Source organism: Eupeodes corollae, chromosome 1 (assembly GCF_945859685.1).
Source record: "Eupeodes corollae chromosome 1, idEupCoro1.1, whole genome shotgun sequence".
NCBI classification, from domain to species: domain Eukaryota; kingdom Metazoa; phylum Arthropoda; class Insecta; order Diptera; family Syrphidae; genus Eupeodes; species Eupeodes corollae.
In genome coordinates this window covers 139,266,345-139,327,292 of record NC_079147.1, presented here as the reverse complement: position 1 = coordinate 139,327,292, position 60,948 = coordinate 139,266,345, and the positions used below count along the sequence as shown (strand labels likewise).

At 33.8% G+C, this 60,948-nt stretch overlaps 2 protein-coding genes across 3 annotated transcripts; one reads left to right on the top strand and one right to left on the bottom strand.

The window, feature by feature from the left end:
* The first annotated feature begins 2,431 nt into the window (after nt 1–2,431).
* LOC129954171 (14-3-3 protein epsilon) lies at nt 2,432–13,811 on the top strand. 2 transcript variants are annotated; one of them, XM_056067902.1, is made up of 5 exons: nt 2,432–2,588; nt 2,784–2,882; nt 10,238–10,707; nt 10,802–10,982; nt 12,099–13,811. In XM_056067902.1, the coding sequence occupies exons 2-5, from the start codon at nt 2,819–2,821 to the stop codon at nt 12,152–12,154; spliced, it is 771 nt and encodes a 256-aa protein (XP_055923877.1). In that variant the 5' UTR covers nt 2,432–2,588; nt 2,784–2,818; the 3' UTR covers nt 12,155–13,811. The 2 variants fall into 2 exon arrangements, with proteins under 2 accessions (XP_055923877.1, XP_055923878.1); XM_056067903.1 differs by having other exon boundaries at nt 2,457–2,588; nt 2,681–2,882.
* A 15,692-nt stretch (nt 13,812–29,503) lies between these two features.
* LOC129941526 (VPS35 endosomal protein sorting factor-like) lies at nt 29,504–47,490 on the bottom strand. The gene is made up of 16 exons (XM_056050197.1): nt 47,331–47,490; nt 47,188–47,272; nt 46,934–47,116; nt 46,718–46,874; nt 46,331–46,658; nt 34,816–34,983; nt 34,582–34,750; nt 34,350–34,516; nt 31,471–31,753; nt 31,268–31,411; nt 31,035–31,201; nt 30,562–30,917; nt 30,362–30,501; nt 30,100–30,265; nt 29,764–30,032; nt 29,504–29,693 (listed from the first exon to the last, which is right to left on the bottom strand). Exons 1-16 carry the CDS (start codon nt 47,342–47,344, stop codon nt 29,592–29,594), a joined length of 2,898 nt encoding a protein of 965 aa, XP_055906172.1. The 5' UTR covers nt 47,345–47,490; the 3' UTR covers nt 29,504–29,591.
* Between the last annotated feature and the right edge of the window lie 13,458 nt (nt 47,491–60,948).

Below are 60,948 nucleotides of genomic sequence, written 5' to 3'. Positions count from 1 at the left end.
ATGCAAATTTAATAACCATCTATTTCATTTCTGTCGTTCATTTTAAGAGTATAGTGTATATCTATTAATTTTTGGGAATGTTCTTGGTTAAGCCTGTTCCGAATTTTCGTATGGACGAATGACCACTGCGAGAACACCCTCTCTATTGCTGCAGATGACGGTGGAATACTGAATAAAGGAATAGCATATCTTGATATGCCTGGATGCTGTCTGGATGCCAAACTCCAGTAAGTTTTTGGCAGCAAAACTTCACTTCCACCACCTTTGCCATCGCTAGTATCACCATTACTACATTCTCTAAGCTTTTCATTTAATGAAATAACCTGATCTTTGAGGGATTTATCGTAATCATTTAGTTCTCCAGCTGAGAAAATTTCAATGAAATATAGTGTAACCTCGATTCGCTGCGGTATTGTTAAATTTTTGCCAAGATATCTTGGATCCAAGCTATATGCCGCTATTGCATCAATGGAGATCGCCATTTTTTCCCTTGCGATCAAAAAGTGGTCATATTTTTCTGGCAATTGCAGCTGTAGCCACAAATCTACAGCTTCAGAGATGATGGTTGCATCATCTTGACAGGATCGTAGATATAAATTTCTTCTTCTATTGACTGGACAAAATTGTCATCAAACAATAATTGCTGAATATCTGTTGTTATCTTTTTATCAGTATCTGTAGCTGCTAAAGTCTTTATATGGTTCAGGTTGTGCAAAAAATGTATCTTTTCGATGCAATTTGTCAATTTGGCGGTTGAATGGACATTTCAAACTACGTTTTGACGTCTACCGCTACGTCTGCTACATTTAACTACATTAACTACCTCATTTATGTAGCAGACGTAACAAAAAAAAATTGCATTTCTGCCATCTCTGCTCTTGAATGATTTGTCAATTCTTTGCAAGAGGCAGTACCCTTGAAAAACAACTTTAGATGGATTGAACCCAAGACCTCTGGCATGACAGTCATACCCACTAACCACCAGGCCACGGTACCCGTGCCAGCTTTACATATGGGTTTAGGGCAAATTATAGGAACTTAAATGAAAAATTCTATTATGTACTCATTCTATCATGTGTTTTAAAACATAGGGCTACAAAGCATTATCTATCTTCTCATTCAGATACATGTATATCTACTTTAGAGGTCATTATGACATTAAATATTATGTCTGCGTTTAGCGTGCAAAAAGTCAACAAAAAGCTTAAATGCATGTACAATATTTTCTTCTATGTCAAAAATAATATTTTTTAATTAAGCAGGGCTTGGTCACGTCCATAAATGAATATTTTAATGTACTTTATCCTGCTAAAGTAAAGCGATGAATGTAGGTAAAAGTCATAAGACTTTCATACAACTATCTCCTTTTTTCTTATGTTTGATTGTTTTTTGAACATTTTCTACCTCTTTTCTTTAAACTACAGTTCACCCTACCTTACCATTTGAAACATAAAATAGCCATCTATCCACCACAATAAAAACTGTTTTTAAGGTTTATAAAACTAACCGAGGATCACAAATGGTTGTTGTATTACGTGTTAAAAGATAATCCGTATGGATTAAAGAACATATATTATCATTGCGCATTCAAAATTCTAGTGGTATCAATTGAAATAATAAGCCCCCTTGTTCAAACGAGTAAAAATATTTCTTCACCAAATTCTGATTTCCAAATTCAAGTGTCTAATAAATCAAAATTCTTTCTCAAACTAAGATCCAAATAACCGGTCTAACACTTTAAAACTTGATAAAGAAATGACTTAAAACTCAATCGAGTCCTAATTTTCAATAAATCAAGTTTAAGAATTATAAATACATTGTCAAGAAATTAGCAGTTAGCAATTTCGACAGCTTTCCGGCAGTGTTGTTTGTCTGTGCTCACGTCGGTGTCGCGTCTATTGTGTTTAGCCATTAAATACAAACGCTGGATATGAAACGAACGAAAAATAAAAATAAATTAAATATTCCAAAAAACTGGCAATGCTTAACTCCATTCCAGTTCACAAAACCAATATTTCATTTTCAAAAATCAACCAGACAAACAAAAAAAATGGAAATGAAACCCGGAGAACACGAGAAACACCAGCAGCAGAGCAGGCCAGCAGGGACGTTTTGGAGTTCAGTTGTCCAAAAAAGTGTAAAATGTCCGCCATTTATAAAAGAAACGATGTATGCTCTCATTTTCAATATGTATGCGTTGTATGTGTCACCACCGCCACCAACAACGACAAGGAAAACATTATCCAAAGGCCAACAATTCCAGCCGAATGTTAGAGCGAGAGGCAAGAAAAGGTGCGGCCATATTGATTAAGCACCAAATCTATTTTCTCCATTCTTCTTCCCTATACCACCACACGAAAGAATAAGACAGCATAATATTTCGTTGCCATATTATTCACAAATGGCGCATGTGTGCAAACGTTCCACTCGCCGCCGTCGCCAACGTAGAACGATACCGAAAACCGAACCAAACGAGAACCCACCGACCAAATATACAATATTCCTCTCAGTATTGAGTATTGAATTCGACCAGGCCGACGACGAGTCCTCACGAAGAAGAGTTTTAAATTTTTGAAAAGAAAAAAAAAGTAAAATAAATCTCCAATATATTTAGTATAGCTTTTCATAATTCATTGGTTTTTCTTTTCCATATCCTATAATTTTTTCTGTGTCCAAATAGTTTATTTTTTCTAATCGAAAATATCAAAAAATAAAACCATAAGTTTGAGTCGCCCAGCTACTAATTCGCAGATTTTCTTCTTTTCTTTGGATTACTTTTCAAGGATTATAAAGCAACTTATTTCTCCGAGACAACACGATGTCTGAACGCGAAAATAATGTTTACAAGGCTAAATTGGCTGAACAAGCCGAACGCTACGATGGTAAGTGTAATCATACAAGAAAAAACGCATTTAAATTAAAAAATAATTTATCAAAAATTTTCCCATGGAATGATCTAGAGAAAGATACAATTTTTTTTTTTACTCATTTCTGCATGATTTTTTCTTCGTGCATACATATATTTTCCATACCTATATATATAGACGTATATATATTTATGCATGTACATATATATTTAAAAATTGAACATGTATCCAAAAAGGAAGAGGGGCGAAAAAGGTCAGAGCAGAGGTTGTGGCCAATAATGAAGAGTTGCCTTAGCCTGGCTGGGAAAAAAATTGCAAGTGTTTCCTAGCCCTGCGGCGGCCTGCTGTGGTTCTGGCAATACATTTTCCATCTTGTTTTTTATTTCTTTAAACTTCAACAGTTTTTGGTCCCAGCATGAAAATCTGTGATTTCTTCATTCGTATAAATTTTTCTTCAGGCGGGCGAGTCGTAATTTAAAAAAAAAGGAGACAAAAATCTCGTTTTTTTTCTTCTGCGTTGCGTTGCTATGCCGCCTTTTTAACTTTTTTCGTTGGTATTTTTTATTCTTTTTCTTTCATTAACTAAAAATGGGGGAGATGTTTAAGTTCGAACACTGGAGTGAAAAAGCCAAGGAGACCATGACACATGAGACAGACTGATTATGGAATACAAAAAATCAATGAATGGATCAATAAAAAAGGTCCGGGCAAAAAAAGAATGTGCGACATAGCACACTGGAATGAAAATTGATTATATTTGAATTCGCCATCGCCGCTTTTGATAAGAATCAATCACTTGCTTACAAAATTTTCGTAGAGGAATTTTCTTCAAAAGAAAAAAACAAATATGATGAGACTATTTTCTTTTATTGATTTTCTTGAGAAACAGTGATACTGAAATTGGCGGTGGCAGTTTGGTTTCGGTTGCTGGACACACTCTTTTACTTTTACACAAAAGAACCTTATGGTGCCGTCCTTGTCTTTTTTTGCGCTCTACACGATGCTCCCCAATGCCAATCACATGGTTTTCATAACGAACTTTTGTGTCGATTTATTTTCAAAAATTAAGTGCAATTCTATCAGTTTGTCTTGAAAAACTATTGCTATATGTTATAAATGTATCTAAATTGTTCAAGTATCTATTATATTTGCTACTCCCTTTCCATTCCCACCCTCTTGCTTTTTATTTTTCACTCTACACTCGTATCTTCAGCAGTGTTGCTGTGCAGCATTGTATGTATATGTGTGTGTTTGTGTAAAGATGGAATATGGAATCACCGAAAAAAAAGTTAGTTAAACTTGAAAATGTCATATTTTCTCGTTTCCTCAAGTTGATGCAAAGATTTGTATAGCATAGCAAGCGAGATAGAAAAACATGACGTAGTTTTCCATGCAGAAGCAGCAAAAGAAAAGCAGCGCCAGCGTGTGTCTGTACACAGAAACACTATGTATTTACCTATAGTATACATACATAATTACTATGTCTCTTGAGTCAGGTTTTTTCCATTTTTTTTTGCGTGCAATTTTCCATTTCCATTGAATTTTCCTTGTTACTAATTATTTATTTATGAAAATTGTTTTTCCTGAAGATATTTATCGTTTTTTCGTTTTTATTAGAACATGAGAAGTTAATGAATCCAAAAGCAAAACTGAAAACTATTCTGATGGAAGACTTGTGTGTTAAGAACAGGAAGGGATCTTTCCTTTCCGTGGCTCGTGCAAGGGTAGTTGCTGTCTTGGGGTTTTTCTTTGATCCGGTTTTCTTGCTTTTTTGAATCCAATATCGAGAACAAGGAACAGAACCGAAGAAGAGGTTCTTCTCTTTATCTCTTGGTTGTTTTTTTTTTCTTCATCATTTTGTTGGGTTGTTTTTGCCGGCTGCGCTGTAAGTCATTGCTTCTCTCAAATCGGTCATTTCTTTCTTTTCCGTTTAGTTGCTTTGCTGTTGGTGTAGAAAGAAAAATGATTCATCCAACTGAATCAAACCACGACCACACGAACCTACTTTTTGAAGTTCTTGTCGTGTCGTCGTCTTCGTAGTAGTAGTCGTTGTCGTAATCGTAAATCATATTTGCAATGATTCACACACGAATTCCCATAAAATTAGTTACTTTAACTGTATTCGCTTTCATTTTGAAGATGACGAGAGTTTTAAAGTATGATACACTTTAAGAAAAGTATTGCATTAATTACAACACTGAGCCCCCCTTTCATTATATCAGCAACTTCCATCCAAACCAAACACCGACAACCCTCATCCAAGTTAATTGAGGCGGTGATACCTACAGCTTTTTGTCATGACCTCCACTAGTAGATACAAAAAGAAAAAGTAGCAAGTGTACGAACCTACATACTACACTTCATGATGGAAATGGAAAGAAATGCTATAAAAATATCATAAGGTTTTGTACTAGGTACAATGGCGCATGGTAGTGCCACTGTTGGAGCTTAATTGGGGGATGGCTTCATACCTAATAAGGTGATGGGTCTATGGTTGTCTAGACAAATGAGGATGTAACTACATTTTCTTATGAGTTTTCTAAAAAAAAGAACAAATCCACAATCTTAGATAGTTTAGTTTGTTTGTCATTGTGAATTCTTTAATAGTTATTTTTCATTTGATAATTTTTTAATTTAATGCAGTTCAGTAATGTTTTGAGTAGCTATCTACGTATATTTAACTTCCGACGAGTTAACAAAGCAAATAGCAAGGTATAAAACACAACCCCCAACTTCGCCGCTCTACCTCCTGACTTGACTATACCTTGTACATGCTTATTTCGAGTGATGCTTACCTCGGAATCGAAATTAGTCATTTTTGTTATTTTTTTCTTTATACCTATATAGGTACTTGTGTGCTTGAACTCATAGATATACCTACATACATACATTGGTTGGTAGCTAGAGCTGTTACCTATGTACATATTGTCAAGGTAACAAGGTTTCACTAGACAAAATATATTTCTAGATTCGTTTTGTGCTATTATCAGTTATAAATTTTGTGAACTTTATAAAGCAAATTGGGGAATTCACTTATTTAGATTAGACCCATTTGTTACGTCAACCGTAAATTTGACTGACTTAATTTAATAAAAGTAGAATGGTGTCTATATAATAGCTAGATATAGGTTTTTTAATTCATTATTCATTTAATCATATACAACTTACAAGAAGGGCCACATTTTCTTTAGAATTCTCTATGAAATCTTATCCAATTTTGATGAGATTATTTTTAGTTACAGAGGTGCACACTAGATTTAGCAGATGTAATCTTAATATTTTAAGCATCTCAGTTACTCTCTTGTTCAAATAAGATTTTTAATATTCAAAATGGGAAATATAATTTGAAAATAATATAGAATTCGAAATTATGTACCTATTAGATCCTTACTACGCTATAACTTGAAAAAAGATTGTGTTTCTTTAATCGGTGAATCAAGTTTGTTGTTTGGGTTAGGTAATGTAGCCAGAAAAAATAAAGCATTTTCGCAACAGATCCAGCATCAATGTGGCTCACGGCCCTTAGTTCTAAGTATTAAGTTTTTTTCGACATATCCACACCAAAACAGCAGAAAAATCTCTTTTACAAAAGCTTTTAATTCGCCACTTTAAATTACAAGAAGAATTTATTTTGGCCCATTTTTAATAAGGAAATTGAATTTTTCAAGCAAGAAAGACCAGTTTAAAAACTTCAATATTATGAGATCCTTTTTTAAATCCTTCAAACTAAATAAGAAGACAGTAAAACATGACAAACATATCTTTCTGCTTTACAATAAAACCCTAAAGTACAGATGAAAACTAAAAAATAAATAAATTTGGGTGGAAAGCAGTCCGTTGAGAACAAGGGCCTTGTGGCTTACAAGCCTCCACCATTCCTGTGTGCGAGTACTGATATCAGGGATGGAGGGGACCTACAGTTTTAAGCTGAATCTGAACCGCTTATTTGAGAAAGCACTTTTCATGACAAGAATAACTCTTAGAGAATTTGTCAATTCCTCGCAAGAGGCAGTAAACGTGTAAAGAAACTTTAGATTGCATAGGCAAGGATCGAACCCAAGACCTCTGGCATGACAATCCAACGCCCTATGGGGGATGGAAACTACCCTTTCCTAATATTGGACCAACTGAATAGGTATAAGATTATTTTTCGTTTTGTTTGATAATCGACACAAGGAAATGGAAGGAAGAGAAATTATTTTTTTATTCTCTGGACTTATTTAAAGACTACAATGTTTGATTGACAGTGAAAGAAAAATAAAGAAGTTTTATTTTAAAGAGAAATTAGATTAAGAATTTATGTTGGATTAATTCTGTTTTTTATTCAAAACACAGAAGCTTACATTTTATTTTAAGGTTTAAATAATTGTTTCGAATTATAAAATTACGAAATAATGAATGTTTTTTAAATGCCCGAGTAAACGCCCATTACATTGCTTTTCTTTTTCATTGAAACATCCCACTTTTTATTTTTTTTTCACCACACCTTCATGATGAATGTTTTTGTGTATTACTAAAAGAAAATGTATATTGCGTACATTTATGTTTATTGTTTCACCCTTTTTTGCTTAAACGTATGCATAGCTATATTTTACTCCCCAATGCTCAAACCGTTTTAAAAAAAATAATAGCAATACAAATTTAGACAGCACAAAAAAACAATGACCTTGTTTTTGAATTCAACCTTGGTTTTTAGCCTAAACTAGAAACTGATATCTATTGTATTTATTTTTTGTTGATGGTTAAGCTTGAGAGCACGAGTGAAGGAATTGGTTGGAGGGTGTGTTAAAACTTTTGTTTGAAAATTTATTCAATGTTATATTACCCACCAAGAGTATTTATCTGTTTTCTTTATTTTCAAAAAAGAAGAAAAGTTTTTTTTGGCTCTTTTTTGTATTGTTTTTGTTCTATACTTTAATTCGTTTTTGTCATACAATCACTAAACCTACACCAACATAAGAGAAAACTAATCAATCCAAAAATTAACCATTATTTATTTTTTTTGTTGAAAAAAAGAACTAAAATAACGTGATTTATCGTAATAAATAAGATATATACTACTTACATAAACCTAAGCGTTGTATTTTCAAATTGTTGAATAATTTGCACGTCTTGGTACTTTTCTCTTAAGCATAATCTGTAAGAGGAGGCCTGTATAAAAAGCTCAACTTTAAAACATCCCAATGAAGATTCTTCTTCAGCCGTGATATCTATCAAGGCTTTGATTATAGCTTTAAATAGACTGAATGATGTTGCTTTGTTATTTAAGCATAATTAAGCTGAGCTTTGACGAATAGAAAAATTGTCATTTCCAAAGGGCAGTGACTTATCAATACTTTGAATTATTAATATTGTTCAGAAAGGACTTTTTTATGCGACTTTTTGACATTTCTACATTTTATGTCATCCCCTATTTAAAGTTATGTAAGGAGTATAGGTGAGTGAAGAAAAAATTAATTTCCTAAATAAAGGAGTGTGAGCGAGAAAAAAATATGAAACTTAAAAATGAGTTTCATCAAAAAAGCCTAATGATAACACCTGTCATTTAATTAAAAATATAGACTTATATATCAGCTATGAATTGAAAATCCATAATCTCAACATTGCTTTTTGTTGATTCAAAAAATGTTAAAAGTTAGTTTTTAAACTAAGAAATTATGTTTCTTCTTATAAACATAAAATAGAAGTTGTTTTCATTTTCTAAAACAAGTTTTAAGAAAAAAGGTATAAACTGATTCTGATGATTGTACTGTTCATTTTGAGCTCTTTTCGTTTGCAAAAATGGCTTTTCATAGAATTTTTAAAATAAAAAAGGTTCGTTCAGAAACATTCAAAAAACGTTGCAGCAACAACGAAACAGTTTTGAAATGTTGTCTTCATTCTGAAAGCTGGCGAAACATTTCTGAAATGTTTCTCTGTTTCTTTTTCTGACAACTTGATTTGTTTCCCAATCTATTATATAAGGTGGACAGTGTGTGAGTTGCTGAATATAGATATAAAATAAAGCTAAAAACGAGAATTTTATCCAATTGATATAAATGTAAGAATTGGAAATGTTTTGTGGAATCCACTTAACGAAATTAAAAAAAAGAACGAAAAAGCTGATGCTTGTTTCAAATTTCTTAAAAATTCAAATTTTGCAAACAAAAAGAAAACAGATATACACAGATGAGAAACAAAGAAACATTTAAAAAATATTTCTGAATCGCACACACTAAAAAAACGAATCAGAAACATTTCTGAAATTATTGTAGGTACAGGGTTTTTGAAAAATGGGAAATATTTCAGAATTTTTTTTAAGCAATGCTTCTTGAAATTTATTTTTTGTGTGGACAAACTTTAAGAATTTGAACTCGGCTCACAACCCTAATGATCCTAAAGGCTTATAGAGTTGTCCTTTTCTGTGTGCCAAAAATTTTATAAGATCTGGACAAACACTTAACCACTTAAAAATTCTAATTTTCAAATAATATTTTTACTGAATATCGTGAATATAAATTTTACTCGGAATATCTCCCTCTTTCGAACTTTGGGAACATTAATAATGCTTAAAAGTTTCCCTCGGAATTAATTGTTGTCATGAAAAATAAAATTCCAGGGATCTGTTGATCTGTGATTGCATAGAATTTTTGTTCGAGGGAATTTTTTCCAGGGAGAATTTCAATTACAAATTCTGAAGGAAATAAAATATCCAGGGAGATTCACCTTAGACCCTAACATTTCCATTTGCTAAAGATTTGGTTTTCTTTCTTAATATCATTGAGTACCAGTCATAAAGTAGAAACAAAAATTACAAATTGACTTGTCATTATTTTAGTGGTAGGTAAGCTTTAATTTTATAATTTGTTTACGTAATTCCAAGAATAACACAGGTATTGGTATATTTATATACTGATATGAATCAAATATTTGTCTATATATGTACATATTCGCGAATGGTTATCAAGCCAAAATATACACACTTATTCATTATTAAAAACCTCTGCATGAGTTAAAAAAAACTTCCTAAACAAAAGGGTATATACTCGTACTTTTTGTTTGTTTGGTTGAACAAACAATTCATATTTTGTCTAATTAGATAATTAAGCTTCACTGGAGAGATAATATTTATCAATTAAACAAAACACGTACAAATTTTCGGCCTTATAAGCATCTATGTATGAATGTTTGTGTATTATATACGTAGTCCTTCGTTTATCGACTATTTTAAAGAATTTTTATAGTCAATTAATTGAAGTATACATACAAAGAAAAAGAACAAATACATTCCATGGAGAAAATTATGATGTTATTGTTTTTTATGTTGCCTAATCAAATGCAAATGTGCTTTTATTTATTTATTTATGTATATATATTTTATTTGTGTTTAGAAATGGTTGAGGCCATGAAGAAAGTCGCATCCATGGATGTTGAACTTACGGTTGAAGAGAGAAACCTTCTATCAGTCGCATATAAAAATGTGATTGGAGCTCGTCGTGCCTCATGGCGAATAATCACCTCAATCGAACAGAAGGAAGAAAACAAAGGAGCCGAAGAGAAGCTTGAAATGATCAAAACTTATCGCGGTCAGGTGGAAAAAGAATTGCGCGATATTTGTTCCGATATTCTAAATGTATTGGAGAAACATCTCATTCCATGTGCCACAAGTGGCGAGAGTAAAGTATTTTATTATAAAATGAAGGGTGATTATCATCGTTATTTGGCTGAATTCGCTACCGGATCGGATCGTAAGGATGCCGCTGAGAACTCACTGATCGCCTATAAGGCAGCCAGCGATATCGCCATGAACGATCTTCCTCCAACACATCCAATTCGTTTGGGATTAGCTCTTAATTTCTCCGTAAGTATAATTAAAAAAAAAAAAAAACAAATTCACAGAAGGTTTTAATTTTCTATGTTGTTGTTTTTTTTGTTTCTTCTTATGTCACATTCAGGTGTTTTACTATGAAATTTTGAACTCGCCGGACCGTGCCTGCAGACTGGCGAAAGCAGCGTTTGATGATGCCATCGCTGAGCTGGATACACTCAGCGAAGAAAGCTACAAAGACTCAACGCTAATCATGCAGCTTTTAAGGGACAACCTTACCCTATGGACGTCCGATATGCAGGCTGATGGTAAGTAAACAAAACAAAAATAATTAAACATTGTTTCTATTTTTAATTTTAAGTTGCCTTGAATTTGAATTCATAACATGTCATTGTCTACTATCCAACAAAAAAAATTGTTTGAGGAAGATAAACTTAATTCAATTTCAATCATGAATACCAATACGTAGAAGTTATGATATTCAAATTTAGCAGTAACGATTGATCTTTTCAATTTAGAATTTAGAAAGGGAAATAGAATATGTATATGTATGTATGTGCATAGAATGATTATAGTAAGCTATAAACAAATACTTGTTCCTCCAAATTCAGATAAATTTCAATCCGACTTTTTAAGCAAAAATTGCTCATTATTTAAAAGTATTACCACATGTTAGAAATATTGTTTTCCAGAATGTATTTCGGACTATTGTTTTAATTTTAGGCAATTGTTTTTTATTTTACTTAAAAAAAGATTTAATAATATAAACAAACTATTGTTCTTTGAGAGATTTAAATTCTGCAATAAATACGTTCATAATGTTGAACGCATTGACTTTTAAGCCACTTAATGCATAAACTGAACTGTTTTTTATGCATTATATTATATGATTTTGTTATTTGATGTTATTAGTTCATAAAAACATTTATTCCAACTTAAGAAAAACAGTGGGTAATTTTTTTCTGTTCTGACACGTGTAAAAGGTGAACTATATCCAAACGATATTTGTTTTAAGATTTGTGAGTCATGTTTTGTAACTTAATTTTTTGATGGCACTATATAAGAGTGCTAATTTATTATATTTACTTACTTATCAAGAGACCAATTGAAATACAAAAGTTAGCACTGAATAATTCCGAACTCAGATGAACCATGAAAATAAAAATAAATTTACATTATTTATTATTTGGCTCTTAAACTCGATAAATTAAACATCAGTTACTTTCTGAAAATAGATTATGTACACAAATGGATATATCAGTTTATCTAACAATCAAAATAATGAGCTACTGACAAAACCCACTAGGTATTTTGTTGCCTCATAAGATCACATATTCATTATCAAGTGACTTATAAACTTAAGTTTTATTTTAAATCTTTAAATAAACTTTAACTTAACCCTCATTTCATTTTTTTTTTTAAAGGTGAAGGCGAGCAAAAAGAACAAATTCAAGATGTTGAAGATCAGGATGTGTCGTAATTTATGTACCATTAAATTGTGTGAAAATGGCATATAAAATATAAAAGAAAATATATAATAATAAAAATAAACATCAATAAAAACACACACAAAACCAACAACTTTAATTTTAAGGAATCTAAAAAATATAAAAAAAATAATATACATATAAGAAATATAAATTATAAGTGTATTGTTTCGTCTTTGTATTAAAAAAAATCAACAACAACAACAACACAGCAAAAAGCACCCACTCAATATAAAATACTTTATAATTTTTTTTTTCTTTAGATGGAAATTAATAAAGTATAGAATTCAAATCGAAAACATTTTGTGCATCCTCTTTTTACTCCCTCCACTTCCATGCAAAACAAAAAATTGCCTCTTATCATTATTAAATTTCATTTCACTTCATTTTTTTGTTTCTTTTTTTTTTTTTTTAATTTCGCCATTGCATATTTAAACATATTTTTAAATAATCGGATTTAATATAACATGAATTATTCCAAAGTTGTTTTTCTTTCTCCAAAAAATAGGCTTTTTCTCAATATTTGTTTTTGTTTGTTTTTTCTCACATGATACGATTTCTTAATTATACTTACACAATTGCATACACACAAAACATCCTTATCGCCGTTAAATTTTGTTTACTTTATATTCCAATAATATACATAAAATATATAAAAAATAAAAAAAAATACATACAATAAAAATGAAATTAAAAACTAAACTATTTTTAATATATATATATTTTTTATTGTTTTCGTTTTGTTTTTATTTTATAAGAAATTTTAACATTCTGCTTCAATTAATGTTTATTTTTTTTTTAAATAAAAGCAAAAAAGGAAGTTAATTCAAATTTACAAAAAAAAAAAAAGAAAAAAAAACATGGCATTGTTCTCATGCAAAGATACAATGAATTATTAATTATATTTATATATATAACTGATTATATATATTTATATATATATTGTATTTAATTAGAAAGTATTTAAACAAAGCAAATAAAATAAACTTAATTCATACATTTCAAAAATAAAAAAAGTACATATAATTATTAAATTAATGTCAACACAGAAGTAGAATATTTTTTTTCTTTGCCGTCGCGAAATACTGCATTTATTAATTATTACAATTAAATTATAATACAAAACATTAAAAAATAAAACACAAAAAAAAAAAACAATTTATTATTTACGAAAATAGTGAAAAGCAAGCTATATATATATATATATGATTATTAATGAGAAAACAAAAAAAGTACATGCGTTTTTGTGTTGTTTTTTTTTGTTTTTATTTAAGTAATTTGTGGTAGCACGTGTACCAAAATTTAATCAATGAAAACAAAAGAAAAAAGAAAAACAAAAGAATTAAAATACATTTTTTCTATTTAACATAAGAAAAACATGAAAAACACAAGCAACCAAAACAAAAGCAGACATAATAATAGAATATTTGTGTAACAACTTAACAAAATGCTTAGTGAGAGAGAATTCTGGATAAAAGCATAATATAAAACCGATTTTCGAAGTTTATCAATAAAAAAAGAAAAACAATAATACTAAAAAAGGTTTAACTGTAACCAGCATTGATAAAATTTGTGTGCATATTTTTTATGATTTTAAGAACAATTTTCTTTATTTAAATAAAAGAGAAGGAGAAACAAAAACAAAAAAAAGAACAACGGAAAATTTAATTTCCTTTTTCTGCGAAGAACTTGGATATGGATGAGATTTTATATGTTTTAAGAAGTCAACTTCCACGTTCGAAAAAAAAGTCTTTAAATTCTGTTTGTGTTAGGTGCCGTAATCACAAATGGTAGCTAAATAAGTATCGCAATAAAAATGCGATTGTTCCAATTGGTTAAATAAGTTCCAACAAATTTTACGCTTTTCTTACAAAATCATGCTACGGTATGTTCTCGTATTTCTCTTACATTAATTTTTGTGGTTTTCGAAAAGAAAGAATATGGTAAGCAAAAAGTATCTGGAACGTGTTTATTAACTTTGACTTTAACTTATTTTCATACTTTAAATGTTACCGCAGATACAGTGTTGGCCAAAACAAAAGCAACTTCATTTGCCTCGATTATTAAATAATTAAAAAAAACAAATTTAGAACCCAATTATTGTACATTTTTGTTTTTAAAATTTAAATAAATATTTACAGTTTGTAATGAAAAATAGATTATAGTTATTTTTGAAATTGTTAACTCAATTAGATTGGTCAAAACAAAAGCAACTTTAAAAAAAAAGATATTTGTTAAGTCTTACTAAAATGTTGCTAGTATTTGGTAGCAAAGACCAGTCTGGTTTACTTGAAACTACAGGGCCTATTATGGATCACAACTCAACTTAGTTGAGTTGTAATCAAGACAGCTCAATTTGAAGACAACTGCAAAAAAATGGTATTATGGGAGACAACTTTTTTCAGTTGAGTTGACCAAATACGTTGCCTACTTTTATGTGCTTGTTTCGTGTCAAAATCAGCTGTGTAAAGTAAAATACGTAGAAATTTCAAAATTTTGAATTCAGTGCAAAATTTTATAAGAAAGACAAAATAATAGGAAATGGAGAGTTCTATTGATTTGTTTCTTGGAAATTCGGAAGAAGGAAATCCCCTGAATGTTGCGCTGATGAGAAAAAAATATTCGAGATCACTCCAATCCATTGGAACTTCCAAACAAAAAGTATTTCTTTGATGAGTGTTGATTTTAATGTCTTTGTTTTATTTCAAAATTATAAGTTATTTTAGACTCAACAAAGACGCATTTGTTTGTGCTAAATGAAATCAAAGATCGTTTGAAACAACCACAGCGTTCCTCCGCAATCCCACCAATTCTCAAACTCTGCACTGCCCTACGTTTCATGGCAGAAGGAAGTTACCAAAAGTGCAGTGGTAATAATTTTAATTTAGGCCTTGCTCAGCCAACAGTTTCGGTAGTGTTAAAAGAAGTGCTAGAAGTAGTAGAAGAACTTATCTGTCCACAATGGATTAAGGCTCGTATGACAAATGATGAGATAAATTTATCAAAAAATCATTTTTACCAGAAAACCAGATTTCCTGGAGTAATAGGAAGCATCGATGGAACTCATGTTCGAATCATAGCACCAAAAAAAAAATCTTCAACATCTCTATTTACATAGAAAAGGTTACTACAGTCTGAATGTCATGATTGTATCTAAGTGTATATGCCATCTTTAGTATTTTGAATTGGACAGGTTTAGTTATTTTTAATCTAAAAAAATTATTTTCTTACAGATGTTTATATTACTATTTGTAAAACTTACATTTTTTTCTCCATTTTCTTAAAAAATTGGTTTTCAATGAACTGTTGATGCCTACCGTTATTTTTTTGTACACACAAATGCACTACACAACTAGTAAATATCAGTTGCCTAATTTTGACAACAATCACAACTGAGAGACAACTCAACTGGCTTACATAATATCCCGAACACATTTAAAAAGTAAACCATTTTTTAGTTGACTACTGGTTGACTTGTGACAGTCAACTAGTTGTGATCAAAAATACTCCATTACCAAGATCGGAATCTCAGACTGACATTTCGGTTTGCCTACAAGCTAAGGACACATTAAATGTGAGAAAGTGTGCGTGAAATGATACAAAAACCAAACACATTCTCACATTTAGTGTTCCGGCCCATCAAAATGCTTCATTATAGTCTGCAGGCACATCTAAATGCTTTATTTTGAATGTTTTATGGCCTCGTTCAAAAACTAAACAATCCAAACCAACAGAATCTGAAGTGCTGACATGGTCTTAAATTGGAAGATTTGTATAGCTTTTTAATTTCATTCCAAATAAATGTTGTAAATGTATATTATTTAAAATAAAACTGACCAAATACATATTTAATGATTTTTTAGTGCTGTATTTTATATTTGTTATACTCAAATATCTTTAGAAAAATAAAAAAATATAGGCTTCAAACTAATTTATTCTCACAGAAAATATTGTTTTCGACATTCGACACACATTTTTTTTAAATAAAAATCCGTTTTTTTTTCATACAAATTAAAATATTCAACAAAAAAAGTACGGAAAATTGTTAAAAATTGATGTTCGGTTTTCGATGTCTCGGGAATAATAGAAGACATTGACTTCAAATTAATTTCATTCAGCAATTCTTATTATTTTTTCATTATAAGCAGCATTTTTACTAAACATATCCTTCAAACAATAATAAGTATACTTGAACTTTGGTAATTAAACATTTTTAAGGAACGAATGAAAATTATATTATGCGTTAAATTGTGGGAATTTACTAAACAAATCTTCTGTACGTCAAGAATAAACATTCAAGTCGAATACATGATCTTTTGAATGAGTTGTGCATAAATTCAGAACGGTTTTTGACATTTTAATTTTGTGATAAATGTCAAAATTTGCATTTTATTCGCTCTGCATTCATTAAACGGGTTCGCTATAACCGTTTTGATTATTTTTTGATAGCAAATACACGCATGTTATGCATGTTTTCGCTTATAACTCTTTTTTTTAAATGTAATATTTATTAATCAAAATGAAATTGAAAAATAGTCCTAAACTTAAATTATGGAGAAAACTATTTACATACTTCGATTAATTAATTTAATACAAATTTTAATTGCAAAATAAATATTTGGGCCGTTCATTAACGAAAATTTAGTAGAATTCAATAAATTGCGCTCGCACCCTTAATTTGATGGTTCTTCGAACGCATCTTTGATACAATAATTCGAGGTTAATTATGAAATTTGAAGAATTTCGTAGTGATTATTCTAAATTAGTGAATTAATTACAATAAAATGATGTTGAACATGTTTTTTTCAAGACAAAAATGTACATTGGTTCGCTATCAACAAAATGACTGCAAAATTAAAACTTAAAACTGACTTTTTCATCGAAAAAAGTGAAAAGAAAAACCTGAAAAAAACATATTAACCTCCCCATTTTGTTTTTGCTTTGCAAAGTGCCGCTAGCCCACGGCATCGTTTTTTTTTGTTTGTTCTCACATCTATTCATGGACTAATTGTCAAAATTACAAATACAACAATGTAAACAAACGGGTTTGGGAGAGTGAAACGTACGAAAGATTCCGATCTTGGTAAATGGAGTATTTTTGGTTGTGATCGGTAATACCGATTGCCAGATTACAACTCAACTTTGTTCTTAGTTGTCTTACATAATAGGCCCCTACGTCTAAACCGTATTGGACTTGTGCTTTAGGTTGTTGTCCTGCTGAATTATCCTTTACAGAGTTAATTGATCCTCGGGGTGTGGCAGCATTATATTTTGCAAAATGTCGGAACAAAAAACGATCTATTGTCACATCTTTTTGGTGAATCGGTCCCAGTCCATACACTGAAAGATATCCCCACCTCCTCCGTGTCTTACACCAGCTTTAGTGTAACGTGGATTTAGAGACTGGCTGGCCCGCGAATACGACGGAAACCATCGGAACTCCAGAAATTGAATTTGGACTAGTACGAAAAGAGTACGTTCCTCAATTGTCTAACGGTCCAGTTCATGTGGTCATGAGGAAATTTGTTTTGAAGATTGTTTTTGGTTGAAATAAAGGGATTTTTACAGCTTTAAAAGATTTTAGTCCATCCATAAACAGTTCGTCTCCAAATTGTTCTCGTACTTACATACGTTCAGGTCGATTTGGGTTCGTATTTCTCTTGATTTTATTATAGCAGAATCCTGTCGTTTTGTTGTTTTTCTTGGTCTGCCACTTCGATGAAGCGTTTGGAATGACTTTGGATTTGTAAAATTTTATTAATGGTCAAATCACTGATTTTTGAATGGAATAATTTTCCGATATTTTAATTTCTCTCATTTCTTTAATAATTGTTTTTTATTTCGTTAGAATATTTTTTTTCAGCCATTATACAAAAGTAAGGTATGAACACTGGGGTTGAATCGGCTAAGATGATAGTTGACTATCAATTTTTTTTTTGATAGATTCAAATTGTCAAAATTCGTTGTTCAATTTTTTGGTAGATTCCAATTGTCAAAATTTGTTGTTGCCTTGGTGAAATTTTAAATCGATGCTTACAAAATATCTACATATGTAAATAAAAGTTTGAAATTGGCTGATCTTGAATAAAATTCTTACTTTTCTTGCTTTTTCCGGTATCAATTGGACTATCACCTCACGTAGATCGAATTCGATCAATTTGATTGTCATTTATCAACAATCACCTTAGCCGATTCCACCTCTAATTTGATTGCCCGTGAATTTAATAACACCTAATATGTAGATTCAACTGCACTCGTTTGCCAACACCTTTTAATTGAGCAATGGATTTTGTAATTAACGGACTAACTTTTCTCTGTTATTAAGAGAAATAGGAATAAAACACAAAATTGGGTTAGCTGGGGCCTGATTATGAGGTTCGCAGCGGTGGATTGTTTCAATCCGACCTTTCAAATTCGACTCGTTTCGTATTTCCTTATTAACGAAATAGTTCTTCCTATATTCCAGTGATTTGATAATTTTAATTTGAGTTTTTCTTCCTATATTCCAGTGATTTGACAGCTTTCCAAAAATGTTTGTCTTGATTGGAATTAGCGGTAAGTTATTTAAAATTTTATACTTTATTCTAGATTGTGGATAAGTTATCAAAAATAAAGCTAACTCACATTTTTTATAATTACAATCAAGAAAGAATCCACGAAATTGAACAGTGAATTAAAATAAACACTCCTTCGATTGTGAACCCGCCAAAAGAAGCTGTTGGATTTTAGCTCGCCAACAAATATGACATTTCAAATTTCAATGATAAATCAGTAAGATTGGGCTACAAATTTTGCAATCGATTTTGGCCTAAGAATGGTATAAAAAAGTGCGTCACTAGGATCAGGCCACATGCAAAATTTTATAAAAAGTGAAAGCGAATGAAATGTTAAACGTAGTTGAACAATTTCGGTTAGCAATACTTGCGATAGAGAAATGGCTGCCCTAAAAACAAAAACTAAGTATTCTTGTTCAATTATTATTTTATGGAATTTATTGCTATTTTATTTTAGGAAGAACAAGAAGTTGCTCAAATTTGTAGTTGATGTTATAGCAAATCAAAATCAATTTAAAACGGTAGTAGAGCTGATGTAGACGAACGAGTAGTCGAAGGGAATAGACAAACAAAAATTAAAACGGAATGACATCAAAATAGACTGAAAAGCAATGGTCCTCAGTTTGATGAACTAGACCTTTCTATAAATCATCTCACCGAAGCCTTGAATGAATCAATGAGATCTTCATGCCCTGTAACCTTTTTAAAGGGTAAAAATAAACCTTATTGGTGGCGTAAAGAACCATTCAGAAAGAACTGTCGCAAACTCTTCAACAAATCTAAGTACACTAGATCTCCTTCTGACTGGGGCTTATACAACCAAGCTCTAAAGCAATATAAAAAAGAATTACTTCAGAAGCCTCTAGACTCAGGAAAATACTTAACGACTTAACATCAGAGTCTCTAGCTTCTACAAACGATTTAGTTGATCTAATAACGCGGGAAAAACTGCAATGGGCCATAGACAGCTTTGATCCATATAAATCTGCAGGACCAGACGGAATCATTCTAGCCGAACTACAAAAATGCTCAGACATGATCATTCCACCTTTAGAAATCATTCTGACAAGCTGTGTAAGATTAAGATATATTCCAAAAGCCTGGAGAATAGCAAAAGTAGTCTTCATTGCTAAAGCAGGGAAACACTCAAACGTTAACCCTAAAGATCTACGACCAATCAGCCTAACATCCTTTCTTCTTAAAACCTAGGAAAGATTGATTAAAATTTACATCAGACAGAATTTAAAACCATGTCTCATTTCCACAGCTCAACAGAGGGTTTCAAGGTGATTGCCTATGCTGACGACGTTGCAATATCCGTATCTGTGAAGCACCCTAAGTTCTCTCGGAACTCCTACGAAATGCCCTAAACATCCTAACTAAATGGGCTAAGCAATGTAGATTGGACGTCAACCGACACAAAACAGAATTAATACTCTTTTCGAGAAGATATAAAATTCCTCAGATTAGCCCACCCAAGATTAGAGGAATACCATTAGGCTTTTCCGACCAAGCTAAATATTTGGGCCTCATTTTAGACAAAAAACTAAATTGGAAGGCAAATATTGATGAAAGAGTAAAAAAGGCTACTGTAGCGCTTTTTACTTGTAAAAAGGCCATAGGATCAAAATGGGGCTTCTCACCAAAATTAATCCACTGGCTATACACTTTGGTAATCAGACTGATACTCATTATGGAGCTGTCGTATGGTGGACCGCACTGGACAAGATGGTAAATCTAAATAAGCTCATCAACGTCCAGCGGTCAGCAGGTATGTGCATCACAGGAGGATTTGAATTGTCTTGGAACACCGTAAAGAAATTGAAAAGAATGGCAATAGTGAGGATTTTAAATATTTCCTAGAGTATTTAAGTTAAGGTAGGTTGTGCTAGTATTAGATTGAAGTCGTTCCCAAGTCCTTTTTTCTTTCCGTACAAAATCTCACGGTGGCAGTTAGCTCCAGGGTCGTTGGAACTGCGACAGCACGTTGCTGAGGAAAGTCACTTTCCATCAAAATTATGTTGTACTTGAAGATTTCTTTGTTCACACGAAAAAAAATATAATTATAAAATAAAATGTTTAACTATTGTTCAGATAATTATAACGTACTTTGCGTCCGGTAGCAAAAATATGTCATTCTATTTTCCTCCTCTTAGTTGTCACTGCTGTACGACTGGGTGGCACGAACTTGCACATGTATCCAAAAAGTCTGTAGATTTAAAAATGCTAATGTAAAAGTTTTAGTCTTTTATTTGAAAATAGTTAGAGTTGTTTTGTTTTTAAATACATTTTATATATACAGCGATGGAAAAAATAATAGAAACAGTCTTCGTCTTCATTCCTTTTAACGCATAAAAAGGTATCTGTGAAGAGTTGAAAAACAAAAACTACAAAGTTAGATTTAATTTTAATTTATTGCTTAAATGCAACTATTCTATTATTTTTTTTAAGTATAAAAATAAAAACTAATGATAAAAAGTAGAATTATGATTATTAAGTTGTTTCATCCTGGAAAAAATAATAGAAACATAATTAGAATGGTACTCTTTTTGAAGCGAGGAAGTAACGGTAAATTCAAATTCTTAAAGTAATTTGTAGTGGTACCCTTATCTTTATTAACTGTGTTCACTATTCGCCCCCTTGAATTCACGAATTTGGCAGATGTCTCCACTTCAAATTTTTGGCCACAACTCGTCTTTATTTTTGGATTTACAATTTCCGATCCTTCGCTTTAGGATACCCCATAAGTGCTCAATAGGGTTTAAGTCGAAGGATTGTGATAGCCATTCCATAATATTGATTTTGTTTTGTTGTAAGGATAGCCAATTTAGGGGAATACTTCGGGTCATTATCCTGCATGAACTTCCATTTAATTGACAGATAATGGAAGCATGACTAGATTTTAGATGTAGACCTAATCCACAGCCAAAATTATATCTTTCATTCAAAATATTGGACCTACAACAGACCCTGAAAACCATCCCCCCGACTTTTAAGAAAATTGTTTAGTTTCAAAAATAAAATGTCTGACAAACTAATAAACAAACTCAAAAAGCATATTATCATAAATTAAAAACTGACCCTTACGTAAGAATAAAAGTTAAAATTGCTTGTTTCTATTATTTTTTCCACGTAAAATCATCATTGACCTCAAACTTTTTTCCATTTGAGAGCATTATTTCAAAAAAGTAAGCGAACGGGAAAACAACAAATTTTTCCCACAATTTGACTGTCAAAAAAACTTAAAAATTGCAATGTTGTTGCTGTTCGTTGGGAAAAGAATTTTTAATTTTATAAGTGACAACAAAAGCGAGCAATTTATTTAATTTATTATTTGAAGTCCTATCAAATTTGAAACTTTTCACAAATAAGCCCAAAGAAATTTCTTTGGCTAAAATTCGTAGGGTTGGGGAATTAATTTACTCTCTTGTGAGCTCTCTTTTTTACGAAAAACTACGAAATTTTTGAGTACGCGAACAGGATTTAGTTAAATTTCGTAATTTTTCGTAAAATTACACTGTTTTATTAAGGTACGCGAACAGACTAATTTTTATGCGGTTATTAATATATGTTTTACATTTCAATTTTATAAAAAAATGATGACTTAATTTCGTGATTACGAGTTAAGAAAAAAAAAATTCAAATCGGTTCTATGGGAGTACCCTTTTGGAGCAAAAACAAAAATATATTTTTTCATTGAAAGAAGCCAAATAATATTTAAGGATTTAGTCAATTTTTGATCAAACAATTTGTACGGGGACTACTGTTATTTTTAAATAGTATTAAACAAAAATAGGAAAGAAGTCGGCGTTAAACCTTAACTTCCAAATTTGAAGTCAATCCACTCAATGGTTTGGGCTGTAGGGGCGATGATGGCGATTGAAGGCGAAAAAACGAGACGACAGATCGGGAATCGTTTATTGTATATGTCTGCCATTTTTGGTCATAACTTATATAAGACGGGTTGGAATAGACTCCCAGTTTTTTTTATATAACTCAGGAAATTTGGTCCAGTCATTACAAATAGCTCCGATTAAGGTGTCCCCGTCTTCAAATTATCTGTAGCCTTCAGCCTAGGGGCTAGGGATAGGTTAGGTTGGATTGGCTGTCCACTGTCATTGACGCACGTAGACCTCAAGGGTCCATTGTGATACCACTAATGACGTTACTCATGGGAGAGTAATGAACTTAAACCAACCATTTCGTCCGTTTAATAAAGTTAGAGAGACGGTTTGTTTCAATCGTTGCCAGTTCACTGGTGTTATCGAAGAAGGAATTACCGAGAAAGTTATTCCTTCTAATGGAGAGTGCTGGACATGTACATAGAAGGTGTTGGACTCTGTTTCCTCTTCCTCCTCGTCCATGCAGCTTCTTCAGAAGTCATTTGTATAGACCCCTAGCCTCAGAGCATGTCTTCCTATAAGGCAGTGTCCTGTTATTACTCCAATTGTAGAGCTTAAACTTTATCTGCTCAGTGATATCAAGCCTTTTGACCGCTTTAAGTCAATACTTGGCCATATTTGCTTGGTTGCTAGGCAGATGGTACTCTGTGACCATCTAGCATCTGTTGTTTCTAGAGCATATTGCTTGAGAAGATATTTGCATGTAGCAAGTGGTGTTTCTATGTTATGTTTTTGTCTAACATTAGGCAGAAGTGTTCCGTTTTTGGCGAGCTCATCGGCTTTACAATTTCCCGGAATGTCTCTGTGGCCCGGAACCCAATCGTGGACTGTTTGAGAGTTTGTGGAGACAGACGCGAGAGATTTAAGAGCGGCTTGGCTGTCTGAGAAGATTCGTATATCCTTACAAGATATAACGTTTTCTTTGAGCCAGGATAGTGCTTCTTTAATCGCCAATACTTCTGCCTGGAATACACTGCATTGTTTGGGAAGTCTAAAGGATAGACTGAGATTCAGTTGTTCCGAAAAAATACCACTTCCAACTCCGTAATTGGTCTTTGAACCGTCTGTATAGAAGTGTACCGCATCGTCTTCCAGGGGTCTCTCTTCTTCCCAGGAGGATCTTGAAGGGATGGACACATGGAAGCTTTTACCGAATACCGTTTTTGGGGTGGTATAGTCTAAGCGATCTGGGATAGATCTGAAACTGTCTATAGAATAGTAGTATGTCCAGTATTGTTACTGGTCCATTGAGAGGTGGCTCTAAGCCTTACACATGAGTTGGCTGCCACCATTTTGGAGAAGATGTCAAGAGGTGTTAGGTTTAAAAACACTTCCAGTGCTGCGGTTGGTGTTGAGCGAAGTGCTTCTGTGATACACATACCTGCTGACCGCTGGACTTTGATGAGCTTATTAACTTCCCATAGGAAGTTATTGTAATGGGTCCGATTTGTCCAATTGAAAATTTTGACATTTCTCGACGTTTCAAGGTCCCTAGAGTCGAAATAAAAGATTTTTAGAAAGATGTCTGTGCGTGCGTGTGTACGTACGTTCGTACGTTCGTACGTCCGTACGTTCGTACGTCCGTACGTTCGCGACGTTTTTTTCGTCGTCCATAGCTCAAGAACCAGAAGAGATATCGACTTCAAATAAATTTTGTTATACTGATAATAAGGCAGAAAGATTCAGAAAGGGCTCTCAAGAAAATTGCGTGGGTGGTTTTTTTACCATAGCAGTTTAAAAAAAAGGTGAAAATTTTGGTTAACCCTAAATATCTTACGAACCAAAAACGCTAGAGACTTGAATTAAATTTTATATAATAAACTGTAACGTGATCTCAAAGAAGTATATTTTTTGAAAAAAAACCAATATAACGGTTATTTTTCTAAATCAAAAAAACTGAAAAAAAAATGTGTCACCTCCTAAATTTAACGACTAACATATGATTTCATCTCCAAAACAATTTTGAGCAACGGAGAATAATGTTTTTGAAACTTGATAAACTTTTGAGAAAAATCGAATTGACAGTTTTTTTTATAAAAAATAAAAATCTAAATAAAACATTACTCAAAGTTCGTAAAAATTAAATATCGATTCAAATATCTTTTCAAAAACTTAAAATTTAGGCTTCAAGCTTATTTTATCTTATAAGAAATATTGTTTTCAACATTCAGTAAAATTTTGAGGAAAATCGAATTGACAGTTTTTGTATAAAAAATTAAATACTTAAAAAAAAATTTAACAAAAGTTGGTAAAAATTGATTTTCGACTCAAATATCTTTTCAAAACTATAAAATATTGGCTTCAAACTAATTTTATCTTATAGAAAATATTGTTTTCAACATTCGATAGAACATTGAAGAAAATCGAATTGACGGTTTTTTTACAAAAAATAAAACTCTAAAAAAAACAATACTAAAACTTGGTAAAAATTTACTTTCGACTCAAATAGCTTTTCAAAAATTAAAAATATTGGCTTCAAACTTATTTTATTTTACAGAAAATATTGTTTTCGATATTCAGTGATTTTTATATAAAAATCCAACAGTCCGTTTTTCATAAAAAATAAAATCTATAAAAAATAGTACGCAAATTTGGTAAAATTGATACAAGTACATATAGACAAACTTTTAAGCAAGACAAATCGACAGACGGGATGGGAAGTTATCAGTGTGGGTCGCATCCCAGCCTCTTTTTTAGATTTACCATCATGCCCAGTGTCCACCATACGACAGCTCGGTCTGATTACCGAAGTGTATAGCCAGTGGGTTATTTTTGGGGAGAAACCAAATTTTGATCCTATGGACTTTTTACAAGTAAAAAGCGCTACAGTAGCCTTTTTTACTCTTTCATCAATATTTGCCTTCCAATTTAGTTTTTTATCTAAAATGAGGCCTAAATATTTAGCTTGGTCGGAAAAGCTTAATGGTATTCCTCTAATCTTGGGTGGGCTAATCTGAGGAATTTTATATCTTCTCGAAAAGAGTATTAATTCTGTTTTATGTGTATTGACGTCCAATCCACATTGCTTAGCCCATTTTGTTAGCCTAATATTTAAGGCATTTTGTAGGAGTTCCGAGAGAACTTGGGGGTGCTTCCCAGGTACGGATATTGCAATGTCGTCAGCATAGGCAATCGCCTTGAAACCCTCTGTTGAGCTGTGGAAATGAGACATGGTTTTAAATTATGTCTGATGTAAATTTTAATCAATCTTTCCTAGGTTTTAAGAAGAAAGGATGTTAGGCTGATTGGTCGTAGATCTTTAGGGTTAACGTTTGAGTGTTTCCCTGCTTTAGGAATGAAGACTACTTTTGCTATTCTCCAGGCTTTTGAAATATATATCAACCTTAAACAGCTTGTCCGAATGATTTCCAATGGTGGAATGATCATGTCTGAGCATTTTTGTAGTTCGGCCGGAATGATTCCGTCTGGTCCTGCAGATTTATATGGACCAAGCTGTCTATGGCCCATTGCATTCCCGCGTAAATAGATCAACAAGACTAGAGACTCTGATCTTAAGTCGTTGAGTATGTTAGAGCTACCTGGAAAGTGGGTGTCTAATAACAGATTAAGAGATTCTTCATCTGCGATAGTCCACGTGCCTGCTTCTGTCTTTAAAGCACTGAAGTATTTTCTATTTTACCACAAATGTTTCTCCAAGAAGACCTCTTACTCTTCCTTAATACTTTTTTATATTGCTTTAGAGCTTGTTTGTATAGGTCCCAGTCAGAAGGAGATCTAGTGTACTTAGATCTGTTGAAGAGTTTGCGACAGCTCATTCTGAATAGTTCTAGTTCTTTACGCCACCAATGAGTTTTCTTTTTACCCTTTAAAATGGTTACAGGGCATGAAGATCTCATTGATTCATTTAAGGCTTCGGTGAGATGATTTACAGAAAGGTCTAGTTCATCTTTACTGGAGGAGCTTTTAAGAAGGTTGTGATCAAGCAATTGTGCTAGTACCTCCCTATATCGCTTCCAGTTTGTGTTCCGGTGATTTCGAAAACCCGTAGATGTATTTGCCTAGGGGCTAGGGATAGCCATGACGAAACGTTTTCAATTATGTTTAAGTCTGGTGATCGGTTGGAAAGATCGGTTTCTGTTTAAGTAAGCCCTCTTGATGAAAATTGTAAGCAGGTTAGTATTCTGAAAAAAGTGAACCCTCTAAATTGCACTAACTAAAGAGGCATCAGCCTACTTAACATCGCTCACAAAATGTTCCCTGTTGTAATATGTAAACGTCTAAAGCTCATCGTCAACAACCTGATAGGTCCTTATTAGTCCACAGTCGATCAAATGTTTACATTAAGGAAGATCCTTAAGATCTAAAGAGAAGATCTCTACAGAGCAATGCCTACAATTTTGGCATCCCTGTTAAACTTAACCGTTTGCGCAGAATGACGATGGAGAATGTACGCGTCTCCATCAAGGTCGGAAAAGATCTCACTGTTTGATGTCAAAAAAGGTTTTAGACAAGGCAATGCACTGCCACGCGACTTCTTCAACATCGTTCTGAAAAGAATTGTGCAAAACTCAACTGTAAACACTAGAGGCACAATCTTCCAAAGGTCCATCCAATCATTCGGATACGCAGATGATATTGACAAAATTGGAAGATCAAAGGTTCATGTCAGTGGAGGTTTTTTGAGCATTGCTACGGAGGCGAAGAAGATGGGTTTAGTGGTCAATGAGGCCAAGAGGGGAAGACCAAGTATATGCTGTCACCAAAAAAAGACATTGAACAACGACTTTCTGGACAAAACGTCACCATGGACACCTATAACTTTGAGGTAGTTGAGGACTTTATCTACCTAGGCACCGCTATAAACTCAGACAACGATACCACCGCTGAAATCAAACGAAGAATCTATAAGACACTCATCATTCTGGTTCTCATTTATGGCGCTGAGGCCTGGACTATATCAAAGAAAGATGAGAGCGACTTAGGATGCTTCGAGAGAAAAATTCTTCGGGTGATTTTTGGTCCCGTCTACACTGACCTAGTTAACAGAATTAAAAACCACCAACTTAAATGGCTAGGTCATACAGAGCGAATGAACATCAACGGTCCAGCCCGAAAGGTCTTCGAATCCAATTCCGAGGGACAGCGCGGCGCAGTAGAGGAAGACCGTTACTCAGGTGGAGCACGCAAGTGGGTGAAGATCTTAACCAACTTGGCGTGCGAAAGTTGAGGCCCAGGACCGCCCCGGACTGTAGCGCCAACTTAAGTAAGTAAATAGATTAGTCAAGAAAATGTTCCCAACTATCAAGCCGAGTCTACTAATGGAAAAATAAGAGTTGATCATATTTTTCCATTTAACTGAAAGCTGAACTTTATTATTATTATTCTGTAATTTATTTATTTTCTGCACAATTCCATTTAATGTTTTTTTGTTAAAAGGTCCCTTGTCAAATTGGGAACGAAATAAGTATTATTTTTTTACAATACAAAATACAAATCGTAATGGACTTGTTGCATACCTGGGTAGTGTTTCGAAAATCAATTAGTAAGGTTTGGGTCCAAGAGTGATATGAATAATTAAATATATACCTACAAAAAATACTTCCACCACTATTCATACCCCTTAAATGCGAAATATTCAAAATAGTATGGATAATATCAAATATTTTTTACTAAAAGCAAACAAATATATGCAAATTCATGTAAAGAGGATTTTTTGTTAAAGTATATTAAGATTTGTAGTACCCGTGGTGTGATGGTTAGTGCGTTGGACTGTCATGCCTTGGGTTCAATCCCTGCCTGTGCCACCTTAATTTAAAACAAACAAAAAAATTAAATTTCGCGGGTACCTCTTGCCTCTTGCGAGGAATTAACAAATCCTTCAAGAGTAATTCTGGTCATGAAAAAGTGCTTTCTCAAAAATTAGCCGTTCGGATTCGGCATATAAACTGTAGGTCCCCTCCATTCCTAGTCACTAGTTCCTGGTTGCCGACGGACTGTTGCGCCACCCAATTTTAATAATAAGATTTTCATAAACATTCATACATATGTATACATACTTCATCATGACACTTTGAGATGCTCATATGATTTGAGTTAGTTTTAAATTAATTTATCCCAGTCCAATTAATTATATAACGGTATTAAAAATATTTACATAAAATACGTAATACTTATTAAAACTGTTTACTTTTTGTTTGGAGAAAAGTCAAGCATGCATTTAAATTGTGTCAACCATTACATAATGGAGACATTCACTAAGCTAGCGGCTACGTAGTCAGAGCATTCTGATTGGTTAAATGCAACGACCAAATGAGTTGAAATCCCCCCCCCCCCCCCGACTTAGTGTTAAGTTTTCACCTACAAAGTTAGTGCACACTGATTTTGACGTTTCACAATAAGCTTTCCGGTAGACACAAGAATTGAAAATGAACTAAATCGTTCAGAATTTAATTACAAATATAAACCACTGATGTTACATCTTATATTTGATTTTATTTAATTGAAAAACTAAACAAATATTTAAAGTTGTCAAGACACAAATGTTTCTAATTTTGTATATTTTTTTATATCAAGACAAAACTATGGTACATGGACTTTTCTAGTGAGTGGGATATTGTTGTATTATAAGAATACACCAACTTAAGAAATTTGGATTTGACTTTTTTACGTCTACGAGTGGTATGTTTCTAACTATCCACTGTGCGCTGTATAGAATACCGGCTTATACCAAGGTGGCCAGCGCAGAGGCAGCGTCCGTTAGCAATCAGAATAGGTAAAACGATTTGATAAACGAGCCAGTTCTAGACCCCAAAAATGATAATGATGATAAACTTGAATAAGTAACCGAAAGGTTTTCAGTCCCTGATCTGTCTGTAGAAACAAAACCGTACAAAATGTATAAGAACATCAATGAAACAAATTATAACATTTTGTGATGGTTTTTATTGCGTTTTTGTTCGTTTATTTATAATATATATAATAATAATAATATACTTTATTTTCTTTAAAATAAATTATTTTGTCTTCATTCGAATAAGCAGTTCATTTAGTTTTTGAGATCGGCTTTCGTTAGCGGTCAGATTTTTAACATCTTCAAGACATTTAATTGTCATTGCCTAGCCAGAAAAAAAATGAATAATAAATCATACATTTTTCATTACATATACAAATTTTACTGATGCTTACAATAGTTTTTGGTTCAGCATTTCCTTCATGTTTGATGGCTAGATTCCATAAATTAACAGCAAGAGCAAAGGTTTTTTCTCTGGTAATATCTGCATAACGTATTATTCGCAATAGAAGCTCCAAAGCCAAAGTCGATTGAGCTTTCAATTGATTGGCGAATCCGAGTGATTTTAATTGACTTAGAATATGTTCAACTATTTGTGCACACATGCAATTTACTTCAGTTATAAATTTCAAATCACCGCCATAGAGGCCGTCGTTAGAAACAACTAAAAAAATATTATCGATTGTTTAAACAAAACAAATCAAGAGTGACATTTGATATAAAGTGCTCACCATTCGGAATGTGATATGGAAAGGAATCCAAACTCTCAATATATAACATATCCAATGCATGCAAATAGACAGTTACTGGTCCAATACTGTGCAAGTCGAAGGGGAACTTTTTTAGAACGTCAAGAAGTAATCGAAGCAAATAAAGCACTCCTTGTTCTGGACTATCCTAGAAGAAATGTAATGTTTCTTGAATTGTCCATTTTCATCATTGTCATCAATTTCAATCAATTTCATTTGATTGTCTTTAAAAACTATTACTTACTGGAACAACTATCAATGTTGATAGCATATTGCACAGATATGAAACTAAATATCCCTCTGTACTCTTGAGTTTTCCTTCGATTTCAATTGTGCGTGGAAGTTCGGCAACAAGCTGGAGAGCAGTTTCAAAACAAGCATCAGCTGATTAATACAAAATAACAGTGTTAAAAAACGAAATAAGTTGTATAATGTATTTTGTACCTTGTCCAAGGCATACATTTAATAAAGCAACCTGTCCACTTAGAAGATATAAATCCATTTGTGTGGCAACTGATGCTATACTAGGAATGGTGATGAAACAATAAGCAGCACATGCCTTAACAAATGCTGCTGTTTTTCGAGTATGCTGTCCGTTAATGACGGTTCGTGTTTCAATTGCAAGCTTGTTGACGGAATGCACTAAGGTTGTAATTACTGCGTCTAGATTGGGAAATGCAGCTCTTGACTCAACATAAAATGTTAGCTGCTGTTCGAAGTCTCGTCCATAATTAACGTTTTTGACAAAATTCGATATAAGACTGCCGATTTGACGACGTTCATCTTCCACTGTTAGAGCTCTGTTGCAAAAGAAAGTAGACTTTAAAAGTAGGGTACACTAAGACTTCGAGATATTTTCAATTACCCAAAACTTAAATACAGTTAGATAAAATATTTTGAAAAATTGTTGTACTTACGTTACTGAATCGTTTAAGACTCTACAAATATACATTAGCGCGTTGCTAACAACTGCATCCGAAGTTGTAGTCTCAACATTATTCTTATACGTCGTCATAATATGTTTGCAAACGTCAATTTTTGTTGATTCTTTTTTGAAAAGGTCTAAGACGGGTAGAAAATTATCCTAAAAAAATATAAATTAATATTTTTAATATCAATATAATATTATTTTTTAATATTATTAACGAACCAATGTTAAGAGAATTTCAAATTCCTTGCAATGCCTAACAATTTTCTCTACAATCGATTGTAGTTGAGGATAATGGTTTTCATAAGCTTTATTTTGATTCATTCTGATTTTGATTTCACCAAGAAGATTGTTAACATCTCTCATCTACAAGTAGAATTATATTTATTTTGTACATTAATTGTTTTTAAATATTGTTTAGTTACTGGAAAATGCTCCACAGTAAATTGTGCCCACATTTCTACACAATTTATATACTCAGTTGGTTGTGTGAATGTATTGATAGTAGTAAATGCATTGTTGTAAATAGCTTCCTTGTTTTCTGCCGATGGAGGGCATTTATTCAAATTATTTCCTAAAGCTCGAAATAGCTGACCTTTAGAGATGCCTTCTGTTGACGAATTCGATATAATATTGACAAACTCCAAGGCATTGATGGCAATAAATTCGGGTTTCAATGAATTGAGCATTGATATTTGCAGTAGACCACTTTAAATAAAAATTAAATTACGTATTTTTAAAAATAATTGTTCATATCTAAAAACTCAATATGTTTTAAATATAGCATATAGTCAAGTCTTCCTTGAAATGTATCCATTGAATTGATTATTGCAACTTCATGTCTTCATGACAAACGTACGTTTGTCGTTATATATATTTTAATTATATATATGTATGTATATAAGTATATATTTTTAAATTCTTAAAGATGTGAAGCTTCTTATGAACTTGAGGAAACATTTATTTAAATTCTAAATGTAGCCAAAGACTTTGTGAAATAACAGTGAGGTGAAAAGACCTTTTTGAACAATTCTCTTTCTTAACTTCTTTAAGGAAGGCATTGTACTTGTAATATGCAATTTGGCGAATTGAAAATGTTTGCATTTCTGAACATTTTTACGTTTCAAGGAAGGTTTATAAAAAGATGTCCGTGTGTTGGGATTGAACCCAAGACCTTTTACATGATGGTTAGGTTAAAGTGGCTTCGGATTCATAATCCACACACTTAGGCCAAAAGGACAAGCCCACATGAATCTAGAGAATTACTTCCCACTAGTCGTACCATTTTGAGCTTTTTATAAAGCGAATGAGATATTTGATGTCCTTTGTAGCTAGCTCACTAGGATTATCAAAAGAGTATTCTCCCAGATAAAGTTTGCGTCTTAGTGAAAGAGCATTTGAGGCTACACCAAGTCGTATTGCGTGTCTGCCTATACGACAGTGACCCGTAAGGACACCTATTAGGGAGTTAATATGAAGTCTGCTTTGAGATAATAAGTCTCTAGAGCGCTTTAGGTCCAGTGAAGGCCACATGCGTTTTGTGGCTGCGCATGTTGGTAAATTGTACCACCTAGAGTTTGCTATCGCGAAAGCTGTTTCTTTTAGCAGAAGTTTACATGTAGCTATCGGTATACCTATCTTATCCCTTTCAGGTGAAATAGGTATGACGGTTACATTTTGTAGCGAGTTCATCGGCTCTACAATTTCCTGTGATGTGTCTGTGGCCCGGCACCCGACAGAGGTGAATGTTAAATTGCTGCGCCATCTCCATGAGAGACGATCGAAAATCGAGGGCCGTTAGAGATTGGGATGAGATACCGTCAAGAAATTTAATAGCAGCCTGACTGTCAGAGAAGATGCGGATATCAGGAGTTGATATCACGTTTTCTCTTAGCCAGGAGAGAACCTCTTTGATCGCTAAAGTTTCCGCTTGGAAGACGCTACAATGATTAGGGAAACGGAATGAGATGCTAAGATTAAGCATTTCTGAGTACACATTACTATCAACTCCCTCATTCGTCTTGGATCCATCTGTATAAAAATGGATGCATTTGTCATCCAGGAGTTTTTTGTCTTCCCATTCGTCTCTGGATGGAATGGATACCTGGAAGTTTTTTCCAAATTGGGGTTTTGGAATAGTGTAGTCTATGTACTTTGGTATAGTACCAAAGAGCTTCAAAATAATTTAGTGCCCCACATTGTTGGTGGTCCATTGAGATGAGGCTTTGAGTCTTATAGCTGTACTCGCTGCCACTTGTTTGCTGAATATGTCAAGGGGTGTCAGATGGAGGAGAGTGTCTAACGCAGCTGACTGTGTGGTTCGTAATGCCCTGCTTATGCAGAGACATGCAATGCGTTGAACTTTGCTGAGTTTGTCGTAGTTTTACATAATAGCCCTACGCAATACAAAGCCCTACTGAACCGTCTTGTGTCATGACGTCTCCATTTTAAAGGAGTCGCATATCCACGCCTCTTCGTCTGACGTGGTAGATAAGGGGAACTGCCAATCTATCCCGTAGTAGACAGCATCTTTTTACAGAGAGGAATGCCGCTCAAGTGTCAAATTATCAATTAAATTCATAGTTCTTACAATGTGACCTCGAACGAGCTTATGACGAAATTGGTAATTACTAATTACTGTTCGATGTAGGCCGGTACAGCGTCGTAAACACTGCCACTTGAATAGATCACCTGAAACTTCTCCATCTGGGAGGGGGCAACGTTGGACACAACCATAGACGACCATTTACCTTATAAGGGCCATGCAGCAAATTACCTTCACTTTGGGGTCAAGCCGATTGCTGTAAAACAGCCGTCGTTTCGTCAGATCGAATGCTGTCGGAATATAAATTCTTATCTACTTTACTACGCTTTTATTCGTTAATCGCTGTACGTGAAGATAACCATCTACCGCCAATTCTTGCACGTATTCCTCGTAGCCCCAGCCAACGAAGACCGAAAAATTGTTCGATAAAGTTGTACTTTTGATGAATTTTTTTTTGGAAACGCTATCACTACGTGCTGGCAGACCTTTATTATAAGACTTTTTGAAGACTTTAATGTCAACCGGTTTTCTTTCACGTCAATATTAGCCCCAGATCTTAGACTAATATTTAAATTATGGGAAAGTGGTAGACCAAAATGCTTACTCTCTCTTAAATTAAAATATTTCATGTCAACATGAAAATAATGGCTTAGCAAAGTTGCTTTCATTATGCTTTATAACAGTAAGCAAATTGCGTTAATCGTATAAAGTTTTTAAATTAAATTCTTGTTTTAATGTAATTAAATCAAATCAACTTACTTGTTTTTAGTATCTTTACATTTCTTTAAAATTTCATCACAATATTCATCAGACTTTCTAACAAGCGCTTGAAGTATCCAATCTAAAGCAGGTGTATAGAGTGACAAATAGATTGTCATATCAATTCGCTGGCGATTAATTTCTGAACGTATATTACCATTGAAAATCTGCAAGTCAAATATGCAAAGCTTAAAAAATGATTTTTGTTTTGTATTTTTAAAATATTACTTACGGTATGGTATACAGCCAAGAAATCACTAAAATTTTCTTTAATATAAGTTTTTTCAACAGATATTGTGAGGCCAACACGCAACAAGTAACATCTGGCGTAAGTGGCCACTAATGGATCCCCAATTCCGCGTATCATCTTAGTTATTCTCATCAAAGCTTGTCCATACTCACTTAAATATAAATTAATAAAGGAGTCAAATTAGTTTTTATTTTTTTAATCATGATTTATACCCACTTTTGTGAAATGAAACTATAGCATTTAAGAATTGCCATTTCAACATAGATCCTAGGTAAAAGTTCTCTAATTGAAGCAATTTTGAAAAACCAATTTTGACAGGTTTCTTTTGCATTCTCTCGCATTGTTTCGTGTGAAAATTTATCTGTTACAATTCGTTTTCCTTGCCTAAGAAAAAGAACGTCAACATTTTGAATTAATTTTTTTTTAAATTTTATTTGAACTTGGAATAAAAAGTTTAAATAAGAAGGCCCCAAACCATATATAAAAGGTAGGTAGGGAAGTAGATATATCAAAAGTATCCCTTGCTGCACGACTTAAATAGAGCTGGAAAGAGCTACATAATGGCTGCGTACAATCTCGTCTTGGATAGGGTATCTTGGATAGGTGGATTTTTAGATATATTGTTAAACGAGTTGGATAGCTGTATTGAGATAAGTGTCAAAAAATAAAAACAATTTTCAGCTGTTTCAACATTTAAGCTTGAAGTCAAAATTGTTGTAAGATAAAACATTTAATGGATAATTCAACTGGTTCTCCGGACGATGATGAATTGATAGGTGCGTAACAATTTAATAAATAAGAGATAACCTTAATCTGTAATCTACATATGTTACATTTCCTCTTAGCTCAATTAGAATTCCATACGATTAATAATTTACTTGCGAAATCTCCGGTTTTAAATGATTTACGTTTAATAGAAAAATATCCTAACAGAAACGAGGACTATTATAAAGTGACAATACCTAGATATAGTTTGGAAGAATCTCGATCTCATTTCCGAATGAGCAGAAGTTGCTTTGCGATAAGATTTTGAGTTGGTTTGTTCACAGTAGATACAGTTTTAGCTTAATGGTGGGACCAACGCAAGAACTTTTGTTGCATGATGTATCCGTTTGGTTATCCAATGCTTCTCTAAAAACCATTCAAGGGACACCATCAAGTAGAATAGCCAATAAAATGTCAACAAACTAGTCTTGATATCTATAATGAATTGCTTATTAACGAATTCAAATTATTAGGATTTCTTGCACAAAGAAAAATAAAAGAACTTTTAACTTGGAGAAAAAAACTGTTGTTTTTTGTTTGAAATTTGAGTAAGCAAGAAAGTTTCTTATCAGCGAAATTGTCCAATTGGTATGTTCATTGTTCGGAGAGTATATAAAATGGCCAACTGTTCAACATAACAAGTAAAATCCAATCATCAATATCACTTAATCAAATTTTTAAGTCTGAAGATATAATTTTCCAAAATAGGCATTCCGAGAAAAATCTGGAGGCTATATTCCAGGAGTCATTGGTGCAATTGACGGTTGCCATATACAAATAAAACTACAATTACGAAACCCTCTGGAACAGGATGAGGTTCTTCAACTTCAGAATGCTGTACACTAGACTGGAGGTAAGACATAGCAAATTGGTCATCTACAAAACGAGAACAAAATACGTCAGTTTTGATGTTTAAAAAAATAAATCATAATTACCTTCTTAAATTCAGAGGTAAATAGCTTCTTCATCGTCTGTTATGTACAGAACATCCTCAAATACAACTTCAACTTACATTTAGTAACTTTTTGTTACCAACAAATACAAAAAGGTGAAATCAATTTCCAAGTTGCTTGAAATTCAACCATGTGTTGAATTAGCTGTTCTGTCAGATACCTACATACCATAGAAATTCTTGGATACCTTTCGATTCCTTTTTTGACATCTCAGCTGTTATTTGACACGTAAAACACTAACAAAAAGGTAACCGGATACCCATCTGTCTAAGATTGAATGCAGCCAATGTGACAATTCTATCATTTTGCTGGATTAATTTAAAAGCGCTTACAAATATAAAATTCTTAATATTTTTCTTTCGCAAATTTTGTCATAGGTAAGATTGGGTTTAACGGGATGATGCCTCAAAAAAGGCCAAAAGTACCAACATGACGATCTGATACTAGTGGTCATTCCATTGCGCTGCCCAGGAAAGGAGAAAGATTGGGGTTTGTGAGGACATACGATGAGTGTGCCTCCCTGAACCATCCTCATTTTAGGGAAAATTTCAGGTTGTCTATAGGTGGCAAGAAGGAGACGTCGCATAGGTCATAGATGTACGAACATTTTTTTATAGCTTAGTATGTATGGTTTTTGGTCAAAATGATGTCGAGAGCTCAGGAAGTAAAATTTTGTTATGTTGTACATGCCACACAGCAGCAAACAATTGATATCTTGTGCGAGCGGTTTCATAGCATGGTTATCTCACGCCGAAGTGACCTGAATTGGAAACCAAGAACGTGTGGTTTAGCTTCTTCTTGTAGGATTTTCTTAAGTCGCAGGTCTATGGATTTTTTAACTATAGCAATTTAAAGAAAAGTGAACATTTCGGATGAAAGCACTTTGGGTCGCTTCGAGAGAAAAGTTTTTCGTGTGATCTACGGTCCCTTATGCATCGAAGGGGAGTGGAGGAGAAGATGGAACGACGAGCTGTACGGGGTGTACAGCGACGTAGACTTAGCCAGATGGGTAAAAGTCCAACGACTAAGATGGCTGGGTCACGTAGAGCGCATGGAAACCAATGCTAGGGACCGAGCTAGATGGAGAAGTTTGTTGGGTGAGGCCCTAGTTCACACAGGACTGTAGCGCCACTTTAAGTAAGTAAGTAAGAATATTTCGGTTGACCCTAAATATTTCTCGAACCAATGACGCTAGAGACTTTAATTAAATTTTGTATTATACACTACCAAGTACTACGATGAGTCCTTTTTATGGCCGGTGGAAACTTTTACTACCTTTAAATAGGTAAGTATTTCACTGCTACAAATGTATAAAATTAAAGGGTAAATGGAATCGAGTGTTCAAATTCCCCAAATTAAAAAATAATCTACTCAAAAAAGTGCGTCATATTCGAAATTTCAGAAAAAAACGAAAAAATTATTGAAATATTAACATTTTATTGTTTAAAACCATTTCTTTATAATGTTTTAATACATTAGTAATGACTGTGTTCACCATTTTCGTATATAAGACGGTCTAGAATGGAAACATTCAATTTTTTTTTTAAATAATTATACAAAATTTGGACCCAGGAATTATCAAAAGCTTCAAGTAAGCCTGTAAAGACGTTCAAGGGAACATCGTAGTAGAACCACAGTCGATGCTGAGAATATGGAAAGATCACTTCTCCAAATTATATAACGGCGGTGACAAACCGAATTCCGCTGTAAGGGAGATAGAACCACTCAACCTCGTCGACGCAGATCAACAATTCCGCCTACCCGACCTTGACGAAGTGAAGATAGCTATATCTAAACTTATGTCAAACAAAGCTTCTGGAGCTGACGGCATCACCGCCGAACTATTCAAAGCAGCAGGCGATGACTTGGTACGGAGCATGCACCAACTCATCTGCAAAATATGGTCGGAAGAAAGCATGCCCAATGAGTGGAATCTCAGCATAGTGTGCCCGATATATAAGAGAGGAGACCCTCTAAACTGCGCCAACTTCAGAGGCATCAGTCTCCTTAACATTGCGCATAAGATCCTCTCTGCCGTATTATGTGAACGTCTGAAGCCATTCGTCAACAACCTGATTGGTCCTTATCAGTGTGGCTTCAGACCAGAAAGTCCACTATCGACCAATTAATATTCACACTACGGCAGATCTTGGAAAAAACCCAGGAGCTTCAAATCGATACCCACCATCTCTTTATCGATTTTAAGGCCGCGTATGACAGCATCTATAGGGAAGAGCTCTACCGAGCAATGTCTAGTTTTGGCATCCCTGTCAAACTTATCCGTTTGTGCAGAATGACGATGGAGAATGCACGCTGCTCTATCAAGGTCGGAAAAGATCTTACCGATGCATTTGATGTCAAAAAAGTCATGCGACTTCTTCAACATCGTTCTGGAAAGAATTGTGCAAAACTCAACCGTCAACACTAGAGGCACAATCTTCCAAAGATCCATCCAATTACTCGGATACGCAGATGATATTGACATAATTGGAAGATCAAAGCGTGATGTCAGTGGAGCGTTTTTGAGCATTGCGACGGAAGCAAAGAAGATGGGTTTAGTGGTCAATGAGGGGAAGACCAAGTATATGCTGTCATCAAAAAAGGACACTGAACGACGACGTATTGGACAAAACGTCACCATGGACAGCTATAACTTTGAGGTAGTTAAGGACTTTGTCTACCTAGGCACCAGCGCTGAAATCAAACGAAGAATAACTCTTGCAAATCGCTGCTTCTTTGGACTTAGAAGGCAATTGAGAAGTAAAGTCCTCTCTCGAGCATGTAATATCACCATCTATAAGACACTCATCATCCCGGTTCTTATTTATGGCGCTGAGGCCTGGACACTGTCAAAAAAGATGAGAGCGTCTTAGGATGCTTCGAGAGAAAAATTCTTTGGGTGATTTTTGGTCCCGTACGCATAGATGGAGAATGGAGGAGAAGATATAACGACGAACTTTACGGGCTGTACAGCGACACCATGGTAAAAGTTTCACGTCTTTTGATAAAATTCAACGTTTAACACCCTCGAAGTGTGAATGGGGTCTTTCCAGCAATCAAAAACAAAAACTAAAAGTCGATTGTGCCACAGTAAATTATAGCTCCCCACACCGTTATACCTGATGTTCGGCAAAAAAAGTTCAATTTGATATAAATAATTAAATCAAATGGTGTAATATCAATGGGCTATATTTTTACAATAAGAAATGTAGCATTGTGACATTTTCTAGAAATATCGTGAAAACGATATTTTACAAAAACTTGATAACCATAAGGAGCTAGAGTAATCTTCGATTCTAAAATAAATTTCTCAAATCACATAGACCATTTGCGATCTCAAAAGCAAACTCAATGTTAGGGTTTGTTATTCGAAATTCAAAAGATTTCGAAGAAAATTTAGAATATTGTACTATTATATGGAGCCCCTTTAACGCGTCTAGCATTTGTCGTATAGAAAAAGTTCAAAAAAGGTTCACAAACTTTGCCTTACGAAAAATATTTGGCTATTCAAATGTTCCATCTTATGAGACGAGGTGTATTTCAATTGATCTTAAACCTCTTGTTGAAGAAAATTAAACTCAATACTTTTGATGTCTTGAATTTTAATATCAGTCCAGTTTTGTTACCTTTGTTTTTTATTTATGCGCCTTCTGAAACTTCGCCCTCGTGACTGTGATTTTTGAAATGTTCCTTACCACAGTATTAGCTATACTAAGTATAATCCTATCACAAGAGATTGTACGGATTTTAATGAATACAATTTGGCAATTGATTTTAATATTAATAGTAATGTATTGAAACATATGTAAATTAGTAAATTAGTTACAATGCTATAAGTAAATTATGTATTTCATTTTTATATTATGTATAATTAGTAGCCTAAATAGGGTGTGTAACTTTTAAGACGAATAAATAAATAAATTAATGATATCTTTCCAAAATAAACTCATTCTTTCTCAAATCATGGGAATACAAGTTGTAATAAACCGGCCGTCAAGGTTAAACTTTGTTTCACCCTAGAAGACCATGCGTTTTCATTCACTGATCGAAGTAACATGGTCTCTTGAAAACTTCATCCGATGCTATGGATACTATCACTTTTTTTTGTTATCTTTTGAACAATAGTTATTCTAGCTGATACTCAGCTTTTGGGCCATATTTAAGTAGCTAGTAGAGTGGAATATGAGACAAGCTGTAGAATTAACCGCTTTTCTCATGGTGTTCTTGTTGACTTGTAATTTTTTTTTCCATATTTTTGTTGATCAGCAATATACATAATTCCTTACAACTTTCTTGGTTCGGTTAAGTCTCTGAGCGTTTTTAAAAGATTGCACTTGAAAACTCCTGTACGAAAATATTCGCAGTGAATCACCCTAGTGGAGCATTTTTGTATACGCTTTTTTAGGAAATTCCAATGTGTCTATTCAAAAATGTGTGGTCTTATCCTGGTGGTTGGCCATGTATATGTGACGTGATACCAAATAAATATAGTTTCGAAAAAAATCGACTAGCGTAAAAAAATATTTGTCACCTCTAATAGTTTACGAATCTAAAATTACATATATTACTTCAGGAAACCTGGTAAAATTTTGAGAAAAATTTAAGTAACGGATTTTTTTTACAAAAAATAGAAACCTACAAAAACACACAATTTGTTTAAGTTTAAAAAGTTTAAAAATAATCGAAAGACCGGCACGGACGAATAGATTTGAGTGTATTTCGTCGAATTCCAGCCTCTTTTTTAATTTGAATATTAAAAATTCGACAAAAATATAGATTGCATATTTTACTTTATTATAGCTTTAAAAAAGCATAAGCATACAAAAAATATTGGGCAAGTTCAGGCGACATAAGGGAATTGAAAGTAAGGCAAGTTTCTAGCATCTGATTGGCAAGTTAGTCAAGAAAAATCTCCCTAACTATCAAGTCAAGTAAACTTATGTGAAAATGACAATTGTTCATGTTTTTTTATTTAACAGAAAGCTGAAATTTATTATACAAGCTTCCTTGTATTTTTGGAAAAGAAATAAGTAATATTTTATAATGCAAAATAAAAATCGTGATGGAATTGTAGCTTGCCTGAGGAGTGTTCTGTAGACAATAATGATGTTGGTAGTTTTTGTACTATAAACTTGAAGTAGAGGTTTGTGAAGTAAAGTTCTGCTTTTGAAATTTATGACACTTATAAAACTAACTAGTATCCTTTGTCAAAATTTACGTTCAAAGAATGAAGTTGACTGCAAATGAAGTCCCTTATGTTGTTTGAATCTGCCCATCGTCTTCCAATTAAGGCAATTTGAATGGAAAGTTAGTCAAGAAAAATCTCCATAACTATCAAGTCAAGTCAACTTATGTTAGAATGACAATCGATCATGTTTTTTAATTAACTGAAAGTTCGTCTACGGTTTATTTATTTCTCGCACAATTTCATTTAATATTTTGTGAAAAAGGATTTCTCGTCAAATTGAAAATGAAATAAATAATATTTTTTTACAATACGAAATGCAAATTGGGATGGTTGGTTTTTTTGCTCAATGTGATATTCAACATCATTCCACAAATTTTCGATCGGTTTAAAATCGGGTGATTGTGCTGGCCACTTCAAAACGTCGATTCTATTCACCTCTAAGGCATACTTCACTAACTTTGCAAGTCTTGTTTAGGTTCGTTGTTGTGAATAAAGCGCCAAATTGTCTTCTGCGTAGGGTATCATATTCCCTGTTTTTTTGGACGCCATACATATTTTTCCCATCCGATCCGAATGGGTAGAATTTGAATTCATCGCTCCGGAACACGTTTTTCCAAAAACTAATTGTCTAGGTGAGCTTTGGCAAACTGTAACCTAGATTTCCGTTTAATTGATACAAATGGTTTTCTCTGAGCAACGCACGCACGTAGATTCTTTTCACTTAATTGGCGTCTTACGGTCCTTAAGAAACATTTACTCAATAGTTCGTTGAAAGTTCGCTTCGAATGGCACTGGCGGTTTTAAACGAATCCTTGGTCGATAACCTATAAAATAATTCTATCTTCATATGTAGGTGTCTTTCCGACCCGGGGGTTTTGTTTAACGTTTTCAATCACTCTTAAGCTTTTTGAAATGACGAGGGTCATTATAAACCAGCTTCCTGGAGCATTCTAACAACATAGAAATGTCTGTTACCGTCCGCCCTTTTGACATAATTTTAAAGATAATCCTACTTTTTTTTTTTCTTTGAGAAGCATTTTCCCTTTGCCATGACTAATTAATTTTTTTAATTTTTTTTAATATACATCATTGAAGGAATATTTTATTACCTAAAAAACTATTATGTTCTTTTTAAAATAACACACAAATTAAAAATACACTCTTTGATTGCAGAACGGGCTAAATTTATGTCCAGCTAAAAACAACGCAAATCACAAACAATCTTCATTTTTCTCAAAACGGTATTTTACTTTTCAATCATTTACACATTTTTATTACCATATAAGGTAGTGATAGTAACAACATAAAAATGAACCGTTACTTGCAAGTAATAAAGAACTTGGAAGTAAAAAAATACTCGTACTCTTTTCAATGTGGTAAATTCGTGTCCACTACTGTATATGTACGTAAAATCTTAAAACTTAAACTAAACTGTTGAAAAATATTAATTTGCAATTTATACTTTTTTATTATCATTTGGTGAATAAATACAAGAGTGACATTTATTATAGATTTCAATTAATTTATTTAAGGGGCTATGTACGTACACCATAGTTTGATCTGCTAAAATTAGTATTCAATGGTTTTTGAAGTCTTATACTTGAACGACTAAAACTAAAAAGTTTAAACTACCAAGAGCTGATGGTGATGAAATTTGTCCGTTTATTATTCCAACAATAAAACAAAGCTGCAAGTACATCCTATGATTTGTCAAAGAAGAAAGATTTATAAGAGAAAGTCTTTGTAAATAAGTCGGTTATGTATCAATATCAATATCAATAGACAAAAACGCAAAACTTTTCTGAATGGCTTCGAGTCTTGTGACGTGTACGGCATAGTAAGGTGACCTAACTGTACAGGCATATTCCAGGACTGGTTTCACAAATGAAACAAAAAGTTCATTTAAAACATATGGGTCACGGAAATCACGACCAAATCTCTTAATGAAACCTTCGAACTCTATTTGCTTTTTTAACTATGAAGTTAATATGTCCATTAAATGTTATTTTAGAATCTAAGACAACACACAAGTCAGAAAATACATACTCTACTAAAAGGACAAGAATCAAACATATAACTAAAAACAATTGGAACTTTTTTACGCGTGAAACTCATGGTTTTACATTTGTCAACATTTAAAACAAGGCGATTATTATTGCATTGACTTGGTCAAAATTTACGTTAAAGGAATGCAGTTGACTTGATATGAAGACTCTTATGTTGTCTGAACCTGACCATTATGCCCGTGGTCTTAAAAAGTTGAATTTGTATGTTTTCAATTTTTTTTTGTAAAAAAACTTAATTAGCTTAATTGGCTAGTTGTTACAATGTGCGCTGTTTTGAACCCATACATTCATTAGATTTTTGCATTGATGTAAGGTAATAAATGTCGGATTTATATGATGATATTTCTGCGATGTTAGAGCCAGTTCGTCGCGTTGAGAAAAGAAATCAGGTCGTTGATTTGCACTACGGAAAATTCATCAAGATTATTTAGGAATGCCCTTTTTGAAGGTAAAGAATCTAGCCAGGGCAGGATATTTAGATATAAAAGTAAATGACAGTTTCTACTACATATCGTGAGGGATGCCCAAGCCCAACTTTGATGCTACTCTGCTATCGGCCAGTGTCAGGTACATATATATATTGCCGTGACGCTTGCTATATCATGTCTAGATCTGCATAAAAGACCGATACAATTATTTTCATTATATTAAGGCCATATTTTCCTAGATATACCACAGACTGTTAGACTTTTCCACCTGCAATTTGACTCTATCAAAAAAATTTAGAAGATTTTGCGCTTCATTGTTCCAAGAGAATTGTTTAGCCTTTCCGCAAGTTAAATCCTTGCCCGGCACACTCATCGATCCTTTCATTTTTATCAATGCCATTATGACCTGGAATCCAAATAAGCGTGACACGGAGGTTCATAATCAGGCTGGATAGTTAATTCCGACAATGTTGGACCAATATATTGTCGCCCAAATTGATAGCCATAACAGACACTTGGCTCCAAGTCTAGACAGCCATTTTTCTATTTTCGTTTGATTTGAGTATTTTGCATGCTTCTCTGATTGCTGGTAATACGGCTTGAAAGCTATAGTTTACCTGCACCTACACCTATAAAGTGGCTATTTTCATGAAAGCCACTAAGAAAAATAGAATGCATACAGTTGTGTTCATAAAAATAGCAGTGCTCTCAAAATAAAACAAAAAGGCCTTCAATATCAACGTTGTAATACATTTCATTAAACTTCTAATAACAAACTATAATATTTTATTCATGATAATAGAAAATCGATTATCGATTTTTTACCGTTAGCTTTGTCACAGTAAAAACCGTTTTTTAAAAATATGGCTGATCATAAAAATAGCAGTGCATGACAAAGTACTGGATCTATTACATAAGAATGTTAGCTTACAATTAGTACTTTGTTGTATAACTATTGTTTTGTATGATGTTTCGCATCTATGTACGTGGCATCGAGTCCACTAAAACCTGACAATTCTCGACTGGTATTCCGTTCCACGAATCACGCACTGCTTCCAAAAATTCTTTCGAATTCTTAGGTTTTGCTTTATGAATTGCGTTCTTAACATCCCCCCACAAATTTTGATGGGGTTAAAGTCGGGGGTCAATAACGGATAATTTTTTCTGCGCACATGATAATTTTGCATTTTTTGACGTATGCTTTGGGTCATAAACGTGTTGGTATACCCAAACCAATGGCATTTCGTCTTCAGCATAGGGTAACATAACCTCCTCGAGAATTTTCACATAGTCGGTTGCATCCCTTATACCCCCGATAACATAAATATGCCTGACCCTGTAATATTTTTCCTCCACCATGCTTCACTGTTTTTATAGTGTACCGTGGATCGATTTCTGCATTTTAGGGTCTTGTCACATATTCCCGACGACCCTTGGACCCAAGAAAGGACGACTTTGCTTTCATCGCTCCATAGAACATTCCTCCATTTCGCTTTTGGCTAATCTCTATGCGCTTTAACAAACTCCATTCTCATGCCCACATGCCTCTTCGTCAAGAGTAGTAACTTGCGTGAACTTCGGGCTGGTAACTTCGCTTATAAAAGACGTCTCCTGTTCTGTTTCTGTTTTGCTAACTGAACAATTTGTCTTTTAGTTATCTCAGTAGTCATCCTGTTTGGGCCTCGTGTTTTCGGTTTATTTTGCCATTTCCAGGCGTTACTGACCATTTTTGGTGAGAAGCCTGGGATGTCTTGAATATGTTGGTACGTTTTTTCCTCCAAACGCAGTTTTCTAATAGGTTTTCGAATTTCTTCGGTGCAGTGTCTTGACCGTCCCATTGTTTATTATTGAGCTATTATTTATTATTTTTTTATATGCTAGTATGTTAAAAATACTTAAAACTTTATATAGTGAAATATTCACTTAACGAAGAATTTTTAACACTTTTTAATTATGAAATCAAAAGCACTGCAATTTTTATGAACACTCTATATCCAGAGAGTTTGAAATAATGGGTGTTCACTGGAAAAACTAGAGCATAACTTCAAGCTAAAAGTCTGTAATATGAAAACGAAAGACCGTTAGATGCAAGTAACATGTACATTTTTTTTTGCAAGAATTTCCGTTCTTAAAATAATTGACAATCTAATAAAATGTGACCAGCACTGCTATTTTTATGAACACAACTGTATGTAATTCTTTATATAGTCATAAGCATAGTTTATCTTTGGAACTTAAAATTAAAATGTTAGCCAATATAATATTACCTTCATATAGAATACACGCCCTCTTAGAAATACATAAAAACATAATTTTATTATTCAAACTTACTCGGCACAATCGGCTTTAGAACGCAACCTCTCAAAGACTAGCTTTCCAAAAATATCCAGAATATCAGTGATCAACACAAATTGGCTTGGATAAAACTGCAACACCGAAGTGTCAGCCAACATTTTGGCACATTGAATTGCAATCTTTAAGGCTTTTACTCTTTGGTCACCATTCCATGATTGAACTAGCTCCTGATTGAGTTGTTCTATGCGAAGAATATACTCTTGTTGAGTCAAATTCATCATGTGTCTCATAGAACCATCCTCAAAGTCATCAAGCTGTTCTAGACGATATTTCACCTTATCCGACACAATTGTTTGAGCTTTGACTAGAAAAAGTATCAGATAGAGATATCTTAAAATGTATTCAAAGAATTCTTTAACTTACTTAATTCCCCTCCCGTCAAAAAGCTTGTAGATATTGACAGCTTTTCGGAGGTAATGTATTTGTTTAAAATTCCTAAACGCTTTACATTCCAATTCATTATTTCCTCATCACTGTGGCGATCTTTTTCACGTTTTTTGGTCTTTTTAAAGGAGGTCTCCTGATAGATAAGATAAGTGTCATAAAAGAAGAAAAGTTACAAGAACGACTTAAAGTTACATAATCTGTAGCCATTTGTGACAAGGGATCCATTAGTTCCTGCTCTTGTCGGGCAAATTGAGAAAGTGGATCTGATCCATCCAATGCCATTCCCAACGGATCGATGAGTGACAAAGTAGATGAAGTCCGACTACTCGACAAACTTCCATTGCCTGATCTTCGAGTTCCTTTACTTTCTATAACCTGTGGGTATTATAGTTTCTCATCGTAACTTAATAATTAACAATTAATTTTATTATTTTTCAACAACTTACCGTCATTTGCTTTAAGGGATGCTCATAAGTGAAGTACCCTTGGAGGACGTTTTTATTGATTTCGTAGTCTTTTGGGACACACTGCCTGTAAAATAGGTGTATTATTAAGTTTACATTGTGGAAACAGTTTTGTTTTAATTTACCAGTCTGATGCCATTGATGATTAGTTATCACTTAGTTTTTCTTTTATATTTTTTAATCAACTTTCTATCAACAATAATACGACAGATCACGACACCTCGTAAACATTTAAAGCATTTTTGACATTTGAAAATCAGTTTATTTTCTCCCCCTTTCTGTCATGTTTTTAATTCGAAAGACCTGCATTTTGTCGGTCTGCATTGGATCCTTGTTTGTTGGAGTCTCATAAAAGATGTTTCTTTTATCGATTACCAAATTTAATAAAATCGAATCGAATTAGTGTTTAATAGTTTTTTACTTTTACAAAACAGTAAGCACACTTTAGGAAGTAAATTTAAATTATTTTTTATAATATTACAATTAATTGTAAGGTAAGCATTGCTCCCGATAAGAGAAAGCTGCCATTTTAGATCTACGAAATGAGGAAAATCTTTCAGGGAAATATCCAGAATAACGAGCAGATCTCTCAATTTATTGTTAACGTAATTAGAGCGCCGAGTGTGAAAAAATTTAACAAAAAATAAAGTCCTGTGGAGATGACAGATGCTGCCAAATAGTTGACTCAAAGTCCAACAAATGTCAAAGCTAAGGATCAGGCTACGGAATCTATTTTTATATAGACGGAATTTTATTTTATTAAATAAATATGCAAAGATAGAAATATAAAAATGAAAGGAAGCCGACAACGACCAACGAAAACAAACGAAAATTTGACTCTATTTCTGATTCTTGACATGTCAAAATGACATAAGCCGAGATCGAGAGCTTCGATATTGCAGGTTGGTAGGGTAGGGTTATTTCGGAATATCTTAATTAGACAGTTGAGTTATAGTTCTTTTGGGAAGTTTGGCATACAAAAAAAATTAAGTGGCGCAACAGTCCATAAGGAACCAGGGCCTAGACAAATCTCAACCATTCCTGTGTGCGAGTAATGTTTTTTTTTAATTTATTTACGTCTATGAGTATGATAACTCTCTTAGAGTAAGTACATATTTCTTAAAAACTATTGTAATGAAAAATAGCTTTACACAGTGTTTTGCATAATAATGGATTTGAAAATATTTCTATTTTGATCAAGTTCGATAACATTTGCATTTTGATTAAAATTTTTGCAAGCGTTAGTGATTGGCTCATTTTGACCATAGTTAGTTGGATGGAAATATACAAAAAAACATTACTTCTAGGTCTTAAGGTTCTAGCATAGAGAAATATATTTACTAAAAGAACCGACTTATGGGGTTTGCTGTCTTTCGACCTACAAGCTCTACTGAGCACAATTTGCCCGTTAGCATAAGCATGTGTTAGTTGTCCAGTGCATTTGTTATGGAAAATCCAGATTCTATGTAGTTGTTATGGGCTTTTGTGGCTCAGTATGCACAGTCCGTGGGAAAAAATATGAGGTGAACTCAGCAGTTCAAAAAAGAGATCCATTGAATTCAAAAATTGAAAAATTAATTCAATATTTGAAAAAAAATTAATTGTGATACTTCTTTTCAGTAAACACTTTGGTAAATATACCATTTGACTATTTTTGGCATACAAATTCTGTTATTTTTATGAAAAGTTTCGCTACTCGTAAGTAAATTAATTAATTAACATGAGTTGCCTGCGTAGGTCAGTCGTTGGTGTTTAGTCATTCCAAAACTGGGCGGTCGACTATTAATGTCGAAGCTGTCACTTGTAACATTGACTTAAATCTCACAAAGTCTAGGCATAGCTGAGGATGTTCGCTAATAAGGAATTAAATTCGTAGTCTGGTGAGGTCTTTGCTGCTGGTGTTGTTGCATTACAAGCATCTGACTAATTGTAGCGACGGTGACACCTCCAACGTCAACGCCTGCACCGACCATAGCCCTAGTCAAGTATATTATTGGTATAATCCATAGCTAGAAACAAAATAACTAAAATATTCTTTTGTTTACGATATTCTTTTTTTGAACGTACCTACTTGAACTCCGAGTAGAATAAGTCTCATTGTTATCTTCTGGTTCCTGGTCTATTGTTTTTCCAAATAAATACATTGTAGCTCTTGATTATTAAGGTTTTTGATCTGAAAAGAAATAGATTCTATTAAATATTTAAACAAAACAAAATAATTTACAAAAACTTACTTGTAGAATCTCAAATTGAATGTTTTGTTTTTGAAATCGAAATTGTGAAACTGTCATTTTTGACAGTTTACAAAAATTCCATTAGTTTATTTTTAGCCCAATCCCCCATTTTGATTTTTTTTTTCACCACTCACATGTATTCACCGACAGCGAATTTGAGAGAGTTCACCTCAAATAAAATTTGTGGGTGTTTCAGGCAAGACGGGTACCGGTCTGTTCTCTTGGTAAATATATTTCTCTATGGGTTCTAGAAGGCGCATATACACGGAACAAAGCTAGAAGAGGGGGACAGTCTATATGACCCGTTATAACATTTCTTGCGAATGCTATCGAAAAGTAAGTTCTTCTACAAGATAAAGGCTTTATGCCAATTAATAAGCACTATTATACGATGGCAAGCAAGCAGACCAATTCAGTCTTCTAAGCGCATATTTAGTAAATTTTTTTGAATTTTCTCAATACGAGTCAAATCGTTTTTAAAATAGGAGACCATACAATAGAACAATATTCCAAAATTGGACGAACTAATGCTACCAAAAGGGACCTACAATCTTGTACTAAAAAAATATTGGCGCAGTGGATCTTGAAAAAGACATAACTGAGCATTTATTTATGTTTAAGGTTAAAGCATTCAAACAACACCATTCATTCAATGCATCGATATCTTTTAAAAAAATTAATCACCGTGGGTAAATCATTCATGAAAAGTAGAAACAACAAGGGTCCAAGGTGACTGCCCTGAGGCACACCAGAGAAATTTCTAATTTTGACAGATAATTAAGATCCAATTTTAACAAACTGTGAGCGATTGCATAAGTAATTACTCATCCATTTAAGGAGTGTCGAGTGAAAACCTAAAAATTATAGTTTTTTTTCCAATAAAATTCGATGGCTAACCCTATCGAATGCCTTTGAAAAATCAATAAAAAGTAATATCTGCTGGGCAATTGTTTTCCATGTTGCAATTTAAGCACCTAAGAACGCAAATTATTGTGCTCTTCTGGACAATTCAGAAAATGAAACGGTACAGAGTACTTCAAAATCAAATCAATCAAGGATGGTGTGAGTTGCAGTAAATCAAACAATAACAAGATTAATCAACAAAAAGCAGATGCAAGTTCCTGGTGCCCGCCAATCTTTACAAAGGGAGTGCCGGCTAAAACTGTAATGAAAATGTTAAGTAAGCCAAAGTTTAACTTTGATAACATTAAATTACTAACGGTTTTTGTCGTCTTAAAATGTTTGTGAGGGCGGGTTGAACTTCATGGTTTTATCATGGAGCATTTCAAAAAGTGTAATATTGAGGCTTTTTCCTTTACTCTTAAGGAGAATACACAATTTAATTAAGTACTTAAGGGACTCAGCGGCATTTTTTCGCCCGAGGAGGTTCATAAAGAGCTGTTTAGATTGGATTTCACTGTGAGGGTGGGGTTACAAAAATTTGAGACCAAATGGTCTAGAGTAAATGAGATTCCTTTGGATGTCTTTTTTGGACAGGAAAAGTGTTTAAAAAACTAAAACTTGAAAGTGCTTCTGAGGCACTGAATTCTATTGGATTCGGTTAGAAGTTCTATGACCCGACATTGTTTAAGGTGCCAAAGACCTGGAAACATTGCATTTGGAAACATTTGGTCATTTGCAGTAAGATGTGTGAAGTGCCTGGTTTTCCACGAAGTTGGGAAGTGCAAATTGGGGCCTAAGAGCGAAACCTAGATTGCGTCATGTGTGAACTGCGGGATGTCGGGTCATCCAGCCAGTTATAAATGTTGCCCTAGTCGGTGGATATTTAAAAAAAAAAGGAAGGCTCGTTTAAAAAGTTCAGTAATGATCCACGTCTACCTAGTTTCTAACCAATCCTTCTCATATGCTGATGCAAATGGTAGTTTCTCAAGTTTGTTTTAACTAATAATATAATTTCAACCACCATAGTTTCAATACTTTTAAAATGATCTAACTCAAGTAAAATATTAGCACTAGTTTCTATTTATATTCCGTGTAGCGTCGGTTCAAATTTGGTTAAGGCACTTGATGATCTTCTATCCTGCCTTCTTAATTTGGATTACATAATTTTGGGAGGTGACTTTATTTCTTGACACACCTTATAGGGTGATCCCAAGACCAACTTAAATGGTTCACAATTTGAAAGTTGGTATCTGAACAATCATTTTCTTGCCTTTGACCTTTCCCCCCAATTCCAGTTCGCACATAGACTTCTTCATGTTTTTTTTTCTAATTTTAGTGCTGGAAATATTGCATGTCTTACTTTGGATCTAATTTCTGATCACTTCTTGGTTTTTATGAGTATTCAGCTGCGGAATGATTGTCCTTTTCCAGTTCTGCCTTAAACTTTTTATTGCTTTAAAGATACAAATTCAGAGAGTAAAGTCTCTGGGGGTGACGATTTGAAAACTCCCGTGTACGTCTCTGACCGAGGAGAAGGGCGGTATAGGTCGCCGAAAAACAGACCTGAGACCTTAACAAAGCCAAAGCCGTCGATAAAAAAGGCGTTGTAGGTGAATGTTGACCAAATCTTCCAAGATCAAAGTACATTGATGCAGGCCCTTCAATCTAAACAGCAGCCATCATTGAATTTGAAGAAAGTCTGAAGAAACTGAAGGAGGAAATGTAGCCGCTCCTCATTCAACTTAAGCAGAAGCAAGAGGACCGCCGAAAACAAGAGGCAGTGCAACGGCTACTGTACCAAAAGCAGAAGCAACAAACACAACAGCAACAGCAACCACAGCAGCAACATCCACAAAGCAAGCCCGCTTCCAAAATCTCAGGAGCGGAGCACCGCCAGCAACAGCAGGCCCAAGTTTTGAGGGCCCAACAACCTCAACAAAAGCCAAACAAGCCAACAGCCAAAACAGCCGAATCAACAACCAATCCTGCAGCAGCAGAAACAGCAGCAGCAGCAAGACCAGAAACAACCACAGCCCAAGAAGGAAAAGGTGCCGCCACTAAGGGCAAATTTCTTGTACAAATTTTAAATGAAAATGAAAAGAGCTATTCGGTCTAGTGTTTCTCACTGGCCGAATACGCGTTAGTGAAAGAGTTGCTAAAACAGGCCACAGTTGAGTTCTTCAGCTACACGCCTAAAAGTGAGAAATTTAAGACGGTCCTTCTGAACGGCATAAGTTCCTGCACGGAACCGGAGGAGGTCTTATCTGAGCTCCGTCAAAAAGCCACGACGATCTCGATTTTATCAAAGTCAAGCCTTTCACTACGGTGAAGTCCAGACAAGGGGGTTATAGGCTGCCAATGTTCCTCGTAACATTATCACCCCAAACCAGTTTTGATAGTGTGAAGAGAATCGAATCTCTCGAAAATCAAGCTGTACACTGGGACATATTATCTACAATGTACGAACTGCCAGAGGTTTGGCCATGCCAATGCCAACTGCAATATGCAGTTGCGCTGTGTCAGGTGCTCCGAAACCCACATCGAAGGTGAATGCAAGTTGAGGAATGAGCGGGTTGAGGATTTGACCCTGCTCAAGTGTGTCCTTTGTGGAAACCAAGGGCAACGGGCTAACTATAGGGGTTACCCTAAGGTCCAACAAATAAAACAAAAACAGGCCAGTCAAAAAGCCGAAAGAAGTCGAACAGTTCGACAGGCTCCAACCCTCAGCTCATCTTCAATTCAATAAAAAACAATAAATCAGCAGGTGTCGATGGTATATCCAACGTTGTACTAAGACATTTACCGATGGAGGCAATTGACATTTACACCACACTCTTCATTAATGCACTGAATAATGCATATTTTCGAGTGCATTGGAAGACCGCTCTGATTAATCCTCTCCCGAAAAAGGGAAAGGACAACTCCAACCCGTCAAATTTTCGGTCGATAAGTCTTCTTCCGAGCATCAGCAAAGTTTTCGAAAAGATCATTAATAGAGCTCTGACTAAGTGAGCTGCGGACGACAAAATAATTCCGGATAAACAGTTCGGGTTCAAGGCGGGTCATGACACAATTCATGCTGCGTCTAAACTCGTTTCTGATATCCAATGGAATAAATCAAAACAACAATGCACAGGTGCTGTTCTGGTAGATTTGGAAATGGTTAGAGAATCTTTACCTAAAACTGAGCAGGCTTGGCATAAGCAAGCCATTGTTGTATATACTTTATGATATGCTTAACGTTAGAAAGTTTGTTGTCAAAAGTGACAATGTAACTTCTACCACAACATTCTCAAATTAAAAATGGTCTTCAACAGGGAGCGGTGAATTCGCCGATTCTCTTCAGCATTTACACTGCGATCTGATAGGTAGTCTTACAAAGGCAATTGCGTACGCCAACGATATAATTGCTTACAGAACGGCAGGAAAGGTTGAGGTTATTAGAATTCTCTTGCAGTATGATTTCGACAAGATTCAGCGATACTGCGACGACTGGAAACTGAAAATAAATGTCCAGAAGTCGGAGCCAATTCTGTTCCGGACTCCGTTGGCTAGGGCCATGAGGGATACGTGTAAGAATTGGAGCAAGATGGTCATCGTTGATCTTCACGGGCAGCCATTAGTGAGCAAAAGTGTAGTGAAGTACCTCGGTATCTGGTTAGATCAGTATTTATATTTCGACAGACATATAAATGCTGCTCTGACCAGGACCAGAGGAGCCTTCGCTCTGACGAAAAGGCTGTTTTTTAGCAGTCGGCTTGACCCCAGAGTGAAGGTAATTTGCTACATGGCCCTCATACGGCCAATGATCGTTTATGGTTGTCTAGTGTGGTTCAACGTGTTCGAGCGGCAATGTTAACGACGCTGTACTGGCTTATTTTCTGGGCGTTCTATCCGAACGACAAGTTTTTTGAAAGTGCACGCTTGAGCGGCTTCATTCCACCAGAGGCATTCCTCTTTTTAGACAGATACGGTTTGATACAGGATAGATTGGCAGTTCCGTTAATCAACCACGTCAGACGAAGAACCGTGAATAGGCGATTCCCGTACAATCGGGACGTCGTAGGGCTGTGTCCGAACGGGACCGAACTGATAGGGTGAAGCAGGAGAACCAGTTTTGGTGCCTTCAATCGGCACTTGATATTGGGTAGTCGGGATGGGGTTTTAAGCCTTGGCCGGCCTACATACTTGTTTTATAGTTTAAGGGTTTAGTTTTAAGTAGAATAGGCATGGTGGCAAAAAAATAAAAAAAAACATTAAATATAAAAAAAGAAAACAAAATTTAAAAAACATACAAAAAAGACAATAAAATATAAAAACAAAAAACGTTAGATTTGCTGCTGTGGCTATTCTAGTTTTAAGTAGTTTATTGGTAGAATAGGTAGTTTAGGTTAGCTTTAAGTTTTATATTAAGGATCTTATTTTAAGTAGTTTTTAAGTAAAAATAAAAAAGGATCTTGATATTTTTCAAAATTGTCTAATAAATACAAAAATAAGTGAAATTTAAATTGAAGTAAAATAGATCTTAGAGCCGAAAGACATTAGTAGTTAGTGTTATTGTTTAACTTTGAGTGTCCGTATGGGACCATTAATTTAGTTGTAAGCTTTGGATAACTAGGCTAGTTTTTGAAAACGGTTCAATTTTGTCTTAATATACTTTTTGCATCCTTGCTTCGGCCACTTTGTCCAAAATATTTATATCTTCTATTATTGAATAGTACAAGTTCACTTCGAAATTTAATTTTAATTAAATATTTTAGTTTTGTTTATTTTACTAATGTCAATTCAATGCTGTATTTTTGACATAGAACGTAATAAATGTTGTAATATAAGGCTAATTAATTAGTAAACCCGTTTTTAATTTGTTTATTAGTGAACACGCAAATTAACTCGATGTAAAAATTTAACTCAACAAAACCCAAATTTATTACGCAAAATTATTTCCTAACCGACAGCACTGTTTTTACACCTCCTTAAATTAACTTCTTTATACTTTTATAAGACTTTTGGTATCACTTTTCTCTGAAATAAAATAACGGATGTTTTGTCCGCGACATCTTTAAATTTGCCTAATTTTAACTTTAATTTGTCTTTTCTGTTATTTCTCTTATTCTCTAACGACTTTCTTGTTTAAAATAAAAGGTAAATTATTTCTCTTAAACATTCATAAAATAAAGAATAAATATATAAATAAAAAATTGTTTTACTACCAAACGAATTTTCAAAATTTGATTCAAAACCCACGGACTCCTATCCAGAACCATTTGTTGCAATTGGCTCTGCCTTCCACCTGTTGTCTATTTCCTGATTCAAACCCGCCTCCGAGTGCTAGTGAACTTTACATACGTTGCATACCAAAGACCATAGGCGAACAAAAGATCCTCGAGCTATATCTAAGATTCGTTAAGATCTACCAGTTCCGAGTGCCCATCGACTTTGTGCAAGGAATCCGTGGCTACGCCTTTGTTAGAAACACCAACGATGACACCCCGGAGGCCAGGAAGAACACCTGTCCGGGAATTGTTCGACTTTTTGGTCATGATTTGAAGATTGTTTGGGCTAATTATGAGAGTGTCGATATAATACACTATCCGCAAGAGGTAGGTATATACAGACATTGTAAGAAAATATTAATTGCTTTTCTGTCCACATTATAGAAATGTTGACCTCAAACTAAACAAACGAAACTTGATTGAGTTGATCGTCAATAATGTCCCGAGAAGGACTGTGAGAAAAATCTCCAAACCTCGAACAAATGCATTTGTGGACCTTATTTGCCGTCAAGCAGCCGAAAATATTATGCAGAAGTTACCACAAGGATCGAAAGTTGGTGCAACCCAGTTTGTCATTGAATTGGCAAAGCCATCAGCGCAGTAAGTACCTTCAAATTTGATATTAAAATATTCTGAATACTATTGGCCTAGTTCTGGCTTCATTCACATTCTTCTGCATTGCCTTTAAAAGGCCTTTCTTGTTCAGGCAATCCCTGCATCGCATGCATGAGCATCTCGGAGATTGATGCTTTTCTATGCGCCTTGAACGCATAGCAAATAATTGGCACAGTAATCATATTTGGAACAAACTTTGTGGAGGCTTACCTTCGATTATGTTGCAGTGAGGAGTGCCACTTCTCCTTATAATCCTTACCTTATTCACAAAAGAGTTCGTTGACATCCATGCTCCTTTTTGTCAATTTGTTGTGCCTTTAATCGATACAATCGGAGGATTTCCCGATTGTAGGTTTTTTGGAATATTTTTCGTTTTTGGTTTGGTGTCAATTTAATGGTTTTCTAGTTAAGTTGGTGCTTTAAATCCTAATCCTCATATGGCATTAATCAATTTAATAGAAGTCAACGCTTTCAGTGGGGCTGTGGCACGTTAGCCAAAGCAACAGAAAAACGTGTCCTTCAAACTACCTACAGGTTTGGCCAAACATTTTGTTTCTTACTCTCTCAATTCCAACTGTCCTTTAAATAAAAGTAAAGTTATAATTAAAATGGGTTCTAAGTTATTGTGTTAATTTAGAGTTCGCGAATATAATGAATCCAAAAGTGAAGGATCGACTTAAGTACACATATTTGCTCAAAAGGATATCAGCTAGGTTCGCTACATTTTACTTTCATTCCAAATGAAATTGAAATCGATTCGAAATAAAAATTAGTGTTCTGAGGTGAATTTCCGTGCTCTACATTTAGATTTTGCTATTTTCAAGTGATTTGAATTCGACAAAAGGAAATTGTTTAAAAACAGTAGTATTTTCACTTAAGGGAAATTAACTTATGTTATGCATTTGGTTTATGAGAAGTTGCAGCTTCACCTTTGTAGTCGCGGGAACGGACACACCATTTGAAATGATTTATTTAGCACACCAAATGTCTTTTCCATAACATTTCGAGTACAACAATGGGCAGGTTCAGACAATATAAGGGACTTAATTTGCAGTCAACTGCATTTTTTGAACACAAATTTTGAACAAGGCAGCTAGTTACTTTTTCAAGTGTCATAAATTTCAACCTCGGAACTTTATTTCACTAACTTCTACCTTCAGTTCATTGTTCAAAAACTACCCAAAGGAATATTGTCTACAAAACACACCTCAGGAAAGCTACATGTCAATCAATATTTGTATTTTGTATTGTTAGAATATAGAACTTATTTTTTTTGCAATTTGACAAGTAACCCTTTTCCACAAAACATAAAATAAAATTGGTCAGAAAATAAAAAAAAATCATAGAGAAATAAAGTTCAACTTTCTGTTGAATAAAAAAAGCTTGGTTTACTGTCATTTTGACATAAGCTGACCTTATTTTATAGTTAGGGAGATTTTTCTAGGCTAACATTCCAGTCAACTCCCAATTAAAGTTGCCTTAATTGGAAGGTAAATCAGATACCAGAAACTTGCCTTACTTTCAAGTCCTTTATGTTCTTTTAAAAACTGACACACTCAAAAACAAAGTTTTTTTTGTTGTATATTGTGCGCGCACTAAAGGGGTTATGAATACCCTTATAATGATTAAACACAGTGCGAGCAATTAGGAAAGGAGGGTAGGATAAGAAAGGAGAAGCCGATGCACATTTGTAATGAATTCCTGCACCAGAGCTGCACGTTTGTGAATTGAAAAATCGTTGAATCATAAGCAAGTTGGTGACTTATAAATAAAAAAAAAAAATAATTCGAAAGTCACCAACTGACTTATGAGTTTAAATAATTTAAATTGCAAGCCATTAGCTGACTTATAAATTAAATAAATTCATTTCAGAAATCATCAACTGACTTACATATGAATTAAAAAGAATAAAATCGCAGCCCACAAATTGACTCATGAATTAAAGTGATCTACAGTAGCTCCCAGCCAAAATGATGCACTCACTTTCTTTACTGAAAAATTTAAATAAATAGGGAACCACTTCGAAATGAAAAGAAAACCATGCGTTGTGTTATTTATTAAGTTTATTCAATTGGTGGTTTTAACAAAAAATAAAGAGTTTATACATTAGCTTAACCAGTTATATTTTATTGTTTTGTTTAGAAACAATGTCTCAGCTAAAATGATTCAATGTGTTCCATAAAAAAGCTGTTTTAACTGTGGAAAAAAGTCGTAAAATTTTCTTAGTATTTCGTCGGATACCCTTTTTGCTTAAGCACTGACACCAGTCCCTTGACATTGATTTAACAAGCTTTGAGGTGCATTCCGAGGATATTGTGCCCCATTCTTCCAAAAGAGCCTTTTTAAATCTTCCTTGGATGAAATCGCATGTTTTCGAATTTCGCGCTCCAGCTTCGACCATACATTTTCGATGGCATTTAGGTCTGGCGACTGGGTAGGCTGTTGCATGACATGAGGGCAGCTCCAGATTAACCACGTTTGCACAATTCCAGACTTGTGTTTAGGTCGTTATCTTGATATAGTCGAAAACGGTCCTTGATGTTGGGTTTTTCATTACTTTACAACAATTTTTGCTTCAAAATGTTTAGATTCAGGTTTCCTATGCCAGCAGAAGACATACAGCCCCACACCATAACATGCCCTCCACCGTGTTTCACTGTCCCACGTAAATTCTTCGGCTGGAGCTCCGTATTTGGCTGCCTTCAAACGTACCCCCTACCATCCGATCCGTGAAGATTAAATTTACTTTTATCAGTAAATATTACGGTGTTCCAAAAAAATTCGTCCATGTTGAGATGCTCACGAGCAAATTTGATTCTTTCTATTTTGTTTTTATTGCTGATGAAGGCCTTTTTTCGGGCACTTCTTCCATTAAAATCGGCACATCCAGCCAGGAGTCGTTAGTGGTGTCCCAAAGCTCTGGTAACCTAAAGCTTGCTGGTTGCCATGCTTAGCTCGTCGATGGGGGAGGGAGATCTTGTTACTCGCTAAGGGACGAGGTTACTTTCTTCAAGCCTTAATCTGAGTTGGTAATTGATTGTAAAATTTGCCATCTTTTAAAGAAGAGGGACCCGAATTATAACGACCGATATTTTAAAACTTCCACTTTTTGCACGACATCTTCTTAGAGGAGGACATAGATATTCATGTCCTCGGAGCTTGTCATAACCCACCCTATAAAGTATTTCGAAGATACAAACCTATGAAATACTCCTACGCCATTACGCGCTCCACTGATCGTTGTAACAGCCCTTTATTGAAAAGGAAAAGTCATTGACTCTCCATTACGATACTCTCAGAGACTTTATTCTACCCTTCACTTTCTGCTCACCCACTTCCCTAATTTTCTTTTAAAACTCCATAGTATTTTTTTTTTGTTTATCGAATAATAACTTTTGACATGACCACATATGCTCGAAAACTTATTTTGGACGATTAAACTAGAAATGCAAAAAAAAATAATATTCATTTAAATTAAAATACCACGAATCCATAAAAAAATGATTACCTTTCATTTAAATTCTTCATGAATTAACAATTTTATTTCACTTCATAAAATAATTATTTTTCCAAATCTCATCACCATACAAAAATATTGAAAATTATTTGCTTCTTTTTTTTTCTATAGATCCTGTAAATTATTTCCATTCCAGATATCTCCAAAATTAACCGAACACCACCAGTATCTACTTTATTTAATTTTTTTTTTTTTGCAGATTTCATAAGTCTTATTTATATACTTTATATCAATAATACTATGGGTGAATACAAAATTGACTTACCATTGATCCAGAATGTCGTGCACAGCATTTTGATCTGGTGATTAGCTGTCGATTAAATTAAATCAAGTAACTCGTACATTGAAGGATATCAAGAAGAAAAATAAATTAATTTATAAAAAAATGTTTTGTTACTGCCATGGATGGGATGTTACCTATGATATATAACTCTATATGATCTTAAATACCATTTCCTTACAATGCTTTCCACTTACTTTCTACCTATTCTTTTCTATTTGTCTTATTTAATATAAGGCTGATCAAGTTGAACTTTAACATTCTTCTGATTTTCAAAAAAATATTACTCATTGAAATCTTTCTTATTCGTTTATCCTTTTCTTAATCCTAAATCTAATTTTCTATTCTTATTCCTTTTGTAATTTCTTCTCTTTTTTTAATTTTCTTTTTTCAGAATAAGTGAACGCACAAGTAGTTTTACCTTTTTTTTATCCTCTATTAAAATTACTATTTTCTTAATTTTTTTTTGTTTAAATTACATCCTTTTCAGCACTTTTTTCTAATATTATTTAACAACCTTTAGTTTTCTTAAATTACACTTAATTTCTTTAATTTCCCTAGGTCATTCCTTTTCAGGTACTTTAATCTTCCTTTTTTTTAACTTTCTTTTTTTTGTTATGCCATTGGATTATATGAGATTCTATATTCGTGTCTTATAAGAAATAAAATCTCTTTTTTTTATAAAACAAAAATTTGTTAATAAGTTGGGAACATTTTGTATTTTGGTTTTATTTACATAATGGAATTGTAAATAAGCGGTTGGTAGTAAGGCAATTTATGAGACTGTGCCTACAAATTGTACTTTTTTTTGTTCAAACTGCTTATCTGTTGCGATATAATGCGCTTAGGAAATTAACTTTGCTATCAAATGAAATCTTTCAAATAAAAGCAGTATTATTTTTTTGAAAATTAAATATACTT

Bases quoted from the DNA above. Each gene is read 5' to 3' on its own strand.
- LOC129954171 (XM_056067902.1), top strand. From the start codon at position 2,819: ATGTCTGAACGCGAAAATAATGTTTACAAGGCTAAATTGGCTGAACAA. The intron at 2,883-10,237 runs GTAAGTGTAATC...ATTTGTGTTTAG, and splicing joins ACAAGCCGAACGCTACGATG to AAATGGTTGAGGCCATGAAG. The intron at 10,983-12,098 runs GTAAGTAAACAA...TTTTTTTTAAAG, and splicing joins GTCCGATATGCAGGCTGATG to GTGAAGGCGAGCAAAAAGAA.
- LOC129941526 (XM_056050197.1), bottom strand. The intron at 31,202-31,267 runs GTTCGTTAATAA...ATATTTTTTTAG, and splicing joins TTGAAATTCTCTTAACATTG to GATAATTTTCTACCCGTCTT. The intron at 30,266-30,361 runs GTAAGTAATAGT...CATTTCTTCTAG, and splicing joins CAACATTGATAGTTGTTCCA to GATAGTCCAGAACAAGGAGT.